This window comes from Brienomyrus brachyistius, chromosome 11 (genome assembly GCF_023856365.1).
Source record: "Brienomyrus brachyistius isolate T26 chromosome 11, BBRACH_0.4, whole genome shotgun sequence".
NCBI lineage: Eukaryota > Metazoa > Chordata > Actinopteri > Osteoglossiformes > Mormyridae > Brienomyrus > Brienomyrus brachyistius.
Genome location: NC_064543.1, coordinates 15,119,147 through 15,190,645, shown reverse-complemented (window position 1 = coordinate 15,190,645; position 71,499 = coordinate 15,119,147). Strand labels below are relative to the sequence as shown.

At 40.3% G+C, this 71,499-nt stretch overlaps 3 protein-coding genes and 1 long non-coding RNA gene across 4 annotated transcripts in view; 3 read left to right on the top strand and 1 right to left on the bottom strand.

Moving 5' to 3' along the window:
* Positions 1–17,554, top strand: part of LOC125704120 (eukaryotic translation initiation factor 4 gamma 2-like) — a 20,459-nt gene extending 2,905 nt beyond the window's left edge. Inside the window, exons 2-21 of the mRNA XM_048969448.1 lie at positions 10,924–11,040; positions 11,269–11,334; positions 11,487–11,609; positions 11,845–11,947; positions 12,081–12,212; positions 12,399–12,465; positions 12,546–12,697; positions 12,786–12,896; positions 12,980–13,162; positions 13,302–13,443; positions 13,550–13,713; positions 13,877–13,984; positions 14,130–14,258; positions 14,337–14,441; positions 14,533–14,748; positions 14,851–15,109; positions 15,355–15,559; positions 15,750–15,955; positions 16,041–16,162; positions 16,281–17,554. Coding sequence (XP_048825405.1) covers positions 10,924–11,040; positions 11,269–11,334; positions 11,487–11,609; positions 11,845–11,947; positions 12,081–12,212; positions 12,399–12,465; positions 12,546–12,697; positions 12,786–12,896; positions 12,980–13,162; positions 13,302–13,443; positions 13,550–13,713; positions 13,877–13,984; positions 14,130–14,258; positions 14,337–14,441; positions 14,533–14,748; positions 14,851–15,109; positions 15,355–15,559; positions 15,750–15,955; positions 16,041–16,162; positions 16,281–16,346 — 2,776 coding nt within the window. The 3' untranslated portion in view covers positions 16,347–17,554. The remainder of the gene's footprint in view (positions 1–10,923; positions 11,041–11,268; positions 11,335–11,486; positions 11,610–11,844; positions 11,948–12,080; positions 12,213–12,398; positions 12,466–12,545; positions 12,698–12,785; positions 12,897–12,979; positions 13,163–13,301; positions 13,444–13,549; positions 13,714–13,876; positions 13,985–14,129; positions 14,259–14,336; positions 14,442–14,532; positions 14,749–14,850; positions 15,110–15,354; positions 15,560–15,749; positions 15,956–16,040; positions 16,163–16,280) is intronic.
* A 3,755-nt stretch (positions 17,555–21,309) lies between these two features.
* Positions 21,310–50,490, top strand: LOC125751322 (uncharacterized). The gene is made up of 42 exons (XM_049029987.1): positions 21,310–21,495; positions 21,980–22,248; positions 22,904–23,035; positions 23,116–23,296; positions 23,801–23,859; positions 23,941–24,004; positions 24,703–24,861; positions 25,343–25,460; positions 25,734–25,784; positions 26,275–26,352; positions 26,591–26,647; positions 26,735–26,794; positions 26,999–27,054; positions 27,334–27,412; positions 27,893–28,027; positions 28,558–28,652; positions 28,845–29,529; positions 29,779–29,899; positions 31,976–31,998; positions 36,012–36,126; positions 36,225–36,384; positions 37,122–37,227; positions 38,384–38,572; positions 40,264–40,376; positions 40,706–40,773; positions 41,077–41,250; positions 43,503–43,580; positions 43,694–43,734; positions 43,826–43,882; positions 44,098–44,565; positions 44,777–44,855; positions 44,968–45,070; positions 45,317–45,347; positions 45,841–45,981; positions 46,099–46,230; positions 47,264–47,417; positions 47,564–47,613; positions 47,756–47,854; positions 47,986–48,050; positions 48,737–48,856; positions 48,959–49,093; positions 49,248–50,490. The coding sequence occupies exons 2-42, from the start codon at positions 22,056–22,058 to the stop codon at positions 49,459–49,461; spliced, it is 5,238 nt and encodes a 1,745-aa protein (XP_048885944.1). The 5' UTR covers positions 21,310–21,495; positions 21,980–22,055; the 3' UTR covers positions 49,462–50,490.
* A 1,979-nt stretch (positions 50,491–52,469) lies between these two features.
* Positions 52,470–56,387, bottom strand: LOC125751327 (uncharacterized). Its single transcript, XR_007400592.1, has 2 exons — positions 55,837–56,387; positions 52,470–55,737 (listed from the first exon to the last, which is right to left on the bottom strand). It is a non-coding gene; the product is annotated as an uncharacterized LOC125751327 (long non-coding RNA).
* A 36-nt stretch (positions 56,388–56,423) lies between these two features.
* rapsn (receptor-associated protein of the synapse, 43kD) lies at positions 56,424–71,219 on the top strand. The gene is made up of 8 exons (XM_049029994.1): positions 56,424–57,016; positions 58,186–58,524; positions 60,086–60,244; positions 66,120–66,218; positions 66,512–66,634; positions 66,970–67,023; positions 68,301–68,500; positions 69,763–71,219. The coding sequence occupies exons 1-8, from the start codon at positions 56,795–56,797 to the stop codon at positions 69,833–69,835; spliced, it is 1,269 nt and encodes a 422-aa protein (XP_048885951.1). The 5' UTR covers positions 56,424–56,794; the 3' UTR covers positions 69,836–71,219.
* The last annotated feature ends 280 nt before the right edge of the window (positions 71,220–71,499 follow it).

Genomic DNA, 71,499 nt, shown 5'->3' with positions numbered 1-71,499 from the left:
TGTATCGTATCGTAGAACCGTGTTATTTAAGTCAGGGCGTGATGATTTTCGAAAAGCCACTTGGCATACAGTCATACCTCTGTCACTACTGAATTATTATGTTAAGCACATGAAACACCTTGTGATACACTGTCAAAAAAAAAAAAATACGCTTCAATATAAATGTAAAAACCTCAAAGTGGGATCAACAATGTTATGTTCTAAATTTTACAAAGTATCAAGTCATTTATATGGGACCTATGAATCATTAGTTGCAAATTTAAAGGAACATTATTTATGTTATAGGAATAATATACCCGGGACCAGCCAGTGCATACTTATGCTGAAAAAATCTACATCCATCCATCTATCCATGCATCTGTCCTCCATAACAGCTTATCTTGTGCAGTGATGTTGCAGTGATGCTGGAGACTATCTAAAGAAACACAGAGGATGAAACAGGGGTCGCCCTGGGTGGGATGAAGGTCCCTCACAGTGGAGACACTGATTCACTTGTTTTTTTTTTTTATAATGGAAGAAAGCATGAATGCTAGGAGGAAATCTGTACAAATGCAGCACCAGTGCATATGGAGCCAGGGCAGGAACTCAAACCATAATCCAATAGCCTTCATATGAAATAGCCTGTTCTTATGACCATTAGCAGATGTGTGATTTGCTGCATGGAGGTTCTTAGCGATCCCTACAAGAGTGCAGTGATTATCCTTTAAATAGTGCAATGGAGTCTTATTGGCCAGTACTGAGCAAGAGTCAACTTCAATTTTTTCGTATATACTCTCACCTGCAGAATGCAGTGTCTTTTCTCTTCTTAGACTTCCAGCCACCTGACAGATTAGAGTCAGGCGCAGACCCCTCAAAAAACACATTACATAAAGTTAAAAGTTTAAAGAAAACTAAAATAAAGAATTGTTGCAGTGACTGTATATTCTCCTTTCAGCCACTGGTCCCTCTGAATCAATATCAGGGTTTAAGGGCCAGATGGAAAATGTAGTGTCTTGACAGTATTGATCAAATGCCACTTGACAGCTTGGATGTAGGTTCAAATGGACAGGGAGATGGCTCATTTATCACTGTGCCGTCTTAGGCCTGGAGGACTCGCAATGTTCAAGGTAAATGAGCTCAGGTGGTCGTGCCATGGAAAGACACCAAGACCCAGGATTTCTCTGTGAAAACACAGCCTGATTCTCACTCTGCACACCAAAGGGAAAAAGTATCATAGGTGACGCATAATAAACAAAGTTATTTTCAGCAGCGTGATTTTTATTGATTTACTCCACTGAACTTTACTGAACTCCTGGTGGAAAGTAATTGCCAAAAAGGGGGGAAAAGTTTGAGGGAAAAAAAAAACATAATTACTTTTCTGAACAAAGTAACTAAGCCACAGTGACCAACTACAATCCCTTTCAGGAGTGGTAGCAAGAAAATCATAGTTAACAGCAGGGGTACACAGAGCTACATGAAGGCTCATTAGGTTGTAGATTAGACTTCTAGACTTAAAGAAGAAGTGATTTCTTGATAACATCACAACATGAATATATCTATCAGCTAGGTCCATCCATCTATCTGCCATACAGACGCAAGGCAGGGAATAACCCAGGATCGGCAGCTTTCTCTGATGCCCATTCACACCTACAACCAAAACTATGGGTGGAAAAGCTAGAGAACCTGGAGAAAACCCCACAGGAAGAGCATGCAGACTCCACTCGCACAGAGCAGGGTGAGAATCTCAAACCCTGGTTGCAGATGTGCAACGGCTACACAACAGTGCTCACCATCACAACACCCACTTTGAACATAGTTTTTTTTTTTTTTATAAATTGTAAATTTACTTTGGACCAGAAGAAGCAGGACTCAGGTCAGGGAGGGTGAGGACCGGTCTCAGCTACACCCTGTAATTTAAAGGAATTAGTACATCCAGAATTTCAAATGCCTAATGAAACCGATAATACTGGCTGATATCACCACTAGGTATAAGACGATCAATATTCCTTCCCCAGGGAGGCAGGGAGGGCACACAAATCTTAGGGACAGGGAAAAGCCAGCACAGGAAAAATAAAAAATGATTACTGAAGGGACTGCCTAAATCTGCTGTCTCGAACATGCTGGCCACCATTCCAACCCGGTGAGAAAAATAACACAGATTCCCACATCGTGCCTGAATATTTGCACTTCATCATGTTTAACATTGTCCTTGACTGCACCCCACCGCACATATTCGGCAGGATCAATGCAAAGACACCTATACAATAATTCCACACTAAATTCAGCTGCCTTTGGCTTGTTGGAGAATCCAACAAGGAGTATATATGTAATGGTGTAGGTAGAGATTTATTTATTTTTGCCAACAGTAAAGCTATTTGGTAGACTTTAGGTTAAGTGGGGAGGATTTCGGAAAATTAGTAATACACGCCAACTTGCAGCTTACGTTTTCATCTTAAATTATCACTGTAAATGAAGTGATTAATATAATCACCCCTCCCCTTTTCTATATATCCCCAGAGGGGAAATTAGTTTATTTGTGACTGGAGCAATATGGTGGTTTTTGCTTCCATTTCCTGATATATTTTTTTCCAGTTTATAGTTTATAGGTTTATTTTTAAAGCCTGGAATTGGAGAAGCTTTCATTTCCCATCTGCTCTCTTTTGCAGGGCACAAGAAGAGAGTTCACACTGGATGGTGCGCCTGTCGACCACAGGGCACATACATTATCACACATCATGGACAATTTAGAGATGGCATTTTGACTAGCTGCACATCTTTGGATGGAGGGAGGAAACCGGAGTACCAAGATCAAACCCTCACAACAGAGAGAGCATGCAAACTGCACACAGAGAGCAGAGGAAGCATTGAAACCTGCAGCCCAGGAGGTTAGAGGTGCTACCCACTAATTCACTGTACCAATCGCTTTGTAAAGCCAAAGTCACAAACACACACGCCAAGTGAGCAGCCTGTGGCTGCGCAGGTTAGGATGCTTTAACAGTTATTGAGAAGGTTACTGGTTCAAGTCCCCCAAATGCTCCAATAATTGTCTAGCCCTGGTTTCAATAAAAGCATCAGCTGAATGAAGAACAGAATACTAACTATCCATGTTTGTGGTTGCCATGGCTCTGAAAAACCTGTAATACACTTGTGATCTCTCCAGATGCATCTCTCCAAGACTCATAAATATCTACACGCATACCTGCACACAGGTCCTCAAAATGAAGAAAGCTGACAGCCAGTCTTGTTTCCTTTAATAAAAGGTCTACAATGCACAGTTGAAGAAATCTGCTAATTAGGACTCGACAACAACAAAGCATTTGCTGGAGAAGAATATCAGTTAACTGTGGGGAAAACACCTGAAGTCTCACCGATGGGTGGACATCGGGGCTAATGGAAATGTCCACATATTTGCTTCTGACTGGAGTATTGATTCACTAAATCACAGGGAAATGTCCACATGTTCACAGCTAAACGGAGAGCCATATTCCTGCATATGAAACAACTTCAAGTATAAGTGGGCCAGCTGCTCTCAGTGATCCATCGTGCATCTCAGTCTAATTCCTGAAAGGGTACAAACTAAGAGTCACCATGCAGGATATTTTACTTGCTTATGTGTCTTCGGCATTGACAAATTCCTGATGAGTGTGAACATACACTATATGGCCTAAAGTATGTGTGCACCCCTAGTAATCACAGGAATGGCCCATGTAACCTTCATCCATTGCTTGCAATCTCCAGCCAAAGACACTGGCAGCAGAATGAGTGGTGCTACAGAAGACGTTAGTGACTTTCCGCCTGGCAAGGTCATGGTAAGCCATCTTTCCAGCAAGTCAGTTCGTCAGATTTCGGTCCTGCTAGAACTGCCTTGGACTGCAAGGCATGAAGCGATTGTGAAGCGGCAACATCTGGGAACAAGTTCAGCTGCAAAGTGATAAGACACACAAACTCACGGAAAGGGACCCGATCACCCGGCATCAATACCCAACCTGAGTGGCGGCAGTGTTTCAATATCAAATAGAAAGGCTTCCCAGAAGAGTGGAAATTATTATAACAACTCACTACTGTACTCTAATACTGTACTCTTGTTTCGCGATGGAGATGTTGGACAATCTGGTGTCTGCTTTCTTTTACCCATATAGTGTACTGTACGTGGCCAATTAACCTGATTGTGATTTGGATTCTAGGGGATGAAACAAGCTTTCCAAGGACCTGGGAATTGGCAGACACACCATTCTGTTTAACTTCATATTAAGACGATGTTCACGTTACAACACCTACTGTACCTTGATTGCAAAAAGGCCTAAATAAGTAGAATTAAATACCTCCCTACAATAATATGTGAAGAGCGAAGTACCATTTCAAACCTGATTTTTTATTATTTTTTTGTAGAAATGTGTTACCAATTTTGATGTTAAAAAACATAACTTTTAATTTATCCTGTCTATGTATTTCAGAGGGGGTGTCACCGGGTGGGTGTATAATATGGGTCTGGAATTTTGCACATGGAGTTAATGGAGTAAGAATGACCCATACAAGGTTAAACAGCAAGCCAGTGAAAGAGTGTTTTTACTGTTGGTGAAAATACTCCCTGCGGCCATGCAGATTATCAAAGCTCCTTTCAGGTTTTTTTTTTCCTTTCTGTACATTGAAGTGTTGAGGTTAAGGATAAGTTTATCCTGGCCTAGAGAATTCGCCTTTTTAAAAACCCCATATATCCTTTGCTACTAAGTAAACATTTTGTAGCGTTTGAGGTACATGGTCATTAGAATCAGCATGTTCTTTTGAGTTCATCTTTACTAAAATGCTGAGAAATGTGTTTCAATGATCTTTAATTTGCTCTGTGAAAAGTCTGATATATATATATATATATACACACATGAATGACTGTAATGAAAGACTACTTGGACAATTGTCTATTGCAAAAATCTTGTGATCTTTTTCATCCGTTTTTCATCCATCTTTTTCTCAAAATATTATCATTGCAGAGGCCTGATTATAAACTGACCTTAAATTTTCTGCATTAGAGATTCCACTGGAAAACCCTCCACAGTAATATATGCAAAATGTCATTGGTTTCATAAGAATGTATTTTGATATATTGACATGTTTATACAGCAAAGCTCCTTCGGCAAGAAATACAAAACATGCTGCCATTTAACTGATGACTTTTCAACAAGACAAGCTAATGATAACCATAGCCCCCTCCTACTCATGCAGACCGATTAATCAAGACCGCTAATACCTGTGTCAGAAATACATTAGACTAACCATAATTTGTATTAATCAAATTGCACTTTGATACATTGGCATGACAGTACTGCTTTCCCCATTATTTTGATATATGAGTCTGTAATGTTTATTTTCATTTAGCAGACACTTTATGTTCTATATGTTAATCTATTTGTAATGAATGTGTTAATATATCTGCATTACATAACCCTACAATATCAGATGTCTTTATTCATATACTGTGTAGTTGACACTAAATCCTACAATAAACTCTGCACTGGTATTTTATAAATAAGACTACTGCTCTTGAAGTATTACTTTTGCCTTGTAAGTATTCATAATGAAAAGGAAATTATAGCGGGATATCACACTTCCGTTGGTGTTATTCTTCTGCTAGTGTGTTTAAGCGCTTAATCAATATCCACAATGGTCTGTATGTGAAGAGTTGAGGGACACATAACCCTTAATCACTGCTCAAATGCCACGTGGTCCCTGTGTGTGTGGAGATGCTGTGTTTCCCCAGAGGTCCTGCCACTGTCCAAAGATATGGACTTGGATATGGAGCCCTACAGTACGCTGCCTGTAACCTGTGACTGTGTCCGTGTGCCGAGCAATGGACTGACATCCTTGCGCCCCTATATTGTATCCCTTCTCTCCATTGACTGTGTTCTATTTTTTTAAAATGACTGTAAACAATCTTTTTATGGGAAATCATTGGCTGCTGGAAATCACAATTATCAACATTTACAAAGCTCTGTATAGGAAAAAGACCTACCACCGTGACTAATTTTAATGACAAAGTCAGCGATTTCCCTAAACACTCAACTAAAGTGAACCGCAACTTCCTTTATTTTGTGCAACAGTGCCCTCTTCTGGAGAAAAATACATTTTTCATACAAAAATACTTTGGTTTAACGTATTGACTTCAAACAGATGTTTCCAGTCACCGGTCAGGGTTAATGCAAACGTGTATATTTACTTCAGATTTTATTATTCTATTTAGATTAATTTAGTCTCTCTTCCCAACATGCATAAGAATGCATCAGAAAGTAATGTTCAGAAATTACTAATAGACAATACATTGTAGTGTTAATATTTCCAGCCTCTATATTATGCATCCTTGTTTGTTACGTTCTTATTTTTTTCATCAAGGCTAATAGATAAATGCTACACGTCCAACAAGAGATTATTTCCTGCAGGCATACTTGTTTGTGACAGTGGTTTAATTAGTGCTTTTATTTCCCCAGATTTACATTACTACTGTTGCATATCAAACTTGCAAGTAAACTGAGAACATCTACTATTAACCTGAGACATTATATCTAATTGAAATCTAGCTGAAACTGTCTCTGCTGACACCTCTGGGATGTTTTCACTGCTTTCAATTTCATCAGTGTTACGGCTTTCCACTGGCTGACTATCAATTGCATTGCATCTGTTAAGATGCTCCAAAGAGGATATACATATACAAATGTCAATTTTTTTCCTCAATTCTTGCATTTGAAAGTTGTAGCATTTTTATATCTGTGCAAATGCATTTAATTTTGTTTTTCTACACTGTAATTCTGATGTGAACACACACATTGATTATGGACAAACGTAATGATCATCTTGAATTTAGTTACTGAAAAGGCTGCATCTATTATGACACGATGTTTTCCTTTAATAAGAGATTATTATTTCCTATTTGTGGGATGTTTGTTCCGGTTGGTGTACAGGCTCCCAAAAGTGGGAGGAGCCACTGAAACTGGTAACTTAGCTTAAAAAAAGAGAAAGAAACATAACATTTGTGCATTTTGTGATAAAAGCACCAAATCCTGTACACTTATAGCCAAAGACCATATGAAAAAATCTGGATACAGGACCAGCACAAATTTTCAACATGGCAGCAATGGCAGTCATTTTCTAAAATGACTCACAACTTTTTAGACTGATGAAGAGTAAAATGAATGAAGCATATATGTAACTAAATTCATTTAGGTTACATACTTCTTGGGAATTTCCAGTCAGATAACTCATGTGGGTCACCTGAAATTCAAAATGGTCACCATTTTTTTCCCCAAGACAGCAACCGTGGCGGCCTTAAAAATTTCAAATTGTCATTTATTGGTATTATTTTTTATTGGTTATTATTTAAGTTCTTGTTCTACCAGATGACAATCTAATGGAGAGGCACCCTGGCAACAACACTGCTGTGAAACCAAGGGCATAATGTTTGTTTAAACATTGGGGAAGTTGAGGCCTCCATCCATATAGGGGGAGATGTGATTATTGGAGAGTTAACTGTATTAGGTAGCTTTGATTATTGAGGGGGTTACAACCCCCTATCCCTATAATTTACGTGTGTGTGAAACTCAGCATGCGGTTCAGTGTCAGTAAGGGCCCAATAACCAAATTTGTGATGGCCCAATAGCCATTTTTTTTTTTTTCAGATTTTTGCTATAAGTGTGGAAAATTCAGTGCTTTTCTCACAAAATGCACAATTGTCATGGTTATCTGCCTGACTGTGAAGCCCTCTTAGTTTTGGAGGGGTAGCTCATCGAGCCAGATGGTCTCATTGTTTGATATAGATTGACATTTTCAGCTCCAGGTACAGACATGTGGGCCTTTATTTGTCACTCTGTGACTATCATTGAGAAAACAATACTAAGTAACATTATAGCTACAAAGAACTAACAAATAAACGAAGCCTAAGCTAACAGAGCAGGTAAGCTGCCATCTGCTTTCTGCAGTCATTCCACTGTCATACCACAGTGAGCATGTATAACATCCAGCTTGAGTATCTGTTTATATAATTGAAGATCTCAACAAGAACAAAGGATTCAGCAGTCAACAAAAGCATGCAGTCTGGCTGCGATGAAAGACATCGAAGGATGTAAAATTCTTCAAAAGTACTGACATATCTCTGAGGACAAATATCAGAATTTTTCAGAATATAGCATTTTCTGTGACAGGATGTGAAGGCTGGAGAACGACGAAGTAGGATAGGAAGAATATCATTGCCTTTGGCAAAGACATTTAGGGATACCATGCATGCCTGCATTTTCACCTGGAGCAAAAATGGCCAGAGTGAAGCTTTCTAATGTTGGGTGTTTTATATGAACACTACTTGCACTAAGAGCAGGGCGTAGCAAGGAATTCTGGGCCCCTTGACAAAATGTCACCTTGGATGGCTGCAACACAATGACTTTGAGTGGAAGAGACCATAACGCTAAAGGTAAAGAGTTGCCTGAAGACCCAGACAGAATACAGTGCTTCCTATAATGCATGGTCACCTGTAGTTGACATCAACTTGACCATGATTATTAATAATAACTAAAGATCACTTAAATCTCTGTTAGCGACACACAGATTTCCTTTGAAGCATTTTCTACTTTCCTACTGGGTTTGTTTCAGAAACGTTCTGTCTTTAATGCTGCTAAATTACTTCAATCTGAATATGTTCCATTTCTAATTGAGAGGATGAGTGGATGAGTGAGTGTGTGCGGTCTGTGACGGACTGGCACTCCGTCCAGGGTGTTCTCCTGCCACATACAATGTACATTCGTCAGTTCACTTAAACCAACGTTTTGGTACTGAGGGTAGAAACGGGAGCGCCCAGCGGAAACCCACACAGCATGGGGAGATCTCTGTATGGGTCATTCTTTGTTAACTAATAAACATTTAAGAAGCGCTGTCTCACACTCTACAAGAAAATGATTCAAATAAAGAACAGAAACAGTTGGCTGAACAGCAGGATAACCCTGGTAGTGGCGTCTATGAAAGAATAAGTATCCCTCATGAATTAAATGTTTTTGCAGTTGTTTCACCAGTAGAAAACAGATTCACATAAAGGCTTACAATAAACGTAATTTAAGACAAACAACCAATTACCATATAATTTAACCTTAAAGAGTATATATACAAGAGCTAATGCAAAATATATTAGCTGTTCTACTTCACAAAAGCACGTGACAATTGTGTTCATACACAAAAATTTACACGCGCGCGCGCACACACACAATCACTAATATCTCTCTAGCAAAATTTACAATCTCAGGATAGTTGTGGTAAGTTATAAAACATGAGCCATAGGTTCTCAGCATTTTGCGTAGCGAGAGCTCCCTTCCTCATCATGAATGTTTAAAAAGACATAACCAGGACTTCATCTGCGGATTTTCTGCAGATCACGATAAATTTGTGGAACCGGTGAAGCCCTGGTTTATACCCGAAAATTAGCTAGCTATTGCCTATATTATACACATAATGACTAGAAGATAGATATATGGATGGATAATAGATAAGACAAAATTGTACTACGTCGTGAGCAAACATAGATATATTTTTGGCTTGGATTTGTCATCTTGAATTAAAGGCGAACAATAATTTTAATTTGGTAAACTTTTTTGATCACTTGAATTTATTTAATTAACATTCGCAGAAAACAAACTCCTGAAACTCGACTATAGTACGAATCAACCAACCCCAAGGGAGGCAGGGCCAACTCCTTTCCTTTAAGGCTGCACGTCGCAGGGAAACGCCCTCGAGACATGTAGGCAGTTTCTGATTGGCCAAGCGCGATTTAACCTGACGTAGACAACTAACATGTTTTCTGTCCTGACCAACTAATAAAAATTTGGATTCGTGCGTGACGTAGACCGACAGCAAGTACATTTTAGTCAGTGGTTATGAGAAATCCCTACCCGATTGGCGTTATTTAAGAATCTGCTACAGATTTAATCGTTTATCTTCGACATTTTTCTCTCTTGGTGTCAAACCGAACTCGCAAGACTGAAGTCGTGTTAACGGAGGTATGGTCAATATTTTTTTTGCCGGTTCTTTGGCCAGTAGCTTGCTAGATCTTATAAAATGGCTGCTACGGCTTTTTCTTTATGTGGCGCTGTTAAGCAAGCTTGTTAGCTAGGTACCGCCGTAGAAAATGGCGTCGCAGAGGGTCAACATGGCTTTTGTCCATCACGACCGGCGTTCTCCTTACCTAATGTGTGGCTGTCCGTTTTTAAAAAGAACGTTGTTATGTTTTCCTCTGCGAAACATGCAGTTAGATGTATTGGTTGGGTTGTATCGTGTGCTGCATTGGCACGAGATTGGGAGTATCTGCAGACATGCTTTATTCTGTATATCAGTCTTGGGAAATCAGATTTCCATCGCTAAATAAGAAGGTACTTGGTAAGATAAATAAAAAGTATGGAGAGACCATGGGGGAAACCTGCTTTTGAAGAGGGTTTTAAAATTGTTGTCCTGGACTACTGCAGGCTGCTTATTATTTAAAAAAACTCGCCCCTTAACTGGGCTCTTGGATGGGTGTCTGTATTATTGCAAGTTAAAGTGCCCGGTAACTTGCCGCATACGCGTGTCCCTGCAGCACACCAGGCGCGACACCCTAACCGGGCATCGCGCCTATCTGGTAGCTGGGGATCCGCTGCCTTCATCCCCACGGCTCCGTTTGCATGCACCGATAGCAGTAACTCTCCAGTATGACTGCTGACATGGGCGAAATTCTGGCGGCTCTTCAGCTCATCTTACGATTTCTTTTCGCCGCAACACGACCGAGTCAAACACAAAAGCGCCCAAAGGGCGTTGAAATGCATTTATTTTTTGTCACAGTCGGTCTCATTTACTCCGATAAGCTGATTATTCTTGCCACATCCTGAACAGCAATGCAGTGTTAATTCTTGGTCTACCTAATCAAATTGCTTTTCTGTTTCCCCCCCTCAGTACGTTTCTTCCCACCCCCTCACTCCAACCTCTGAATATTATTCTTTTGAAAATTCTTCGTTGTCAAGCCGCCAAAGTGGAGAGTGTGATTGCAGAAGGGGGTGCTTCTCGTTTCAGGTGTGATTTAAAACAAACACAAAAAACCCTCGATCTTAATGGGGCTTCCTGTGCTGGATATGCTTATAGTGGATGTTCACTGAGATCGTGCATGTTGCTTTCTGATCCCAATATAACTCTTAATTGTGGCTTTATATTGTCTGTGTTAGATGGAGTGGGTTTGCTTAATTCCTGCCTTACTGTGTAGCTTCCCAACACAGGTCTATTAATCATATTTTGCTTTTCCAGTGCTTCTTCAGGTGGAGGAGGGGGTAGGGGTGCTTCTCAGCACTGTCCCAAGACTGTCGGAAACAGGTAAAAAAATATATAATTTTCCATAACCATTATTTGACAGCTTCGAAAGCTCATAGTAATCTCTTGTAGAATTTTTGCTCAGGGGCTTCTTGCCTTTCATCTGTACTGTGCAGTAGTATATGTAATTGCTTACTTATTGTTTTGATGTCCAGCGAGTACCTGGGGAAACCCCCGGGGCCCAGTGTTCAGAGATGGGTTCCTTCACGAAGCACTAGACGAGATGTCAACTCCAACGAAAAAGAACGGCATGACGCAATCTTCAGGAAAGTAAGAGGGTATGTGTCTGCTAAGCTCGCACAGCGAGTTCGGGAATTTTGTCAGAGATTGAGATTTTTGAAATTCAGCACCTTTGGGTTTTGTAGAAGCCAACAGTTTGTGTTCATCTGAGTTGTTTGGTCTCTATGTTTTTCTCTTTTTTCCACCAGTTTCCTCGCAGTTGTTTAATACTTGATTTTTGCTTTTTGACGCTTATTTCTAGTTGTGACCATTAATCATGTATTTCATCCCCAGCATACTTAATAAGTTGACCCCAGACAAATTTGACAAGCTATGCCTTGAGCTCCTGAATGTGGGTGTAGATTCAAAACTCGTCCTAAAAGGAATTATCTTGCTGGTAAGGATCTGATGTGTATCGTACATATGTTTGACACGGAATACGCTCTGCTGTCTTCTGCAAGAACTGGCAGTCAGACTAATTTCGAAGAAGCAAAGGTAAATATCAACAAGTTATATTTCCTTCCTTCTAGATTGTGGACAAAGCCCTCGAAGAGCCGAAGTATAGCTCGCTATATGCTCAGCTATGTCTGCGTTTGGCTGAAGATGCGCCAAATTTTGACGATCCTTCGTCAGAGATTCAAACATCACAGAAACAGAGCACAGTAAGTGTGGTTTTTGCTTATAATTGTAGTCAGCTTTCAGTGTTGACGAATGTCTTTCTTCTGATTTGAGTCTCGTGCTTGCTGTAGAAACTGGTACATTTTAAAATTTTCAAAATGGAGCTTGTATTGGATTTTAATCGTATACAAATGCGGTCGCAGCACTGACCTGCTTCATTTCCCCTCCAGACATTCAGGAGACTCTTGATATCTAAGCTTCAAGATGAATTTGAGAACCGCACCAGAAATGTTGAAAGTGAGTCATTGCGCGTTTTCAGGAGTGTTCAGTCTGCATGCTTTTGAGTGGTTTCCTAATGCTCCATCTCCCCCCCTAAGTCTATGACAAACGCGACGGCCCTCTGTCCTCTGAGGAAGAGGAGCAGCGTGCCATTGCCAAGATCAAGATGCTGGGCAACATCAAATTCATTGGGGAACTTGGCAAGCTTGATCTTATCCATGAATCTATCCTTCATAAGTGCATCAAAACAGTAAGCGTCTTCCCTTTATGCTAATGCTATGTGTGTGCAAGGAATGGATTTTTTTAGGGGGTGACATGAAGATGTCTTTGTTTATCAGCTCTTGGAAAAGAAGAAGAGAGTCCAACTTAAGGATGTGGGTGAAGATTTGGAATGCCTCTGTCAGATAATGAGGACAGTAGGGCCTAGACTAGATCATGAAAAAGCCAAGGTAAGCTTCTTAGAGTAGGTTTATATAACAGTCATTTTAAAGATATATATATATACTTTAACATTGTAATCCCCTCCCTTCAGTCTTTGATGGATCAGTACTTTGGCCGTATGCGATCCCTAATGAGCAATAAAGATCTGGCAGCAAGGATTCGTTTCCTGCTGCAAGATACCGTGGAGCTGCGGGAGAACGGCTGGGTTCCTCGCAAAGCTTTCCTTGATAATGGACCAAAGACGATTAACCAGATTCGTCAGGAGGCTGTAAAGGTCTGTATAATTTTAGTTCAGTTAAAGATTTCAAGGTAGTCGGTGCCCAGTGTAAATTTTGTTTCTTTTCTTTTCTAGAGGTTTTTACTTCCAGTTGACAGTTAACCATGACACATTGAAGCTGTCTTCATTTTTGCAGGATTTGGGGGTGTTTATTCCACAGAATATGTCCCAGGGATTGAGGAGTGACTTCTTTCCCGAAGGCCCCTTTGTGGGAGGCAGGATGAAATTTGATAGGGAGGCTATTGGGGGATTAGCTGATATGTTTGGACAGATGCCAGGTATGTCCCTGATCTTGGGGAATTAACTTTTTAGGTCCTTCCCTCCATTTTCAAGTGCAACTATTGTTTAAATCCATTCCTGAAGCTTTTATGATTTTGCTCTCAGGTAGTGGGATTGGTACTGGTCCGGGAGTCATACAAGACAGGTTCTCACCCACCTTGGGACGTCATCGCACAAATCCACTGTTCAACGGTCACGTTGGACATATCGTGCCTGTCTCTCAGTCTCAGTTTGAAATGGGGAGCAAGCCTTTCATCAAATCAAACCAGGTAAGGGATATTTCAGAGATCGTTCAAGGTGACCCCTTAGTACAACCCTCCGTAATTGGAGGGGGGGCATTGGTTTAGAGAGCACCTCGCATTTAGTGTTTAAGTTTAGCGGGTAATTGCTGTGGCGTTTACAGCGGTTCTGATGGGGTTTCTCTGTGTGAAGGGGCAGAGTCAGCATTTTCAGAGCCAGAGCCATTCGTCCCAGCAGCAATCTCAGTCCAAGGACATGCCGCCTCGATTCATCAAGAAAGGACAGCTCAATGCTGATGAGGTAAGAGCTGGCCGTTATATCTGAATCCCAGTTCTTTTCTCTCATCCTACTCTTCCCCATTACCCTAGTGTGATCTAGTAATATGATTGAAGACCTAACTGCTGCCTCTTCTCCTTTGAGACTAACAGCCTGCTTGTGCTTCCAGATCAGTCTGCGACCTGCTCAGTCATTCCTACTGAATAAAAATCAAGTGCCAAAGCTGCAGCCACAGATACCAACCATGATTCCTCCAAGTGCACAACCTCCTCGCACTCAAACCCCACCATTGGGGCAGGTAGGGACTTGCCACGGTCTTCTACGTTTTTGGGGTAGCAGAAGAGGCTCGTTTTTCACTGCCGGTTCTCTCCATCAGCCTCCACAGCTTGGTCTAAAAACCAATCCTCCTCCTATACAAGAGAAGCCTCCAAAGACGAGCAAGAAACCGCCACCTGCAAAGGAGGAGCTTCTGAAGATGACTGTAGGTGTCCTTTTTCTCATGCTAGTGTTCGGTGTCTTCGGATGACTTTTTTTGAATGATCGGTGGTTCACTTTTAATCTCGCCCTTTTAGGAGAATATTGTGACTGAGTACCTTAACAGTAAAAACATCAACGAAGGTGTGATCGGAATAAGGGAGATGAAAGCGCCCAAACACTTCTTACCTGAGATGTTGAGCAAGATTCTGCTGTGTTCTCTGGAGCGGTCAGACGATGACAGAGAGCACGCAAGCATTCTGATTAATGCCCTTCGCGCGGAGAACCTCATTAGCGGGGAGGGCTTCATGCAAGTAAGCAGTCATGTTGTGCTTTTCTTTTTGTAACTAACCTCAAAATGCTTATGGTTTGGGATTGTAACTTTTTAAGTGTTTGGATTACTTCTTCCCACCCAGGCTTTTCTGAATGTGTTGGATCAGTGTCCAAAGATCGAGGTGGACATTCCCCTCGTGAAGTCATACTTGGCTCAGTTTGCTGCCAGAGCGATCATCGTGGAGCTCGTGAGTGTCGCGGAGTTGGCTCACCCCCTGGAAAATGGAACCCATTTTCCTCTGTTCCTGCTCTGCCTTCAGCAGACCACTAAGCTGAAGGATCGTGAGTGGCTAACTGATCTCTTCCAACAAAGCAAGGTCAACATGCAGAAGATGCTGCCTGGTACGTTTTTAGACTTTGAATGAATCACTTCTCCTTCAGTTTAGTTGTTACTCCTTGTCCATTTGGCAGAGCTTAGTGTAAAGGTTTACTGTTGATTCTCTTAGCTGTTTCAGTTAACTGATGGGAATGTTGCTTCACATTTATCTACAGTGAACTTTGGAGAATGCCTTGGTGTCAAGTGGTATTCTGGAATTTGTGTGTTTTGTGGGATGTGCCAACCTGTAAAACAATTCTTGTGGCTCCAGAAATTGACCAGAACAAGGACCGAATGTTGGAGATCCTAGAGGGAAAAGGGCTTAGTTTTCTGTTCCCACTGCTGAAGTTGGAGAAGGAGCTGCTGAAACAGATAAAGGCTGACCCCTCCCCACAAGTCATCTACAAGTGGATCAAAGATAACATCTCACCCAAACTCCACACTGACAAGGGCTTTATCAACATACTGATGACTAGGTGAGGAGAATCCAGTGTATAGTTACTACTGAAATACCTTGTTTGTAGAGAGGATCACTGTTCAGCGTATGGTTACCTACCTGATATTGCTCAATGTCCCTCCTGGAGTTGAAACAGACCAGTTGCGAAATATATTTAACCATTGGTTTTAATTTGTGGATTCTCCCCCCCCCCCACCCACACTAAAAAGCTTTTTGCAGTATATTGCCCATGAGATGTGCATTGTTGGAGATGACCAGTTATCAGCTCTGTCAAAAGAGCAACTCGACCAGGAGAAACAACTGCTGCTTGCGTTCAAACCTGTGATGCAGAAATTTCTGCACGATCATGTGAGTCTGCAGGTCAGTGCCCTGTATGCACTGCAGGTCCACTGCAACGCCAATGGTTTCCCAAAAGGTAAGGGGGGGGGGGTAGGTTTCCTCTCTCTTCCTCAGTGTGAGCAGGATGAGATGGTTAACATTGATGTCTGTTTCATTCTTAGGCATGTTACTACGGTACTTTGTGAATTTTTACGATATGGAGATTATTGAAGAAGATGCCTTCCTTGCATGGAAAGAAGATATTACACAAGAATTCCCAGGAAAGGGGAAAGCATTATTCCAGGTACCACAAGTCCTATTATGCGTTTGTAGTTTGTAGTCGGTCATTAATCCTGTCGGGATGTAGGACAGCCCTTCTCTAGTTGTGACATCCTGTTATCTTCTTTCTTGTTACTCTTCAGGTGAATCAGTGGCTCACCTGGTTGGAAACCGCTGAGGAAGAGGAGTCTGAAGAGGAAGTGGACTGATGCAGCCAAAGCCTTACCGTATAGAAATCTGAATACTGTTCCATCACACTTTGCTTGTAATGGGCGTACCTAGGAACTGCAGTCTGTAGGGTTTTTTATTTTTTTATATATATAAATATATATATAAAAATAAAAAAAATTAAATAATAAAATTCTTAGGATGATGATGATGGCATGTGATCTCTTAAAGCTTTCCTTTAAGATCCACGGTAAGAATGAACGTAAAGCTTGTTTCGCTTCCGGTTGGTCTGATGTACTGCTACCTTCCACGTCAACATTTTAACCGGAATAGTGAAAGTAGAAATGCACTTTGCTCAGTGTAGTACTCGAGTTGTCATATCCGTTCATTCCTTGATTGATACCAAGAACCTACAACTGTAATCATTGGTTACCATAACATTGTAGCTATGTGTTTCTACCTCCAAGTAAGGGACTTAATGTGCTGGATTTGAGATCTCCCCCTCCCCCCCTTAATGTATGTATAGCAAGTCCAATCGCCTGGGGTCAAACACAAGTGCTAAATGGTTTACTTGCACAATGGCTTCCTTACCCCCTCTCTCCCCACACACCAGAGTTTTAAGATCGATACCCGTAATCGGTGTTTGTGGAACACTTGAATGGAAGTTAAGCCACTTTCTTTTCCTCTCTCCCTCTTTTTAGACAGCCCCTGCCTCCTTGCCTGTCAAATGTCGTAATACTTGAAGTTTTCTTTGCAGCATGTTAAGGGATTGTTACATTTTTGGCCTGTGCAGAATCGGCTTTCTCCCTCAATTGAACTGTTGTGAAGTTGAATTTTAACGTGTCTCTTTTTTTAATTGGTGAATAAAATTATTAATTAATCTGAATTGGCATTGAGTTCCCATAGACAAACGCATTATGTGTTAAGATGTTAGGATATCAGTGGGGGATACAGTTTCTCTGCAGATGATTCACCTAAGTGCCCATGAAATACATGTGTGCAATATGACTTTATAATGAATTCATACATTCTCCCTGCCGTCCGTCATACATATGTTTATGGACACGTCAGCTGTTTGCTGTGTGTACAGGTCAGACTTGTATTAGGCCATGTTTAATCCTGATTGTACGGTTACCTTCAGCTGAATTGGCCTCATGGAGTTAATGCCTTGTGCATAATAGCCTTGCAGATGAATGTGTTACTTTGGCTGCTGTGGAACTAATAAAATGTACAAATGTAAACTGTTAAATGGAGTCAAGTTCCCTGTATTTAGGTACTTGAGTGCAGTACACAACTCCCACATTGGGAAGGGTGCATGTTCTTCATGGATGGAGTCTTCGCCTAATTTTAAAGGTGATGTGGTTGTGTCTGGCACAGAGACTAACATTACTTTGAGTAGCCTAATTATACTGGGCCAGTAGATAATGCCATTCTTTTGATTATTTAACTTATAACTCTTATTGTAGCAGTTAATTTCAAAGGTAACTTTTTTTTTGTTATGGATTAAGTCCTTAATTAAAATGGGGGGAAAAACTTAATCTGATGAACCTGAGGTTCCATTTAGAAGGTTTAGTTGAAAATTTAACGTATTACAGAATGAGTGGCTTGTGGTATGCACTCCTGCACTTAACCAAGATAAGAGGGTTAACCAAACTTGATCTTGTGACATTCAGTTGGACGTTTTTCACAACAAATTGCATAGTCTATTAAATCCCATTGCTCATTTTTTTTGGCAAAATTCCCTTTTACTAAAGGGAATGTGATGTAATTAAAAAGAATATAATCTATCTTATGAAAATGTGTCTTCACAGGCTCCGTGGTTCTCCTTCAGCATACCTGCCTTTAGGGTACTGCCGCAAATGGTGACACACCCAAATTTCCCCTTTGGATCAATAGTTAATCTTCAACTTCTTAGGGCTGGTTAGACAAATACTATAGGAAAAACATCAGTTGAGTGAAACTGCATTAAAGTATGAGATTCTGAAATCTGTGATCTATGGCACAAGGCTACTCATCGATATAACCTCCCCCCATTCTATCTAAATTCCATACTAGCAAATGTATTCACTTGTAAATCATGAATATACTGCTAGAATATGGAAATATGACAAGATTAATAAAATGCCTTCACGTTTTCTTTCCCTCTGGTAAGTTTAGTTTTAGAATCATAAAGTCGCCTTGATTTTCAGACGCCGACATTGTGAGGAGATTGGACAGGGTTTGGCTTCATCTGTCCCAGTTCGCCTGTCTGGTCCTGGTTCAGCCATACTGAATGAATACGAGTCTGCTCTCATTTGCCGTTAAGCGCCATCACACCCAGCTGCTTGACTCGCTGGCATAAGCAGGTCCTCGTTTCAGCTTCTCTGCCCATTGCCTCCTGTGCTCACACCAAACATCAGCCACGTTCTTGTTTCTCCCTGCTGCTTCTCTCTGAAGGTCAGAGCTCCGTCTCTTCACTTCCATGTGACCCTTCCCAGTCACCCACTCTTAGTGAGGTTTCGGAAGTAAATAATGTTAGCTTCCTAAATGCATATGCGGTGTCATTTTGCAATATGGTTGTTGTTTTAGCACAGGGAGCCTTGGAAATGTCTTTGAAAGACATTAAAATGAATCGGGTTTCAATTTGGGTACCATTTTCTGTAGGTAAGTGAATAGTGATTTTGTGTTGTGCTAATGAACTGTTAGGCTATTTTAAAGTAAGTTATCCTCTATGGGACTCCAAGCCACACACCTCTAGCCTGACAGTAATGGTTTTTCTGCACAATTCACCTCTCAGCAAAGTGTATACAATGCATGTTTTATGTCCCTCTGGGCCGCCTTCTGCTTAATGATAAACTGTGTACAGTTGGGCGTAGCTGCAGCTTTTAGGCCTGTGTTCTGTTTCTGTAGCCATTCAGGTACTTCGGCCAAACATTAGCCTCATTTTTGTTTCGGTTTTTAAGGATATTGTTACACATACCATAGTCATACCTTGTCTGGTCAGAAGTTCCAGGCAGTATTTATAACAGTATTTGTAATTGTCGAACAGATGGAATCGTCTGGGGAGTGTCCTGGAGCAATCGGCCGCTCAGTATGGGGAGCACGAAAGCATGGTGCGTTTTTATTGGTTTAAATATCACAGCCTGGAAGGAGCCATGTCTGGTGAGAGGCGCGGGACTCGCACTACTCAAACAGGAATCCACGCCCCTGTTTGAAACATGACTGGGGAAAATGAAGATTCATTCTTTTCAGAATACCTGTTATTTATCTTATGTAAACAACACATTTACAATACAGTAACTTACAATTTTTACTGTGCTGTCCTGGAAAATCAGGCACAGCACTAGCATAATTCCTACATCTTAAGTAATGGACTGTTTACATTTTGCTTACTTAGCAGACATTTTCATCCAAAGTGATGTTTGTTTTTTGAGGGAAATCAGAATCAGACACCCCCTGGGGTTAATTGCGATTAAGGGCCTTGCTTAGGGGTGAAATCACAGAGCCATGTCTGGGATTTGAACCAGCACCCTTCTGATCACAGGTACAGCATCTTTAACCACTAAGCCATACACTGCCCCAAAACTTTGGACAGGATTCTAAACATGTGTTGGTTCATCATGAGAAGAATAAATTTCTGAGAAACATAGACTGGGGCTCCATCTTCTGTGAACAATCCAAATTAGTTTTTTCACAGAACTAGAAAATAAAAAAATTTTGATGTATTCAATAGTTCCCGTTGGCAAAATCTCCAGTATGGTCCTGCCCACCCACTCCTCGTTTTCAGTTATCTCCACAATAATGACTTTCATATCCCTTCAACTGCTACCTCCATGTTGCTGTGAGATCTGATTCCTCCAAGTTACCTAAACACCAACCATTAAAGTCTTAAAACCTTAATATAGGATTCTGCCAGCACAGCTCTGGGCTAAATATGCTGATCATTCTCACATTTTTTTTCTTGTAGGAATACAATATTATCATAAAACACTTCCAGCAAGTGGCATAAGATGGTTTAATTAGGCTTAATTAGACTCATTAAACTCCATCACATTAACTCTGCCAGGATGTCAATAGTCAACATCAGTCAGGGGATAGGTCAGCTCCAAACTCAGCAAAAACTAACTTAAAGTCTTTTTCTTTCTTTCTTTCTTTCTTTTTTTCTTTCTTTCTTCCTTCCTTCCTTCCTTCCTTCCTTCCTTCCTTCCGTGCCTCGGGTTGCCTCCTGCTCGTAGCTGAGATATCTTCACACCTGGCAAGGGAAGCTTTAGCTTGTGTTTCACGTGCATTTCAGTTCAATGTTGTATTGCACATATTCAATATGCTTTGCAAGAAGAATTACATCCATGTTGTGCCTACTTTAAAACAAAAAAATACAGTATAGTTCAGGGCATGTCATTGTCTCATGAAAATGTCTTGGAGAGACTGATGCTATTTTTATATAAATAATCTGAGGGATCATTTGTCCATTAAAGAAGACAGCAGACCGTTGAAATGGATGTTTACATTTGGTAAATGGCAAGTAGTCAGTGCTTAGCTTTTAGAAAATATCCTGATGTATATATATATATATATATATATATATATATATATATATATATATACATATACACACACACACACACACACACACACACACACACACACACATACATACATACATGTATATGGCAGAGAGAGAAGAAGAGCAAGACAGAAAGAGCTTATGTATAGAATCTTAAGTCTGACTGGAGCATGCCTTTCAGTGGAGGAGCTGTTTACACTTGCAAAAACAGTAACAAATGAGGGGGCAGCCAGAAGATACTGGCCCAAAACATTTGATGTGCTAAACTGCACGATCTTAATTAAAATGGCCTATCACAGGAATATTGTGCGCTTGGCTTGTGCATAAAATAGCATGCTGATTAGTCTGGAGGTGAATGGTTTAATTCACTGCCGCCTGTGGCTGGGGGCTGGGGGTGGTGGGGGGGGGGGGGGGGGCTGTCCGTGTCAGCTGGTTTTGATGTGTGCCAGTAAATGCACAAAACAAGCTAAGGCCGGGTTCTGTCAAGATCAACAGCTTTCCCTGTAAACATCATGGGGAAACCAGTACTGAACTCTCGTGTGGTCTAAAAATAGGGCTTCTATGACATTATGGAAGTAGACTGAAATGCAACAGTAATCTTGATAAAGCAGGTCTTCAAAGACTGGAGGATCTGAATTGTCTACAAGGTAAGAACTACTATTATTCTCTTGCGTTCATGGAGACAATTTTCCGGTTTTTGTTGTGCCTAAAATAGTATCTGATAGCTGTTCTCAGAGTAGCGCAGTGGTGGTTGGCACTATTGCTTCCCAAGTCTCTGCCAGGGTTCCATGTATATGGAGTTTATGTGTTCTTCCTGTGTTGTTGTGGGGTTACTTCTGGGTATTTCCCCCCCCCCCACACACACACACACACATACTCCAAAAACAAGCTGAGGAGTTGCCAAATTGCCCCTAGGTGTGTGTTTGTGAGTGAATGGTGTGTGAGTGTTCCCTGTGATGGGTCAGTGCTCCATCCTCAGTTGTTCCCTGCCTTGTGCCCATTGGCTCTGGACTGCCCAGGATCCTGAATAAGGTAAGCAGTTTCAGAAAATGGATGGATGGGTAAAATACTAGAATAAACCTACAGTGAGTCATTGTTGCAATGAACTTTCACGAAATGAATTTAATTTAGATTCAAGATTGTTACAGCCCACGAGTACGGCATGAATGGAGCTTGACATTTCTATGTGGAGCAGTCGAAGTTCAGCATGCGGAGAGGTCAGACTGCAAAAAGTGGAAGGTGGTCCTACTCGGTGCCTGAGATGGCTCACTGCACACCGTCGCATGTGAAACGAAACAGACACAGAGCTCCTGCCTTGTCTCAGTGGCACCTGACAGGGCTGTCACAGGATTCTGGGGTCAACCTCTCTGAGCCCAACCAAGTTTCAGGCAGCAATGAAAGTAAGGAAAAAGAGTTCTGAAATATGCAATGTTTTCTCATTAACAGCAATTATGTCCTCTAAGTTCCAGTAACAATAATGACATGTTTTATTTATATAGCTTCTTTATTATGAAGGATGCTTTGCAAAATCAAAACAATAAAAAAAAACAGCATAAAAATACATGAGTATAACTACCTACCGTGAGAAATAACTTATGAACGTTAAACTTGAAACATTCCAGCAATTCTCCTTACTTGTTTTGCACCTAGGGCAGCATGGTGGTGCAGTGGTTAGCACTGTTGCCTCACACCTCTGGGACCCGGGTTCGAGTCTCCGCCTGGGTCACATGTGTGTGGAGTTTGCATGTTCTCCCCATATCGTTGTGGGGTTTCCTCCGGGTACTCCGGTTTCCCCCCACAGTCCAAAAACATGCTGAGGCTAATTGGAGTCGCTAAATTGCCCATAGGTGTGTGAGTGAATGGTGTGTGAGTGTGCCCTGCGATGGGCTGGCCCCCCATCCTGGGTTGTTCCCTGCCTCGTGCCCATTGCTTCCGGGATAGGCTCCGGACCCCCCGCGACCCAATAGGATGAGCGGTTTGGAAAATGGATGGATGGGATGGATGTTTTGCACCTACATGATATTTGCCTCAAAATTCCTGTATTTGCGACTTCAGCTGTTCATGTAGTGTGCAGGTCTGCAAGCTATGACTTGGATAACGCTGGTGAGGATGGATACTGCACTAGTGGATTTTCAGAGGAGCACTTGCTGAACATTACATTCGAAGCATGTGACACCTTGGGCAAAGGTACTTCTCTCTCTCCTTGTATGTAAAAATAAAGAGATGGAGCGTACAGCAATGTCAACCTACCTTCTCCACTCTGAAAGGGGAAGTGCTGGCCACAACACTTATGCGGTATCTGCAAGAAATGACAGCACAGAGCCCTGGCCAGGACAGGTTAGCTATATTGTATGACATGTTGGACCCTGAGCGCAAAGACCTCTCGGTGAGGAAGGACACCTTCCACTCTGTCATGAGGATGTGGATCTCCCGGTGCTGTCAGGACGGGTAAGGAGAAGATGCTTTTATCTAAAGTGGCATACAATCGAGAAAGTAGTGTCAGCCAGTCCCTGGAGAAATTAGGGTTAAGGGCATTGCTCAAGGAGCCAACAGTGAAATAACTCGGCAAACTTCGGATCATGGACACAGCATCTTAACCTACTTATCTGCACATTGTCCCAGTATATCCTCTTGGGCTAGACAATATATGGGTATTCAGTAATATTCTGCCTGTAGGCGGAATGTGTTAAATAACATTTACCGCAAATATGCGTGGCATACCAAAGGAAAAGTCAATTTAGGTGTGCTTCCAAAATCCATCCGTTTTCCGCATTGCGTATCCTGTCTGGGTTCACCAAGTCTTGAATTTATCTCAAAAGCCTTCCGAAGTAGCTAAAGAAAATAGTACAGTATTGCTTTGTTGACCGTGGATACATGAAGCATTTCATTTAGTCAGACAGTTCTGTAATTTTAAATGCTTTTTTTGGTTTAATAATGAAACAATTGCTTCAGCTTTCAGGAGGGTGACTATCAGACTGTGGGTGCTGAACGTTGCCAAGTACCAATAGATGGTAAGCTTTAAGAGAGAAACACACAAAGCAGAAATTTCCAATTCCAAAGGAATGACATATATAATTTCATTCTGTCGATAGGGATTGAGTTCTCGCCTTTCGAGACTGAGAAACAGTATCCAGAAGGAGGAGATGGCTGTCATTGGTAAGTGATTTACAGCTTCCTTGTTGTGGTTAGTGTACAGATATTGAATTGTAGTACAGTTTGGTATAAACTCTACAATAAAGTCCATAGGCCATAATGACTGATTCATTCTAATATGGGTAACACTTTATTTCAGGGGGCATAAATACTCAGTTACTACTCAGTATTTGTAGCAGACATCATAAACAAATATATACAAATCATGAAGCACAAATCATAAACGAATATAGTTGCTACTTGAGATTAAGGATGCATCATGGTTCCTTAAACACGAGATCAGTATTTCGCTTGTGTTAGTCATTACTTGTTCCTTCAGTAGTTAGTAGTTCTGGATTCAGTAGTTACAGAAGTAACGAAGTAACTGCTTAGGATAAAAGATGCATCACCATTCATTAATGATACAAACATGAGATTTTGCATGTTAATTATTATTTGTTCTTTCAGTACTTTGAATCACAAAGGTGTATAGAATTAACTGATACAGTAACAAATATAGTGATTGATAAAGATAAAAACTGGCATTCATAAATGATGAATTAAAATTACATCAATATGTAGCTAAGACATTAATACATAAGTAATAGCATAATACATTGTTTGCGCTCCTTCAAATAAAGTGTTACCAGTAGTATGGACCACGACTGTTGTAAACATGAAGAAGTGGAATTAATGTCTGCTAAATTCCTGCTCGGGTTCAGTGAATCGAGGGACTTACTGAGTGTCCTTGAGGAGCTGAAGCACACACAGAAAAAGCTGAATGAGCAGAACAGCAGCCTCCTGGGGACGGTGTCCCAGTGTGAGGATACAAACTTGCAACTGATTGTCGAGGTCACAGAGCTCAGGACCAAACTGGCCAGGTATTAGTACTGTTAATGAGATCTAGCAAGTAGTGCAATATTTTTTGCATGAATTGCTTTGGAAAATTATGCACACATAAATGTATATTTTGAGAAAAGTGTCTTTTAACCTTCCTAATGCATTATAATGGTGAGTATAAGAATTAAGGATGCTTTGTACTTCATTCTGAAGGTATTTATAGTGCATTATAGATGAAAGCTCATTGAACATTCATAATGCATAGTAAACATGGCTATACTATGTTATGCCTTTTTATGAATAGTTATAGCTGTGATTATAGTACTGCATTATAATGCATTATAGAAGCTATCTATAATGCATTATGATGACAGCTTTAAGTAAAGTGTTATCCCAATTGCTTTAATTTTGAGGTCCTACATGAATGTCATTTCACTGAGTGTGGCGTCCTTTCACTGGTCACTGTGTTGTCGTGTTTGCTAGATGTGCCACCTGCGATGCATATCTCTATTCTGTTGAAAGTGCCCAGCGCGCTGCACTGAGAAGCAAGTCCCTCTGTGATGAGCTAGAAGAAGCCAGACGAGTCACGAGAGAGAGTCAGGATAAAGCTGCCAAGACCCAGGCGGGCAACTGCAAATTGGTACAGAGACGCACTACTGTGTGACATAGGCGGGTGACCAAAACTGGGCTAATCTCACACACCACTCAAAAGAAATGATACTAGGCTTGTATTTCCTGGAGTGAATGAGTATTTTTATAGTATACCATACAAATGAGGGAATGGGTTAGTGCATGCTATACCTACAATTTAATGAGAGAATTTATATCCTCAATGACTTCACTAAATGCTACTAATGTTTATATTTTGGGTCTTCCAGTATCAGTTGGAATGCAGTCATTTTTTCCATTTCAGATTAAAGAAAATGAATATTTAAAAGCACACATCAAGATTATTGAGGAATTGGTAAGTCTTTCCATTCCTGTAAAATATATATTTTTTTAATGCTTGGTCTTTTTTGACCCACAAATACTGCTTGAACTATATAGCCCTGATGATTTGCTGTTAAATGCTTTACACTGAAAATCACAATTTGCCTGTTATTTTGTGATTATATTTGGCAGTCCAGAGCCTGTCTCAGGAACCTTCCAAAATACCAGGAGAGATAAAAAAGTGCTTTGTTGCACCTTTTGTATTTGAAGTGTTTACTTTGCTTTTACATGTTGTATTGTCAGACAGCAGAGTGGCCCTGCGAGTATCAGCATTATAACCTCCTATCTCCAGGGTCCAAACTCCACCCCTGCTCTGTGTATGTGGCTTTTGCTTGTTCTTTCTGTATTAGCCATGTTTTTCAGATGTTCTGGTTTTGTTCCACAGTCCAAAGACATGGAGTCATTCAACTTGGAGCCTCTTGCTTGTGTGTGTGTCCTGTAACATTTGAGTGCTGTGATTGCAGAATGAAAAACTCGTCCATGAAAAGACCAACTCTGAAGGACGCATCAGCAAACTGGTGAAAATAAATGCTGAAATCAGGGTAGGACCATTTGGATTAAATACAACATTTACCTCAAATATTATAAACTTTTCCTGTGATGGGTTGGCGCCTTATCCTGGGTTATTCCCTGCCTCAAGCCTATTGCCTCCTGCATAGACTCCAAACCTCCTCAACCCTGCATAGAACAAACAGACATAGAGAATGGACAGACGGACGGACTATATAACATTTCTATATCTGATACAATTAATGAAAATTATACTGTACTGGTTTGCAGGAGGAACTGGATGAAATATTAGTTACGTTGGCTGAAAAAGACAAAGAAATTAGCAAGGTAAAAAATAATCTTTAAGCTGAATTTAGGTGACCCATTTAATATGTTGTTTCCAGCTAAATTTGAAATGTGTTTTTTATGTTGAAGAAATCAGTTTTCATAGATGACCTGAAGATCTCCTATCAGCAGAACTGCAAAATAATTGAGGTATTTTTTGCCTATGATTAAAAAAAAAGAGATACACAAACAAAGAATGATAACCAGAAATAAACAATTTCATATACATATGTAAGCACACGTGGTGTTATGGTTAGTAACATTCAGTATGGTTCATATAGATAATTTCCATTTAGTTTTATAGATAATGTAATATTTCTATCAGGATAAATTTAAATGTGTTTTTTCTTGAAGGACATGCAACTGGAATTACTACAATTACAAGAGAACACACAATTGGATCTCCTGAGGTAGATGAGAAATATTTTTCACAATCAACAGCCATACAACAACCATACTTGGGAATATATTTGTATAAGTAATTTGTTCTGAGATTGCATTTGTAATAGAAATAATTGAAAAACAAAGGAAATAGGGTGGTAATTTATTGTCGTGTGGATTAGCTTTGCTTTTTTTTTTGCTGTCGTCACACTGCAAACATCTTTCAAACGTTTACAGTCAGATCCCCACAAAGATGCTGCTGATGGGGTTTTGCCAGTGCAGGATAATGTGGTTTATGTCACTGACAGATTTGGTAGGTCCTCAGGAAGAGGTAGGCCTGCCCTACACCAACGCTCACTGCAGTCTGAGATTGAGGAGACACAAAAGGTAATAAGAATGCGCATGAGGTACCGAAAACTCTTTCAGTTCCCATTTTTCTCTTTAAAATGTTCTAGACTCCAACCCTCAACCAGGGATCGCCAACCTCTCCGTGGACGGACAGACGTGTTTGTGGCTTAACTGTTTCCATGGCAAAATATTTGGATAGAGAAAAAATACACTATTTACGTTACGTTTTATGTCTGTCATCGTTCACCGTAGTGATGACCTCATTCACTTTGACTGAAAATGCCAAAGGAGAAACATTTAACTTTTCATTTATAATGTTTTTCAGCATAAATAAGAAATGGTCACATCTAATTCATTTGAATTTGGTTGTGTGGATAACACATTAATCTGAGACACCTATTATAGAATAGAAAGTTGTTGCAATATTTGACTTTGTAACATAAATACATTTTCTACAATTCAGTCAAGGTTGTCTGCTCATAGTCTTCTGTAAAACCCTCTTCCCTTGGTGTTGAACAGCGAGCAAACTTGGAGGTTTGCGGCTCAGTCTGTGGAATCGTGTCCCCATACAACCAGAGGGACAGAGTTCAGATCCTGCAGGAGATGTCATCAGAGGAATTTGTCGACTTTCTGGCAGCAAAGCCATCTGGCTCGGTAAGATGTATAAACTCGTGGAGAACGGAGCGGAGGAAACACCGCAGACTATGAACTTTCGAACTCAGATGGGTGTAACAATGACAAACGGAATCTCTGGAAAACATCTGCCCAGGTTCTTCTATAAGTGACAGTTGTATAGCTTAGAAGTTCTTGACTAAAATAGACGATTACAGGCTGATGCACCGAGGTCTGGTCCCACATACCAGCAGTTCAGAATTTTCAAAGAGGAAATTTTAATGTCTCAAAAATAATCGGGATAATGGTTTTATTTATTTTGAACCACACAGTAATGTGGACAAAGTTATATTCTAATGCTAATTGATGATTGATTGACCTACAGTAGGAAACTGCAGTTCTAATCTGATACATCAGCAGTGAATGAATTTACTGCAATAATGTCTGTCATATTTCCTTTTAACTTTAAAATCAATTTATGTCAGTGTTCTTTCATAAATCAGTAATCTGCTCTGTCTCTTGACTTTTTTGGTTTGAGGTATTAGCTGTTGCGATTACGATCCATTTTTCAGGATGCTGCTCTCAGCAATGCATTTGAGATCTTAGAAAGAGCATACATCAAATGCTACCAGCAACAGACAGCCATCAGGAAAGATCTAGCAAATGTGTGAGTGTTTACCGAAACATTCATCTCCATTGTGAGGTTTTGTAATGTTCATCTCAAACTTTCCATTTTTCATCATAATGAAGCATTCAGTTTGAAACATCAACATTTTGAAAATATGCCCCATTTAAATTTAAAGTCTCTTGAACGTCCAGGTGAAAGTTTTCCTTGCATAGCGGTGAAGGTTGATTTCAGTGAACAGGAGCTGGAGCAGCAGAAGGCACTGAAAGAGGAGACAGAGAGGAAACTGACTGAGCAAGAGCAACAGCTAAGAAAGACCCAGAAACTAGTCCTGGAGGCCAAGGAGATGGTCGCTGTCAACTGTTGGAGAGCATCGAAGCTGGAGGATGACAAAGCCAGGGTAATGGAAGAGGTCATTCAGGATGACCAGACCCAAACAGAGGTGGTGAAACGGCTGCGACAAATTGAAAGCACTGTCCAGGAGCTTCAAGACCAGGTGTGCCACCTAGAGGTCGGTCAAAGGATTACCCAACAGCAAGTAAGCAAGTTTACAAACAGCAAGGGTTGGAAGCCTGCTGTTTGTGAAGCAAATTCTGAAGATCCTATAAAAGAGACTTGCCACAAACAGGATGAAAATAGACAGCAGAAGGATGTGGCGATAGCCACAGATCCTGTGGAAGAAACTATTGCCCTTGTCACAAAACAGGACATCACTTTTGATCCAGCCACAGAAATTCATGTTTCCCAGAAGGGAACGGAAACAATACTGAGCCAGGCCTTTGAGGGAACTGAATTGGACCAGGCAAAGATGAGGATGGACACTGCCACCCAGAGGATTGAGGAGGAATTGCTTGTCACCGCAGATGCTCAAATGCACTGGAACTTGATAGAAGCATGTACTTCAATTAAAAAAGAGCAGGTATGTCATATAAAATGCTTCTCATTAAAACTCCTTGAATGCCAATTTCTCTGTATGGTTTACATAAACTTATATAACAGACACTGCTTATACAAATAACTATTTTTACGGTTAAGTTTAAAAAAATGTATACATACGAAGATCAAATGATTGACTTTCTATCCAACTTTAAGAACAGTCATGTTATATGTTAGTCATTCATACTGTCTGATCTTTGCTTCTAACCTTTTCTCTAATGGCCGTGTCTAGTCTGTAGCTCCCATCTGTACCTCAGATGTGACAGAAACCGGCACAGTTTCTTCAGTGTCCAGCCGCTCAGTGCAAGTCATCCGTCTGGACAGCAAGACCGCGCCGTTTCAGCCTGTCAACGGTATCGTACCATTGCCATGCAGCTCAGTTACAACTCAGATTTCCTGACATTCCGGAATGTGCAGTATGAAAATTAGTCCGCCGTTCCTTTTCAGGTACATGTCCTGCGGTTGATATTGAGCTCAGAACCTTTCTGTTCTTACGCTGCAGTATGTGTGTCTAGATGCGAGGGCTCTTGTTTGTCTCCTCCAGCCTGTCTCTCTGCATTCTTTAGGAATAACAGAACTAACTCATTCATGGGTTCATTTAGTTTTTTGTAAAAATGAATAGTTGGAATATCAGCACTTAAGTTGTCCTTCCTTTTTTTAAAACTTTCGCCTCCGGAACGATAACGAAACACCAGCACTGCATCTCCAAACACTCAGAATATTAAAATAATATTTTAATAGTGCTATTTCCGAGTCGCAGTCTGTTTCAGTTACCATTTGTCATGTTTCTCTGCACCATGTACTGCTAGACAAGGACGTTCGCAAAGACAGTCATCATGACATCATGGTAATAACATGCTAAAGAACACAATTCCCTATTGTCATTACTATTACTATCATTATTTTCTTTTTACTTCTTGTTTAAGTTCTTATTCACAGTTACAGATTGGTGACTTTATCGCCGAGAATAACATTTAGTATCTGATCACTTGATGTTTAACAGACAGCATGTTGTGCCTAATTGAGTCTGTATAAAGTGCATATTATACCTTCTAGAATAGTCTGGCGAAAGAAGAAGATGTATGAGTGGATTATAAATACACGCGTAAACATACAGCCTAAAATTAGGCAGCGGGAGTAACGCTTGCAAGCTGTCTGAGTTTGGCCGAGTTTAGTGATCCACTGGCCACATTTACCCTCAGTAAAGCATCATGTGACCTGAACAGTGATAGATTTGAACAAAGCTGTGTCCATAAAAGGAGAGAGGGAAGCCTAATTCAGTTCCCAGAATCCTAGGAATTAAAAATAGAATGAAATTAAGACAAATTTACATCTAGCACACATGGGAAATGTCTCTCTCGCAATATTTCTTATTTAGGAACTGACTTGAGTTTGATCAGTCATCCTAATGCTTTAAAAATGTCTACTCAATGTTAACTTTACAACGTAGCTGAAGTCCACACTAGCCTGCAGATGTAGGACTTGTTTTGGATTATTTAAATGCTTCTGCATTTCTACATTTTTTCTGTAGAATCATTTGGAAAGTTTTTACTACTGTATCTTTAAAAGTTTGAAAAACGTAGTTAATGGTTATGAACTTTCGGGTTGTTTAGAGGAAGTATTCCAAGATGTTTCAATCATAGTTTCACGGGAAATTATTATTTGAAAAATTATTTGATAAATTTACACTAAAGATGAATTCACCTAACATGCTTACTTTTATCACAAATTAATCACAAATAGGATTAATTTTCCCTAAGGTGTTTTTCAATTTTTGAATAGTTTGCATGATTAATTTTTGATTGCGTGTTTCAATCAGGTTAGAGCGCTATTAAAAGGTTAAGGAACCAGTGCAATAACAAACCGTCACCTGTTTTTACCGCTTTCTGTATTACTAATGAATAATGGCCAGTTACTCAATTGCTGCTATGATACTGGTCATAAGCATGTTCTATGCCCTCATTGCTGTCATAAGCTGCATTTGGCCCAAAGACAAACAAACAGTCTCAAAAAAATTAGCGTATTGATTTACTCTGTTTGGACTATTCATGTTTTATGACCCTATGATTATATCTCTTGCTTGCAAATCCTAGACACGTAGCCTTGTTTAAGAAGCTCAAAGGCAAATGATACAAAGGGTCTGGTGTAGACCATCTGATGTTTGGTTATTGGCAGATGCAAATGGTTGCCAGGTTATCGTTGGCCATACATATGAAAAAGAGGTGAAAGAGATGGTCTCCTGAAATATATGCACAGAGCTGATTGCTTGTCAGTCCCCAGAAAGCATCTGTAAGACATCTCCATGTGAAGAAGTCATTTATAAATTTCCAGCCGCAAATTATTATTTGGGTGAGCAGTGGTGTTCTAGAGAATTGACCTTTTTTTTGCATTTTTTCCCATTCTAACATAGAAAAAATCTCTCTTTACAGAAGGAAGAAGCAGCTGGTCACAGGTAAATGTCTTTAACTTTGACTTTAAGGATTAAGATTAGCTGTAACATACAGCATCTATGGATAATAAAGTTCCATAAGTGTCCATTTGAAATTATTGTATACCATTTTGTGTAAATGTTTCTTCTGAAGCTTCATATGTATGCTATGTTTAAAGGAATTGTCCAGCTAAGTCCAGGCCATTGCATGTGCTAAAGCGTAATTGCATATCAAATGGCTGTTATACTGGCCAGTATTATGTTCTTTGACTGGTTGTTTGATTTAAGAAGAGGCACTGCTGGAAATTCTGGCAGCTTGTAGCTTTAAGAATATTACTGCTGTTTCTTTGCAGATACAATGTAGAAGAACAGCTGGTATTCATTTATTTGATAGCTGGTCCTGAAATTAGAGTAGGACCAAATTAGGACTAAATTAGAGACGTGAATATGCTTATCAACTGGTGTTTGTGCTTGATTCACCAAGTTGCTTTATTGTCAAATTTATTGATAGCTGAAATCCTTCATTAACATTCAGAGTGTCAAAACTCAATAAACACTGATGTGATGTTTGCGAATGATCCAGCTCTTTGGTATGAATGAAGGGAACAGAGTCTAACTTGAGAGCCGTTCTTTTTATAATTGTGCCCAAATTTCCCTCCCTGCCCTTAATTCACTCCTCTCCCTTTTACCTGAACAGTGAGAACCAGCCAGCCGCAAGAGATAGACGTAGTTACATTAGCTTCCATAAGGGCAGAATGAGCAGGATTTATACTTGTTCTTTGCTGTGCCAATAGAAAGTTTTCTAATATTAAGTGTTGCATGTATTGCATTCAAGATTGGCCGACTTAATTTACATAACACATTTGTACAGAGGGTAAATTACAAACAGTAACCTAAATTCACTGACAAATGAGAGGGATATGGTGTCACCATGTATAATGTTTACAGTAGATTTTGGACATTAGTTCTGGTAATACTAATAATTTAGTGCTGTTAAACTTAGTCTAAACATGCAAAATAAAATTGTATTGATGGCATGTCTAAGTCCGAATCTGATCCAAATTATTTCGCAAATTATTATTTAGTAATTATTTCGCATATAAACCTACTGTAGTAACCCCTGTCCTCTAAGAAAAAAGAATGATGAGCTTTTAAACGGCTCTTTTCAATTTTTATTGAAGCCTAAGTGGGGGATGGAGTGCACGCCCTGGTTGGGAGGCAATGCATTGTGGGTCATCACCCTTGAAATGTATCCTTCCAATAGCAAAATTCAGTGACTGTTGTTAGTTCTAATGGTTGCTTGGCTAAGTGGCGTAATCTGGTAGGTTTAGGTTCCTATCCCTTTGAAAGGATGGGTTAAAATCCTGGGGCTGCATTTTGTTTTAAGTGAATCCCATCCTTAGGGGCCACTAACATATACCTATCTACTTAATCTACCAAGTCTCGCCCCTTTCTTGAGTAATTAGCTGGCACCTAAGCAGCTGAAATGAACACTACTCTTCAAGTGCCTATTTCATATCTCCCTCATGCGGAAGGACTGCAGCCCCAGTGGCTTATCCCTGGAAGCGAGCAGGCTATGAAAAAAAGATGCTTGAATTTTGAGGAGGAGATTTTGGAGGGACTACGTTACGCTTGCCATTCAGAAGCTCCTGCAAAGGAGTCAGATGAAACATTGCCCTTACATGGTAAAAGCTTCCATAACTGAAAGAGAGGCTGCTGGAGCAAAAAAAGAAAAAAAGAAGGGGAGGAGAAAAAAAGGAGCTTAGGATTGTTGGACTTTGGGGTAAAAAGTTCCAGTTCAGAGGAATAAAGGAAGACTGGTGACAGGGCCCTAAGCCGTGCCTGAAAACGTGAATACAGGACCTTCAGCAGTGACCCAGGTACCAGCAGAGGTGGGGAATTAATGTGCCTTTCACCTGCTGATCATACCCTGGACAGATGCATGTTTGGCTACAAGTCATTCTGTCTAAGGCTTCTATTTTGAGCAGAAAATTGGATTAAGTGAGTGATTTATTGTTGATAATTGGTGCTGTTACAACTGGGATAATGAGGATATTTAGCTGTACTTTCACTGTACCATACTTATATCATGCTACCAGCTATTGTGAGATTTGATTATGATGAGTTATGCTGTATTTTGAGACTAAATACAAAGTCCATGTTGTGGTTGATGTTGTCTGTTAAATCTTTAATTCTGGAAAAACCACTTATTTCATAAATTATACAATTTCTGGCATAAGACTTCTACATTACTACTCCTGTCTCTCCGTGTTCTTAGTTCTCGCACCTACATCTGTCATTGTACACATTCCTACAACCAACAGTCAACAATCAATATCTTTCTCCCTCATGCGTCCCCAAACCAGTTAAGCTGACCTGTTAGGCTTGTGTTTTTCGTGTATAAGATTGTTTCTCATCGCAGTGGACTGGTCATAGCCCTCGGGATCAAGCGAACACCAGTGTTATGTGTTCTTTCCCAGTTTGTTTTCTTTACAGCTGTGACCTATGTGGACAATGACAGACAGTCCTCCTTAGGGAAAGCAAGCCTTTTAACAAGGATGCATGTTCCAGATGGACCCAGCATGCAAAAGAGTTTCCCACAAAGCAATAAATTCATACTGTAGATAATTTGAATATCGTCCGATTGGTCCATGAATATGTTATATCTTCCAAAACAACACTTATAAAATATCAATCGACCCATTCATCTATCATTATCTTGGACAGGGTGCATGGTGTAATAAAATGTAATGAAATGTTATGTATTAAAATATGTATAGGGTATATAATAATTTACAGGTAGTAAAATCCTCTGAAACTCATGAAGAGGAGGATTAATTTGTATACACATTTACAACATGGAAATAATTTGTAATGTTTTTATTTTCTTTTCGATATTTGCATGTGTTGCACTGTTAGTATTAGAAGAGACACTTGATACCATTTTGGTAAAGGAATAGACTCAGCAAAAATGAGGGTCTGAAGAATGGATACTTTATTTAGGCCGGAGTTTTGATGACAGACAGCTACTGTGGATTGTGACAAGGAACAAAGACCAGGAAAAATGAGCAGTGGAGTTTTAAATTAGATTTTGTGTTTAATTGGAGTACGGATGAGTGGGCTGGGAATGTCCTGAAGTCGCAGCACTGATAAGTGTCTGTGGGCTGGGAAACCATAACATCCTGAGCCAGCAGGCAGCAGTGCACACTGGGACGGTCCTTTACACGCAGATCCAAACTCTAGATGAACTGCAACGTAAAGCTAGACTAGGAAGGGGTTCTTGTTTTGGCTGCGGACCAGTTTCATGCGGCATATCCATTCTCATACTACGTTTTCATTCTCACCAGTCTTATCGGCCTGCTGGGAGACCGGTGCCTAGATTTCCCTGGGGTGCTCAAAATATTTGGGCCTCCTAATGGTTGCCATGTTATTTTCTGTCCCAAACAGTGTATCTGGCATCACAGGGAAGCTGTTTTAAAAATAGCTCACGATAATAAATGTGACATAAAGGGTCATTTTTTTCTCTCTCTGAATGGCTCCTACCATGCCTGAGTATTGTAAGTATTAGAATGTCACAGTTGCCCAATTGCTGGCATATTTAGGCGCAATTAATGATCACATGTTAACATTTTGTATTGGCCCCGCTTCTGTACTGCGAAACACCCCCCCCCCCCCCCCCCCCCCGTACTCCCCCCCGATGCTTAGTCTTTATATATAGCTGTAAAACATCTGGGAAGCCTGCATTTTAATTGGTTTGACAGCAGGTGAAGCTGAATAGTATGCAGACTCTGAACTTTAAAATATTCCAGATACATGTTCTCAAAGCTTAGATCAAGTGTAACACTCACTGTGGGTTTTTAAAGACAATTGTAAAATTGTGGAAACTCAATGATATGGTTTCTCTTCTGCCTGTTACCTGATTTAACAGGCATTGATATAAAACATTTATTTAACCTAGAGCTGAAACACTGTGATTTCTGGACCGTCTGCTTTAAGTCTCCCGGGGCTGGCTCTGTGTAACTTTCTGTGTCTGTCAGGATAGTGAGGATTCCGGGATTGTCTGCTCTGCAGACAAAAGCTCACAACTTGAATATTCCTGCTTTCCCGTGGGTGCTTGGCACGGCAATGATTGTGCTGGATCTTCTTCTTTAGGTAACTTTTTCACATTATGGTCAAAATATGCACTTAGTTATACATATATATCTGGTCAATGTTCAAGTGTCCTGGTTTCATCTGCTCTCTCCCTCCAGCTAAAACCTCTTCCGCAGATCCTGAAGAGACCCTTTCAGACTCTGTACCCCCCCTGTCTGAGAGTGGCGACCCCCAGTTCACCCCACAATCACAAGGGCCTGACCCAGAAACATGCCCCCTGCCTGTCCCCGAATGCGATACCAAAGAGCATGTAGGAAGGTGATCATCTGTACACGTTAACTTACCTTGGAGCACAATATGATATAATTCTTCTCATGTACTATTGTGTTCATTTGTGCTGTGTTTATTTTTACATTTTGCTTCAGTCTATTTTTAAAGGGTAAATATTATGTTAATGAAAAGTTATGCAGCTAATCACCTTTTCTTGAAAACGAATCTGATATTTAGGGAGAGTTATTGGTCACATTTTACTTGAGGGGACATGAATAATGTTGTAGTGCATGCTTAATTAACCAGTAACTAAGTGTCAGTTATATACTGATCCAATGTTTGTTCATCATTAATTAATCATGACAGTTCATCTATTCCATTCAAGCACTATATTAGTCAACAGTTAACTAATTAATTAATAATGGCACGACCACTTGAGGGGACAAAACTTACTTAACTCATTTACTACTCAAGAACAAATCATGAACATATCATGATTTTTATGCTATGAAATACATGAATTGTCAGGATTGATTAATGATGAATAAGCATGGGATAAGTATGTAATTAACACTTACTTATTAGTTAATTAATAAATGATGTTACTGAGCTATTGTAAGAATGTGGAAAGATGAAATCTTTCTTTCAGTATATTAAGTTCATAGTTTCTCATAGTTCCCCAGTTTTACTGAACCTGAAATTGTCTGAAATGTGTCATAAAAGAATGAAACCAAGAAAAGCTTATTTGTTTTTGTATAAATGTTGAATTGTTGTGCCTTTTGCAGACAGGAGACAACAGGAAACAGTTACAGCGTCCAGTCAGAGGCAGCAGATGATGAGATAAGGCAGACTTTGCTGATACGTTTTCCAGCTTTGGTGGTTTCAGACAAGGTGGGTTTGCAACACAGCAGGAGTCTCTTCATTGCTGTATATCACGGGTGCCCAACTCTGCACATCTTTGGGTTTCCCCTCATTTAACACACCTGATTCAACTCCTTGTGCTAATTACCACACAGCTCAAGAGCTGAATCATTTATGGTGGAACGGGGACAGAACTAAGCTACACAGGGCTGCGGCCCCCCAGGACTGGACTTGGGCACCCCTGACTTATAGAATACAGGTACCAACCAACACAAAGCTGATAGCGTAGCAAAATATGAGTATCAAAGGAGAAGTGTTTGCAGGTTGAATTTTATTTCACTGAAATTTCATAGAAGTTACTTAAAAGTGAGTCTGTTTATTTCTTTATTATTGTATACTACCATGCAGAACAACAACAACAAAAAAAATCAGTTTCTTCACAGATTTGTCGCATTTGTTCATGGTAGGGGTGGCAATATGTAAAAGGCAAACCCTTTACTAACAAGAAGTTATCTGAAAGCCCATATGAAGTCAAGAAAAGTGCAAGAAAATCCCACCAAATTAATTCAGACTGTCAGAGAAGAAACACATATTTTGCTATAAATGTCTGCTTATATTTGATGCATAGCAAGTGCAACATATTACTCACCCAACCCAGGGACGGATTATGGGTTGTGTGGGCTCCTGGGCAAAACGTTAGCGAGGAAACATAATGTACTGCATTATGAAGATATTCATAGTGTATTATAGATGACAGCTTCATAATGCATAATAAACATGGGTATAATTTGTTATGCCTTCTTATACGTAGTTATAGCTGTGCTTATAATACTTTATGAATGCAGTATAATACATTACACATGACTGCTTTAAGTAAAGTGTTACCAATATGGTTAAACTATATAATCTAAACTATATACATGAAAGTGAAGATCTATCTTCTGTATTTTAATAAGATATTAGCAGTGTTTTACCTGTGCTTGTTAAGTACAAGAATTGTTGTTCAATTTACAGCAACACTGCATCATACAGTTATGGGTTAAAAGTCACCTCATGAATGGACAAAGCAGATCACGACTGCTGGATACATGCAAATGGAAACAAATGAAGCGGCCGCTGCTGAAGATGCTCTCTGTCTGCTTTCCTGAAGCACTGTCCACAGATAGTGTATGTGCTGTGCTTACAGGCTGAAGCAAGCAGGAGTTCACGCTGCCCTTCTCTGCCAGAACCCGACGCCCCCCCTTCTGGCACATCGTCAACTCCTCGTCTTCACCCTCGGACCCGGCTGTCCTTGCCCCCCGCCATGCCCACTCTGCCTGAGGAAGAAGAGGACTCACCAGAGGAGCTCGACAGCTCGTCCAGCTCCCCAACCTCAGTAAGTGCCTCTTCTTATTCAAATTCAGCTCTCCTCATAAATCAACGGCTAGATGGTACGTTAACCTGTTCGTATGGGTGACATCGTGACGGTTTGTGTGAACCTTTGGCTTTGGTTGTTTGTCCTGTTAGTGACACAGCTGAAACATCAGCGATTTCTCTTTGCATATCCATACAGTAAGTGTCTATTAATGTTCTCGGATGTAGTCTCCGTAAAGCACTTGCACTGCCGGCTATAATTCTTGTGCTGCTTCCCATAAGTTTTCCTTCTTTCCATTGGTGGTCTGGCCATCGATGATTGTGTTTATTTTTACTTTAAGCATTTATGGGTGGTAGGTCTGTCTCGTTTGTAAAGACAGGGTCAAAGAGCACACGCTTTGATGTCCTCCTCGTTTCAGTGTAGACCTTAAATTCCTGTTTGTTATCTGGGAAAACTTAAACCTTCACTTTAAATGTTTGCTGAAGACTTTGTACATTGTGATCCACATGTATGGGATTTTTTCTGCATCCATTTGGTCTTGGTTCTCTTCCTGGACACAGATAATGGAGTTTTAACAGTCTGAGAAAAAGTATTTACTCTATTCTGAAACTTAGGTAGGCAGATCCAAGCATATTAAAAAAGCATTTTTTTTTTTTTCTCTCTGTCATGTGACTACACGATCTTCCACTGTCAGTCATTAATCATGGTACGGATAAAGAGGCCATGATCTAATTTGAGAACAGACTGTATGAGTCTATAAAACTGTCAGCATTAACCATAGAATTTCCTCTGTGTTTGCGCTCTCATTGAGACGTTAATTGGACAATGTGCTGAAAACCTAGCAGTTTAGAAATAACGCAGGCATTGCATGTCAGCAATGCTTGCAAAATACACGAGGTATCGCTCTGACTCACGCCTGGGTGACTCAGTACATGTGATAATGGGAGCCTTGCTTTGTCTCAGGGGATTATGCTCATCAGAAGGGCCTGGACAAATATTGTGTCTGTTTGGCTGTTTCAAGACCACCTACTAATCAGAAAAGGAAAAGAACTGCATGAAACACTCTTTATTTTTTTCCCCCATTTACATATCTTACAAATTAATGAACTCCCTGAGTATTTTTGTATTTCAATATTTAATTTCCATACATGTCACTAGAAGTAGTTTTAGAGTATTGAATAGTCTTCCTGTTAGTGTAGCGCAAGCTAAAACCCTGGGTTCCTTTAAATCAGAGCAAGATAAGATTTTAACAACTCTGAGCTATTAGTTACTGTAAGTTCTCCCCAGCAAGCTTGACAGGCCGGATGGCCTCCTCTCGTTTGTAAATTTCATATGTTCTTATCTAAGATGAATGGATCCTTTGATGGCACCATGTCCTACTTACAGACATTAGAAGCAAATATAGCACATTTTAAATTATGATCACCACATATTACAGATATTTCAGCATTTGTGGATCCTGGTATGTTGTTGATACATCTTCAGAACTTCACCTTCTGTGTAGCATAGATGCATTAATATTGTTACTGTTACACCAGGATCAATTGCACTTTAATATAGTGTCAACTACAAGATGAAGTATGCAGTCTATAATTTGTCTTATTCCTGCCCCAGTAAAAAGCAATAACAGTTAAACTAAAGGATCATGTTGTGCTGTGTTTAATTTGTCCAGCGTGGGTGACCTCGTCATGTGTTTGTTTTTGTATGTTTAGTGCCCACCCCTGGAAAGCAGAGGGGTTACCATGATTTTACAGCCTCCATCCATCATCTTCCCAGTACAAGCTAATACAGGCAGCCAAGATCCCAGACCACTTGAAGTGGCCAGGTAAACACATCAGCATGAAACATGAAAAGGGGATTCCTTTTTTTATTTCATAACATTAACATGGCTTTGCTGCACCTCCAAATTTTGCCAGTTGTGTATTTTTAAAAGTTCACTAATGAACCATGGGATTTTTTCAATTAAACGCTTAAATAAAGTATAAAGAGTAATTTTAAATACCTAAAGCTTTAAAATGCATAGAATTATGAAATCACTCGATATTTCAGTTGATAATCAGTTCATTGTATTTTTATAGAGCTTTTGTGTGATAATAGCAGAACTAAGATTTACATGATCTTCTTCCGATGGTGTTGAAACACGTTTTGCTGCAGACCGCAAAGTCCCAGGCCTCGGCTGCCTCGAAATTTCTCCTCTTTGGGAAATCCCATAACCACTGTCGGTGAGTTCAAGGCTCCACCACATTGACAGTCTCCACTGAGCACATGACTGTCTCATAACACAAAAATGTCTTACCATAACAGAATTCATACTTGCTTTCCAAATAAGCTTTTGTACAGTGTACGATACTGATCAGCAGCGAATATGAATGCTGTTTCTTTTCACTCATTTTCTTTGATCTCTCCCTGAGACATTGGCAGTGGGTTATGCAAGACAGTGAAGGATGGCACCATCTTTCCTATAAGACTTTTTAGCATGTGTGTGTGTGTGTGTGTGTGTGTGTGTGTGTCTCTATGGTCCCCAGACAGCATGGGTCACGTGATAGATCTGGTGAAGGACCAGCTGCCGAATGTGCAGCTCTCAGAGGAGGAGATGCGAAAGAACCTGGAGCTTCTAGAGGAGGCCAAGAAGGTCAGCGACCGCTTCCTCATGCGGAGAGGGAGACGGTCGACCTGCAGCCTCTCAGACTCACCCACAGGTAGCAAGGCCTCCCTCGTCTGCATCGTTCTAGGCATATCATACACGCTGCACCTCAAATGGTAGCACTTTACTTGAGGGGGCATAAATAACTCAGCTACCACTAAAGTACAAATTATGAACAAATATAGTTAAGATAATTAAGATCATTAATAATGAATTAACTTGAGATCAGTTATGTTACATGTGTTTTGCATTATTTGTTCCTGCTGTACTTCCTTCTGTTGTTCCTTCAGTAGTTCACAAAGGTTTACATAATTAATCGATATAGTAACAAATATAGTACATGCCTTAGATAACAGATGTGTGACAATTCATTATCGATGAACAAACATGAGATCAGTGTGTAACTAAGACTTAGTTTGTGGTTAATTTATACGTAAGTAATAGCATAATACTACATATTTATGTCCCCTCAAGTAAAGTGTGACCCTTTGAATCTTTCTTTTCATATAAAGGGGAAATTGGGGGATTGTGTTGCTGTTTGACGTGTTAAGGTCTGTGTGAAGGAGATGTCTTACAGATTATTTATTAGCACATCTGGGACTGCAGCTATGACTTCCTGTTCTGCACAGCGTCGCAATGCAGCTGTTCTGCCATTCTGTTCCATTAGCCTGTCAGTAACATTAGGGTTCGCTGCAGGGGCCCATGTTCCCCAGCTGTAAATGGAGCTTCTCTCTCTGACTGCGTGAGGGAGTCGGTGTCATAAAAATAACACGCATGTTTTTGCTGGACATCAAAATCTATGGAAATGGCAGCAGCATTGAAAACGGCTAAGAGCCAGATAGCGACGGCGTCTGGCAGACAGAGCATGCAAGCATGAACTGGATGCTACGATGACATTTCAGGGAGCATATTTACAAGTCAATGAGGTTCTGTAGGAGTTAAAAAAAACAAAACCCATAATTACAACGCCACCTATGAGTCAGGCAGTCTGTCGTTTTATCATCCCTCCATTGGTCTTCCAAGCACTTATCTGATTTTAATCAAATTATATGTAGCATGTGACATTTTTATGAAAATGGCACAAAGTGCATTTAAGTAATTCTCTGTGGAGTTTCCATAATGAATCTGAAATGGAAAGAACATCAACAAAGGTAACAAAAATTGAAAATGGCTGACTGGCCCTTTAAAATATGTCACCTAATTGTAAGTGTGTATAAAATATAAATAGTAAATTATATTGTAAATGAAATTAAAACATCTTGATCACTGATATCAGCATTTTTTTATCAGCGCTCATTGTCTGGATACACAATGTCACATTTTTTTATCAATACTTAAATACAGTGATTTCACCCCAAACACGAAAAAGGTAGATAAGTTGTATGTGATTTACCGCTGATACTTATGCTGTTCAGTATTTTGTACAAGATGACCAGCATCGTGTGAATGATGCAGCCCAGTGAAGTGTATAGGAAACCTAAGATCCATCTGTGTGAATCAGTATTTATAAGGTTTTACAAGCATGTGCTCATATTTTGTACTCGGCACTCAATTTGCCAGGAAGCCAGTGTTGAGAAATGTACAGTTATAATATGTTTATGAATATTCAGCTAAGACAGATTACAGTTGTGTTGTATAACAACATCGCTAATTGTGTTTAAGGCAGTTGTCTCCTTGATTGATTGCTAGGTTTGTGTATCATTTACCTGTCACTGGTAACTAACAACATTACACATAAATTATATATTTCTTACCACACTGTCATGGTTTATTATTTAGAAGATAAAATAAAATTCTATTCAAATCTCTTCAATTGAGCTCAGCTAAATTTAATTCAATTTCAGTTAAATAATGTAAATGATGCAATAGGTTTTACAAAGAATTCCTCGTTGAAGAGCCTCATAGTGCAAATGTAACTACAGTGTACATCACAAAGTGGTCATTTACATTCCAGAATGTTTTTGTTTACTGCAAAGGGCTGCCTGGCTACCTATCTTAATTCCCATCAGTCTGGCAGAACCTTCCATTCCTTTTATGTTTATAGAACACCTTTCTCAACATTGAAGTGCTAAGGCCCTTACCAAATATTTAAGAGAACAGCATCACGCCTGCAGTCTGCGTAACATTACTAACAGCATTAAGCTAAAGTGAACTGAAATGGGTTGGGATGATATTAGTCTAAACTCCCTTTAGATGTTAATGTTCAGTGAATGATGTTCTTATTTGTTGGACTTCCCAAGTAAGATCACACCGTAGTTTAGTAACACGGACATAGCCAATCTAATGATTCTGTTTTTCCCGTTGTAGGACTCTCTCCTTGTCCAACTCCACGCTCCTCTCCGGTTCCTTCCCGAAGCAGCTCTCTCACTGCTCCCCCTCAGATTGGTATGTCTCCAAACCCAATGTGTGACCTAGAGTCTGTATTGGAAAGCGATTTGCCATCTTAAAGCATTACACACAGCAAAAGTGAGAAAGTATCGTGACTTTCATTGGTACAGAGACAAGTGAGATGTCTTATGCCATCTGCCAGGCTACTCAGGTACGGTCTTTCGTCACACTCCATTGACAAAAAATTCACTGTATTAAAACTAGCCATGTGTTGTGCTTAACAATTTCCGACCGTCTGGCAGAACTTGGAGGTCCCTGGTGTCCGAGAACATGGAGATTCCATCAGACAGGACCTAGAGGTCTGTATTACTTTCAAACCACAGCCCTTATTTGTAGTTTTACTTCCTGTTCTGCTATCATCTCAGAAATCTTGGTACAAGTACATGGTGCAATAAACATAAATCTATAGATCTCGTGCTTTTCAGTGTTATAATTCCTAAGCTGGGTCTATCGTGCCTTTAAATTAAGCCTCATGCTAAGTAACATGGAGCATTAATTTCAATTTTTGTTGCAGAATTCCAGGAAGTTTTTGGACTGGAAGCCCACTGAGAAACGAAAGGTTTCCTCAGGCACACTGTGCCCCCGGTACGCCACAGCGCTGTCAAAAGACGACTGTGACCCTGGTGCGGAGGCCGGAAGGAAGGCTTCCCTGTCAGCAGCCATGGTGGAAAGAACAGGCGGGGGCGCTCTCGGACGAGGGAGCTTCGAAAACGGGCCGCCCGCGACGGGAGTGGCTAAGCCCTTCCTCCGGCCGACAACGTTGCAGACCCCCTGCACGGCCGAGATTAAGACCATGGGGGTCTTTCCCCCCCTCATGAGGGCCATGTCCTGGGATGCGGTGGGCTCCAATTCCTCCAGGACTGACCTTCCCGGCTTAGCGCCTAAAGGCGAAGAGGCTTACTTTGGCTTTGAGCAGCCTGCAGACTCCCTGCTCAAGTCGTCCAGATACAAAGATTTCCCCAAGCTCTCCAAAATGCGGGAGGTGAGTCAGTGCCGCACCTCTCAGCTGGAGGAAGGCTTGTTTCATTCAGTCATCATTTTAGACTTCTCAGTAATGCTAATACCCCAAGACTAATAGGACAAATAGGTATATAAGATGGATGGATGGATGGATGGATGGATGGATGGATGGATGGATGGATGGAAAAACATGCTTGCTCCATTTGATTTTTCATTGGTGCATCCTTGTTTAGGAGCATATGTTGATGCGAACCCAGACCATCGGGGGGTATAAGCTGCCAGATTTAAATGAAACTGCTGAACAGGACAGAGGTGAATCAATGTACATCTGTTACGATACATTCTGTTTTTTTTTATCTTCTGAGAAGCAGAATAATATTGTCTTTACGCTGTAGTTAGACAGTGTCTCTTTTTTCCCTTTCAGCATCCTCAACAGAGGAGGAACCCAAAGAGAAGTCTGATGTGATGCCAAACATTTCAGACATGATGCTGAGAAAGCTGAAGCTGCACAGGACTCTGCTAAGTGGGTGAGTAGAATCCCAGAGTGACACTCTGCCTCAGGGTGAGTAGGACCCGGGGTGACACTCTGCCTCAGGGTATGTGTTGCCCTAGAATGACACACTGCCTCAGGGTGAGTAGGACCCGGGGTGACTCTCTGCCTCATGGGATTATCATCATTACCAGAATTTGCCAGAATGTGAAATATTCAGATACTGCTGTGCCTGTACCACAAATTGATGTTTTCGTAAAACGTATGTTAATCTTCTTTGCAGCACACCGTCACTCACAGAAAAAGAAGTTGAGGTTGGTATCTAATGGAGGTTTGCTCATAATTAAAAGACAGACATTTAGAAAGACAGTAACAGGTCACAAGATATTCTCCTTAAATACAATTTAAATTATTTACATAATGACACATATGTATCCTCATTCCGGTTAAGCTGGTCTTAAGGACAGACAATATTCTGGGCAGCTGGTTTCCTGTGAAATGCAAACAGTGAATGGGGGGGGTCATGATAAAGCCTGCCGTTCTGAGACCAGGCTGTTCTTCTCCCCCTCAGACCCTAAACACTGCAGACCACATTTGGGAATTCCACTGGGACACTTTGTTATGTATCACAAAGGATATGTCACTGAATGTTGTTTTACCTCCATTTTATTATATCGAATGTTCATTGTGGGTCTGTAGTTGTAGCTGAATATTGATGTGGGTATGACTGATGTCTTGTCTAGCTCGTGGTTTGTTTTATGCATGCTGTTAAAACAGGCTAATTTGGTGGCTCTCTCCCCGCAACAGAACGCATTTGTGCAGCTGTCCTTGGCGTTCCGCAATGACAGCTACACCCTCGAGATGCGGCTGAAGCATGCGGAGAAGGACCGGAACCTGACGGAGGACAATACAGACAAAGAACTGGAAGAATTTAAATGCTGCTTGAAGGTCGGCAGTTACAGACCAGCTGCCTCCTGGCGCTGAGTAAAGGAAAAAAATGAGAAGCATCTAATCTCTCCTCCCAAACGAATCCCTGCAGCATCATACTGATTTTTTTTGGTGCAGGGCTCCATAACGCTGTGGCAGAACTCTGAGCAACGGGAGGCCTTCCAGCGCCTCCTAGAGACAGTGGCGGTATTACAAAGCCTGGCCACACGCCTCTCCAGCCGGGCAGAGATGGTGGGGGCTGTTCGGCAGGTAAGCCACGCGGAGGACACCGCTAACTGCCAAGCTAATAATGCTACAAACCGTGTTATTGTAGCTTTGGTTTTTTTTTAACTTAGTTTTTATTTTTATATTATTTTCCAATTTTCATTCCAGTTAGATTTAGTTTTCAATGTTGTAATATCATTTTATTTTAAAGATATAGTTCAGTTTAGTTTTTATATATTTTAGTTTCCAGCTTTTTTTTTGCGTTTTCCAGCTAATCTTTAGAGGATCCTAAATGAATGCACAGTCCACATTATGGGCTAATATTCTCCAAAAAACCAAAACATCTTCCCGGCATGATTAATGGTAATTAAGGATCAGTCAGTACTTAATCTAAATTGTATGGTCATGGAAATGATTTGATGTCTGTTCTTATTTTATTTCAGGTATTTCTGAAGCAATATTTATACTTTTGTTTAATTGCAGTTTTCTTCCCTTTTAAATTCACATTTTATTTCAGTTTACAGAAATGTTTTACTATAGTTTTAGTTTAATGAACAATAATAACCCTGGATACAAGGTGGCAAAATAGTATATATATAAAAACGGATTAAATGTATAAATTTAATACAAAATGTTGAATTGATTTTTTTGTAAGTCTAAAGTCAACGTGTATTCATTGTCATCCTCAGTTATAATATGTGATGCATGGGTCTTATAGTAGATGTAATTTCTCATTGGCCAATAAACAGAATATAGATATATAACACATTTAAACATGAATTATTGGGTCATGGACGTGGACAGAAACATATGCAAAACTGCATGAAAAGGCATGTGCAAAAGTAGATTTTGGTTTCTTTATTAAAATTAAACACAACACTATACCTGTATTATTATTTATGTATAAACAAAACTAAAATGAATAACACAGAAAGGCGCTTATTCATATCCGGAATGAGAAGCGTGATTACTGCCATTCCGATATCGCCTTTGCACATAGCCAGAAGGCACAGGTGTGCGAGCACCACGTTTCCTGCTTTCCGTGGTGGTAATGGTTCGTTTGAACCTGGCATGACAGGAGAAGCGCATGAACAAGGCCACAGAGGTGATGATGCAGTATGTGGAGAACCTGAAGAGGACCTACGAGAAGGATCACGCTGAACTGATGGAGTTTAAGAAGCTGGCCAACCAGAACTCCAACCGCTGCTACAGTGGCTCAGTGGACACTGGAGGTAGCAGCGATTGAATGCGTTTGTGGCCAGAGTCAGGGTGACAGCTAGTTTCTGCATGTACTGTGTTAGCGTTATCTTTCAGGAAGGACTCTAGCGCAGTGTGTAGAGGCTGTGTTTCCTCACGTTGTGTTGTTTGTTTCATGAAGATGATGGAGTTCCACGGACGTCTAGATCCCTGTCCCTGACCCTTGGAAAGGTATCCTGCGTCACTCGGCTGGTTCACGTACTGGCAGCTGTAGATTATGCAGAAGGTGCTGGATGGCAGTGAGGTAGCGGAAGAGCATACACTGTAGATTTATGATTAGATGTTTCTCCTTAAATTGATTTCCCTTCTCTAGCCCCTGCCAAGAAGGAGAGTCAGTGTTGCTGTGGTTCCTAAATTCAATCTACTGAACATTCCGGGTCAGAACCCTCCCAGCCCTGGGCTTCCTGCACTGGTACATTTCCACTGCATGAGTTTCGCCACTGTTGGGCTATTGTCATAAATTTAAAATGTGATGCTGAAACCTCATCTTTTGACTCAAAGATCCTTTCTAACCCCAATGCTGTGTTTTATTGTTTTTTGCAGTGTGAAGCAAACAGTGGGAAAGGCAGCAGCCCTACTGATTTCGCACAGCACTCTGAGACTGAGAGGTAAATGCAGTACATTAGGAGTACTGCTCCTTTTATGGTGCCGAAAAGGGCCCTGTTATTTAAAACAATAGCCCTTATCAGAAGAAATCGTTTGCATGTGTCCGGGTCATGTGACCCTCCAGGAAGTGAGCCTCTGGTTCATTTAGGCTAATTGGGTGCACAGCCGGATCAGGATGGATGAAGGCTTCATTTACGCAACTGTGAGATTATCAGTGTGCTTAAAAAAAACGTTACTGCCGCTCCATAAAACCCCAGCTGCGGATGATTTGTGCTACTTGGAGATAATGTAAATACAATAAATATCCAGCATCCAGGATCTGACAGAGTCCAGACATGGCTTGTCGTTTCACGATATTTCAGTGACGCAAGAGCGAGAACGTAGTTGCAGAACTTACTTGACCAACACGTCTAAATCGTAAGACTTCGCTGACAAGAAAAGACTAACATTCAGACTGTTGTTCATCTTACATATTTATGTAAAATTTTGCTGAGTAAAATCCGCCTCTTTAAATGTGCACATCTCAAAACACCCAAACAGAAAGTGCCGGAAAGTTTGTTTGTTATGATAAACAAGCAGCACTTGATGTTTCTCTGGAATGGAACACTACTTTCAAATATACTTTGAGGAATGCTTTCGTCATGACTGTGCAGTGGCCAAAAACCCATTCTTTCCCTTTTTTCCAAAGTGGAAAGACGGAACAGGAAAGTGACCTAACTACTCTACTGAAGCCGGCTGTTTCCAGCAGCACTGATGAAATCAGTTCAGAGATCAAAGCCAAGATTGAGGAAGATGCCTACAACAAAGGGTAAACGATACTAGGTTTGGAATGTATTACATTTTCATATAATTATTGTTTACTCTTGTAAATGCAAATAGTATGTATTTTATGACCATGGCAATGATTCAGATACCAAGAAGGACTGAAGCGAAGTAAGGAGCTTCAGGTGATGAGGGAGCTTGAAGAGAAGAAGGTCAAAGAAGAGATCCAGGAACAGAAAGAGGAGAAGGAATGGGAAGTACCTCAGGAGAAAGAATGTAAAAGGTGATCTTCTTGCTTGCTACATCATAATGTCAGATGTGATGTAAATCAAGGTCAAGGTTAAACCACTAAACTTATCCACTGATGTATCAGTGAAACTTTTTCATTGTATTTAGCCAACATAATTTCAATTATGATTCCCTTGATTTTGATTTAGCAGAAAACATGAACAGGCTTTGGAAATCCTTGACTGGTTGTTTCCGAAGATTTCCAAGAGGAACCGAAAGATCTGGATTTTTCTGGTCCTGTTTGGGATCGTGTTCTTCATGGTCAATATATTCAGATATTTCAGCAACAGATACAATGAAGTAGGGAACCCAACCACAGGAAAGACTGTCAGCCCAGGCCAAAATTCTTTGAGCGGAATGTAGGAGTTCTGCTGAAGAACCCACTGAGAACATCAGGATTCTATTTATTTCATTTATTGAGGGAAAAGAGAAAACTTCGCACTGTCCAAAGATAATTCAGACACTGTTTTGCTTAATAGGTATGAATATGAAATGTTTAGAAGATGTTTATTTTTTGTATATTTCTGCAAGGAACCCAGATTATTAATAAAAAAAAAAACATTGAAATTAAGGGACCAAATGCTGAAAAGTTATGAAAGTAATATCCTGTGGTCTTATCATCCTGCATCCTTTGTCTGATGAATTCTCGTTGGTGCATCCTGTCCTGTGAACTACACGCCAATGGAGATCATCACATGTGCAAATACACCACGGTACTGTGTGTGTCTCCTTCATCCCCCATAGAAGTGGAGACTTTTCCTCTAGGGGCAGTGTGTGGGGCAGTGGGCTAAACCTGTGTATTTTGTAATCGCAAGGTTGCTGGTTCAAACCCAGCCTCAGCAGGTCTGCGGGTCCTTGAGCAAGGCCTTTAACCCTTCGCAGACAGCTTACTCTACAAAGAGCAAGTTGAGGGAGGCATAATGACAATTTCCTCACTGGGATCATTAAAGTTTAATCGTTTATTATTTTCTTACCATTAGCTGTTTATACAGTATACAGTAAATATATAGAACTTTTCCTCTCAGGTTCTAAACATGAAAGCCAAACTTAGAGGCTTACTGAAATATTTAAGAAAATGTGTTTTGGTGTTTTGTTGAGGTTGTGTGTTTAAACTGGGTGCTCATCTGAATGTTGTATGATTTGTTTGGCCGACTGTAGTACCCAAAGTGCAATATTTTTGTAGCTGTTGATTCACCTCATTTGTGATATTTTGTTTGTATCTCACCGCACTGATCCTATTAACTCAAAAGGTTTTATTAATATGTAGGAACACTTTTTTTAACAGCATGAATCTTTAAATTTTATTAAATCTGCACATGTGTGCCAGGATTGTAATGTTTACTGCAAGGTCAACTATAGTTTTAAAATAAATATGTTTTAAAATCTTCCACATTATTGGCATAATTCATATCAGATGTATTACCTGTTTACTGACTGACAGTTTTCTATCTGCCCTTTAAGGACAAATGCCTTTAAGAATCGATTGAATTCTACCCGTCCTCGGTCTGATGAATTCTCTTTGGCGCATCCTGTCCTGTGATCTCCATGTCAATGTCTCTTTCATCCCCCATAGAAGTGGAGACTTTTCCTCTTAATTAATGACCCAATAGGCTACTATACACAGTTTGCGACGTGCGAGACAGCAGTCCAAAGAGGATTTAAGCTGTTCAGAAGGAAAAGAGAGCCACTACTACTTATTATACACTTGAAATTAATACGTTGCTTGCTTTTCCCATTATTTTCTTCAACCCTCTGCATACATAGGTATATAAGAATATATAAATATTTAAATAAAGTTGGTTTCCGATAGGGTATCTTGGCTTTATGTACGCAAAGCAGCAGGTGGATTAAAGAATAGCTTCACAGTACGGTATGTAACACTGTAATCCTCTAAGCAAAGTGAACGCACCTCAGTTTCAAAAGAGTCATGGATTTACATAGCAAATAGGTATTCCTGTTTTTTTTTTCATTTATATATTGTGTGGTGTGAAAAATGTACCTATCTGCAGAACAGGAAGTTGTATGTAGTTATTTCAGAATCTCCACATGTTACAGCTTCTGTGCATGCAAGACAGTCCATCATGTGATCATTGTGTTTCCTTCATTCACTTATTCATTTTCTGTTCTCCCTTGTCCTGTGAGGGGACGGGGCTTATCCTGCAAGCCAGGGCATTGGCCAGGATGGGGCGCCAGCCCATCATGAGGCACACTCACCATTCACACACATTCACACCTACAGGCAGTGTGCCTGCATTACATTTAAAATGCTCATATGTCGATGAAGCAGAAGTGAAGAAATGCTTCCTTTGACTACCCAGGCTGAGAGATACCATTGAATATGCTAATATTTTGAAAGCATTGTGAATTTTGGGTTACATTAGATTTCATTGCCTTGAGGATCTCTGATGGTCTTTTTTGCCATTAGACAATTAAAGTCTTAATTTCTCCAACTGTTCAAACTTGAACAAAGTTCACTTTAAGTGCATTACAGTCCCTTTAAAATATAAGATATATTATATAAGATGCATTGCCCATGATTGTACTTTTGTTGATGTTTTGATGATATGGCCACTGGGCACCATTCATAAGGATGCCATGGCATGTTCTACAGAAGGATGACCTCCTACCTTAATGTCTAATAATTAATTAACATAGCTGTGGAACATCATTTATTAGGATCTTTTACCATGCTTTTATTTAGAACGGTGCCCCTCCCTTAATGAGGGTGGTATTTGTCTTTGAAATAATATGTAGGTAAAAACACCAAACATACCCTAACACTGTAGCACTGCATCACTGCATCACTGCAATAAGGATGCCGGCATGACTGGGTTTATTGACCGTGTGCAGATGCCTGTTCAGAGCTGTTATGTCTTCATGATATCAAGGGACCAAAACTTTTCGATCATTAATGTGCGTTCCTGTGACTAATGGATTATGTCTGCCTATTGACTTTTTTGTTTGCTGTATCTTGCCTTGATTCGTGTTTCATGAATTTCCAAGCGGCAGCATAGATTGACAGAACCGTTAATAATTAACAAATTCACTCATTTGGTGTTGTACGGTAAGAGGAATCATGGGGAAGAGCTGGGAGCTGGTGAAGGAGAACAGAAATGAATAAATCATTCAAGTTATAAGTCAGCTAGCATTTCCAGAGGGTGACTGGTATAGATCTCCCCTGAGTTAGCCATCCCCTGTTCTTCAGTCCACTGTTAGGGCCGTCGGTAACACTTACAGTAGGGGGTCAGAGTTGCGTGCTGCACAAGGCTTCAGGATGTGCAGCTTGCATCGCAGCAGTCAAGCATAAATGAAATAACCTTAATAGCTTACTAAGGACAGACATGCATCAAGACATACTAACTGCAGATATGTACAACTGAAGCAGTTTTATTTAAAGTTAACACACAATGGATATAACTTTTTCACGAGGACTTGGGGACACCTGGGAGAATGAGTTACAGTCAGCGGCCGTGGAAAAGGAAGTCTGATCTGACCTGTTTGAAATGCTGTCACCAGGAGAAGCTGAGATGTGACCACGAGATCAGTCCGAAAACAACACAGGCACAATTTCTGTCTGAAGATGTATGTTAGGGCCACATGTCAAAATGGTTCCAGTATGGACACCAAACAACACTTTTTGAAACACTTTTGGGGACCTGACTGCATTTAGCCTGTGACTATGTAATAACCTGTTTTTGATTAAATGAGAGGTGGATAGTTCAGGTCCAGAAAGTATAAATCCAGACTAAGATTTTGTTTCAACAAGCCAACTTAGTATAAAGAGTCACAGTCACAGAGTACTCAACTGATTGGCTGAAACAAAATCTTGGTCAGGATTATTACTTCTGTGATTCTCCTTTTCCACGGCCATTGGCTGTAACTTGGGCGTCCCCAAGTCAGCTGGGAGATGTATCATATATTTTGCAGCAGTACAATATGCAAAATAACAAAATAAAAATCCTGACTATCTACCTCTGATACCACCATCTGAATTGTCTCCTTTGACCTTTGTGAGTCCTTTCAGATCTTGATGGAATGAGAAGGACCATCAGTGACTGATGATTGAGGGGTTGATCGCAAGCTTGACAAATCACAGTCGGCTTTTAACATCAGTGTAACTTTTGGTGTAACATCCTCTTGCTAAGACGTATTTAAAAACAAATATAACATCATTAGGGATGTGTTGGGTAAGCAATGTACAGAGAGGTGTTTGAGTGTGAGATGGAAGGCAGGTAAAATGTAAGGTGTGAAACAATAATTATTCAACACTGAGTCAGTCTGTCTTGTTTACACTAGATCCAGGCAGGAAGAAACAGGCTAAATAGTGTTTGGTTTGTGTCCTGAGCTTTCCATCGGAAGGGAGTGATTGAAAGGGCGGATGGAAAGGTGAGAGATGCCAGCAATTATCCTTTCTTCTTTGTTTTAAATCTCTTCACAATGGGTTAATTTGGAATGGATGCCCTTCTAAATAACAATACACGCACACACACACGTAGGGTATACCTATCCTTATGGGGCCCGCTCATTCATTTCTATGGGAAAAATGCTAACGCTAACTATGACAACCTTAACCCACACCCTGCCCTGACCATAACCATAAGTAACCAAACAAAGTACAGGAGTTTTTGCAGTTTTTTCATAGCAGTCACTGATTTTTATAAAATAGAGTTTTCTATTATGGGGACCAGGAAACCGGTCCCCATAAGGGAAAAAAACGGATATTTATCACGTTGTGGGGACATTGTATCCCCATAAGGATAGGTATACCCGCTCACACACACACACACACACACACTGTGCTACCACTGTTTTATAAGCTTACAGGGGACAGTATCAGGGGGACAGGGCAAAGCTGCCTCTTCGTAGCCCAAGTAATTTACACAGCGCCAGCTGTTGCTGTGTACCGCGATGTAGACTTCAGTCTCTCGTAGAAGTAGGTTCGATTGCAGGACGTGGTTGAAGAAGATTGTGATGTGGCGGCCTCTAGTGTCGCAAGTCTATATTGCACAGTACTTTGACAAATACCCATTTAATATCATTTACCCGTAATCCTTGAAGAATTGCTGCTTTTTCAGTCGATGGGGTATTTCATGGACCAGGTAGCCAAATAATATGAATATTTTAATACCTACCCCCAAAAACTGATTTTCCATTTAGTTATCACTTAGCTATTAATTGAGCATTAACTGTTGCCCAATTAACTGTACAATTCACAAACTGAGAACAAAATGAACTATATACATTATTCAAATTCTCAAGCACATTTATCACTGAAACACAGCGTAAGCCTATTTAAAGTGCCCCTCAGTTGTCTTTAACATTATCTATTCATCGTCACTGCCATTTTTTTGCCTTATTTCCAGAATGAAAGAATAAATAGTAGTCGGCTCATGTCTGCCACCCAAGTTGAAAGAAAATCATCTGACTAGAAATAAAAGTGGACAGACAAGTAAACCTGAAGTAGAGTAACCATCTGTACTAACTGCAGGTGATTGTTTGGTTTCTGCTTTGTCCTCAGGGTAGTAATGTCTGACTTAAGGCATCTTAAATCCTCCCTTGTTATCTCCTCCTTCATTTCTATACTTGAACATACACCTAGACATTGATGTACTCATCTTTCAGCCCTCTCAGTCACATAGAGTCTTGTTCCTTGGTGTACACAGTACAATGTAGCTGTCCTGTACTGGTGACAATCTGTGTTGATCTTCAGCATGGTAGCTGAAGGTTCCTCTGCCATATCTCCACCTTGTTCATTCACATCGTCTTAAAGCATTAATATTATAATAGCTCTTCTCTGTGCCCAAAATACCCCAAATAATGAGTCCCGCATCATTTAACTTACTCATTCTCTGGTTTTGCGAGGCACATCCCTTTCTTTCGGTTTTTGTAGATACAAGCTATTTTAATTGCTATCCTGCTGGCAATCATAATGAAAACATTCTGTTGCCTGAAATATTTCTTAGCACTGCGGTTATTTTAGTTGCAGTCCTGAGCCCCGCCAATGCAGTCACATGTCTACTGTGTATATCTTGGTAACTTAATGTAGTTGCTTGAATGAAGTGACTTTGGAATTTTAGGGGTTCTTCTAACAGAAGAATCAGGACAGCAATTAAACAAAACTGATGTGCACTGAAGACCTGTATGTTGTAATAGTTAGGTGGTACTTTGAAAAGAGGAACTTCAGCCATCTTTATGATATACAGGCCCAACGACAGTCTCCAAGGTCACCCTGAATCCCTGTATCAGCAATTGTTAAAGGCAGCAGGACATTCTTTGAAAACCTGTTGCAGCTCATCAAGGGAGACAAACTGCAGTGTCCTCAACCATTAATATCTACGTGGACCCACAGAGTAAAGCTTGTAAAGGTGTTAAACACTTATATTGGAACCGGTCTTTCCTGCGGTCGCTGTGAGACGCTCTGATTGCAATTACTGCCCAGTAGATTGAAGATTGAGAGAACTGCATGCGTAATTATGACAAAATACTAGGTATAGTTTTCATTTTTTTTCAGATTAAGAGGTTTTTAAGTTGATTGATACACTGGTAAATCTGGATTTGGGATTGGTCATTCACACCTGCATCCTACTTCCTCAGGGCTTTGCCTCAGTAATTTTACATTCAGATTGTTTTAGGGAAGACCTATTTTTCATAAAAAAAAATAAAATTAGCATTTTGTCATATAAATAATCCTAAATAATAAAGAGAGCAGAAAAATGTAGCCTCTCGAGTATGACTTACCTATATTGAGCATCGAGAACACGTTACAAAACCTTCTGGACAAATCTTGGCAGATGTAGCGATTTGTGTGAATTGTAAGTGGTAAAAACAAAAGCTTGTATCTCAGTGGAACGACGGAGCAGGAGAAAAAGCTTCTGGTCTCATTAGTGTATCTCCGACGCTGTAACTCAAGACCGGCGTAGTGTTCTTTGTGAACTATTCTGAGAGTTGTCTGCTGACACTAAGGGGACACACGGTGCACTGCTGTAATCCCACTGGCTCACATGTGTTCCTCGGATGTTGTGAAAACGGCTCGGCCAATTCACTTTCTCCGACAGTCTGTCCCTTAGCTTTGACTGATACCTCATAAATCCCCGCGTCCGGCGGAGGGCCTCGTTCAGTGGTTTTTAGTGCAAACCATTTTATGAGCGCGGTTGCGTTTTATATCTCGAGGATATCGGTAGACATCTTGCTGCGACCTTGAGACCCGGCAGAGCTGCGCTAAATTCCTGCAGAGGCACGTGTTGTGGAGTGACAGCGCCAGCTGCCTGTGGCATGACATGCTCGGGGGCCGGCTGTGGGCACCGCAGCCATTCGGAGATGCGTCCTGCACTGCTGCCCTTTCTTTCGGCGATCCGCCATGTCCCGTAAACGTTTTTAAGGATTCCAGCTTATGCCTGGGACTTCCTATCTCCCCCAGCAAGTACCTTAATTGATGGAGTTTTTGCATTCTTCTCTGATTCTCTCAGGCATATAGTGCTAGCTTCTAGGCTCTTCCAAACCAATTTTCTTCAGCCCACCAGAATTTCTGACCACCCATCCCTTAGCTCTTGGATTTAACAAACTGGACCACTGGTTCTTCTCAAGGCTAAGCTTTAGACAGCCTGCCTTCTTTTGGGGTTACTTCTTTTTCAGGTCTCCAGTGCAGGAAGCAGGAGATCCTTTCCTCCTTCCGCCAGTGAACAGGACACCAAAGCGGATGATTTTTATGAGGCATCTCATAACAGACATGGGCCAGGACCAAACCAAGCAGCAGATTGAAAAGGGTCTGCACCTTTACCAGTCCAATCAGACAGAAAAGGCCTTGAACATTTGGATGAACGTGCTGGAGAAAACGTCAGATCCTGAGGGCAAATTCCGGGTACTGGGGTGCCTCATCACTGCCCACTCTGAGATGGGGAAGTACAAAGAGATGTTGAAGGTAAGGTCCCCGCCTGTAATCCCAGACTGTCTTTTAGCGCTAACTGTTAACCAGGTTAGCGGTGTGAATAACACCAACTGCAAGAGAGAAACCCTATTTTCAGCATATTTTTAACATCTTGTCCATCATTTCTTTTCTTGAAAATGGCAAGAATTATATGTATTCTTTCACTAAATATGCATTTGACCAAAGTGTTCCAAGTGGCACCAGACTCATTTTCGAATGAATATCTACACTTTTGCTAATTTGCCCTATTAAATGTATTTATTTTTGTGATGGCTCAATGGATTATCTTAAATGGAGATCTTTGTGATTTGTGAGAGTCTTTCTTTTTCTTCTGAGAACTTCCCCACACTTGTACAAAGGGGCACACAGGCCATCCCAGCAGCTACTTAATTCAGCCCTGGTGTCCAATACTAATGGTCACAGTGAAGAAAGTCGTTGCTGTAAATCTCAAAAACTTGCTGTGGCCATTATGGATCTAAAGAAAATATGGGAGGCAGAAGTAAATCTTAAAAAGCCACCATGCCTGACACTCCACAGATACCTCTGCTGCCTATTATGTTCTTCCTGTCCCCAGTAGACAATGCAGTGGTCTTCAATCACACTGCCATTTGCTTCATGTTCATTTTTTTGAAATACACCAAATCCTTATATATCATGAGTTATATAAAGGTTAGCTGATTAGATCTTGTATTACTTGTATCACTTGCCAAAGGGTGTACAGTATGTGAGTATTCTCTCAGCACTAAAATCAAACAGCCACTTGAAAAAATCTAAATTTTCTACTGACCAGATTTATTGAATCCCCATCTAATCTACTGGAACAATTCTGAATAAAATAAAATAAAATAAGATCCATATGTCCTACAGCCCTGTAATGGAGAAGGAGTCAACAGACAAAAATCCAGATGTTATTCATCTTGTAACCTGTCAGTTAAATATGTTTGAAGGTGCTTGAAAGTGTCCGGCTTGAGTGTCTGTACGGAGTCCCATTCTGTATTTGCCCCATATGCAAATATCATCCAAAATGAATTTCAGTGCAATTTCATAACACAGTGACGGCAGACTCAACTTTTCTATGGTCTTTTTGGACTAAAAGGCCGATACGAGTGTCCTAAACATTAAACTTCAGAAGTTTTCACATGAACTTCTTACACCCTCGGCAGTACGCCCTAGCTCAGATCGACACAGCCCGGGAGATGGAGGACCCAGACTACCTGACAGAAGGCTACTTGAACCTTGCACGAAGTAACGAGAAGCTGTGCGACTTCCAGAAAACCATCTCCTACTGCAAGACCTGCCTGAACATGCAGGGCACCACCATCGGTCTGCAGCTGAACGGACAGGTGTGCCTGAGTATGGGTAATGCCTTCTGTGGCCTCAGCGTCTTCCAGAAGGCCTTGGAGAGCTACGAAAAGGCGCTCCGCTATGCCCACAACAACGACGACAAGATGCTGGAGTGCCGCGTCTGCTGTAGTCTGGGCCACTTCTACGTTCAGCTGAAGGTACCGTCCCCTAGACTGAGGAGAGTGCCGACAGCACCAGGAACAACACAGAAATGTTTACTAGCTCATTCGTCATTCTTGATGCGGAAGTAGCTATGAAATACCTCAGTGTCGCGCATCCCTGTTAGCGTCATGTTAATATGAAAATTCTAAAATCCTAACTTTTATTAATTCATTGAGGGTAGTTTCTGGTCAGTAAATAATGATCTTTTCTGACAAATAAAAAACGACAGATAATAAATATGCCAAATAATAAAAGAGATGTTGCTTAGAGCCATTTTTTTCGTACATTTTATTATCAGACGATTTTATTCCAAAGTGATGTACGATTGAGAGAGGAGGGTTAGCTAATGGTTGCAGTCATTGGGGGTTAAGGGTCTTATTCAGGGGCCCCCAGTGAAATCACTGGCGAACTTCCAATCACAGGCACAGTGCCCGAACCCACAGGGCCACACACTGCCCCTCCCAGTACGAACTGGAAGATCTTATGAAGTACATGAAAAAAGCAGCATAAAACAGTGGATGAGTAGCGGTTTCATAGCAGCTATGGTAGCATTAGGCAAAATCATGTATTGTGCAGAAACGAAGAATATGTGTTACGGGGGCAGAAAATGAAATTACATGTTTTAATGCTAATGCTAAGTATACCTGTGGGCTATGCAGTGTACTGTAGGGCAATGTGTATTTATGCTGTATAGGCTAATGTATCTAAATGTGCTTTTTTTCTGTAAAAACATGTAAAGATTTCGCTTGCTGTGAAAACAATTTATCCGATATTAAGTGATAATATGCAATTAAGTATCAGTTTTGCTTGTGCTTTTGACACATGTAGTAGGAAGTGTGAAGCATTCGGCTTTAGGGTGTTTTCAGTGGCTGGAAAGAAATTTCACAAGGGTTGCTAGTTCAAATCCCAGAAGTAGTATTATGCTGTTTAGAAAGGTGCCCTTTCTGCTCCAGTGAAATAGATGTATGGGAATTGGGGCTGCTGAATGCACAAAACAACTTTTGATTGTAAGAAATATTACAAACTAGATTTTGTCTTTTCCTCCCAATTGGTACCTTTATCATACACTGTATACCTAGATAACCAACTGTAGCCTCCAGAAAATACTTTTTCTAGGTAGATTTTTAGAACATCAATCTGGTTGTTCTTCTTTCACTGTGACACTGTAATCTCACTGTAACAACTTTAAGTGAGGATGACCTAAAATGTGAATTACAGTGTAGGGTGTCACTTTGTATCCTTAAAGCTCAGCACACATTCCAGTGCACACTAGTGAAAAGTAGTAAATAATATGACTGTCATAATAGGCACTTTGAACACCTAAAGTCAGTGATCACCGTAAGACATTTAAACAAATGTTATTTTAACACTTTTAAGTCATTTAACTGAAACACTTTATAGTTTCCTTAACATTATTTAGTCGGTATGTGGCTTAATATTTCGAAGGATATGATTCATTCAGAAGTTTGTTATTTCTGACGTTTTGCACCGTAGATTCTCTGGGTCCTTCTCGGTTGCCGTCTAACCCTTACACCCTGTTCGTCTGGGCTTTGGCAGGATTATGAGAAGGCCTTGTTCTTCCCCTGCAAGGCGGCGGAGCTGGTCAATGACTACGGCAAGGGCTGGAGTCTCAAGTACCGAGCCATGAGCCAGTACCACATGGCGGTGGCCTACAGGAAGCTGGACCGCCTGCCAGACTCGATGGAGTGCTGTGAGGTGAGGTGCATGGTCCTAGACCAGAGCTGAGAGCTTTGTGAGTGTATCAAAATGTGGAGAAATTACTGCTTACTTATTTAAGTTGTGTCAGCTATCAGTCTTCCACCCACTGGAACCTTTCACTGGCTGCATAGGGCACAAGGCTGGGATGTCCTGCCCACACACACAGTTCTATACTGTGGGCAATGTAAAGATGCCACTTAGCCATTGGATTGTGGAGGAATTTCACACCACATATGTGGAGCAGAGGAAATATTCAAACCCCAGATTCATTCATACCGTGGATAGTCGAAACTGCAGATGGAAAAATACCATGTATAACTGGATGCAGAGCAATGAACATCATGCTTGTTATACATTTTTGTAACGCAGACACTGTGGTAACGTGGCAATGAATGCGAACAGTGGGAATGGTAGAGGCAGACTGGATGAGAGTTCTGCTGGGGAGCTTGGATTTGGGGACAAAGGGAGATGTGTCATGTACTGGGTGTGACTGGGCTGGCAGATCACCATGTTACAGCCTGTACTCATTTGGCATGTGGTTTTAAACTTGTGAATCGTTCATTTCTGGAATTTTCCAGTAACCACGGTACTGAACTGAACTGAAACTACGGTTACTGAAAGCGTGGATACAGGGATCCAGTTCTATGTTGCATTTATCTCGTTTGCAGTTGCTCACACAAACACAAACATTGCTTTGCTCTCTCTTTATTGCTACCAATCTTGCCTTGGTATTGCCAGTTTTGAAATTTGTCGTGCTTCTACAAACTTCCCGCTTTCTTCTAGAAATCCATCCTCAGATGTGTGTATGAATTTTGCGTGACCCCCTGCGTCGATCGGGCTTCCTATGATGGTTTCGTCCCTGCCGTCTAAAAACATGCAGCTATATTTACAAGCAACATTTTACTTGAGGGGACATGAATAATGTAGTAGTACGCTCTTACTAAATGTATTAATTAACCAGTAACTAAATGTTAGTTACACACTGATCCTATGTTCGTTAATCAATCATAACGGATCCTGTATTTCATGTAGGAACTGTTAGTTCATAATTTGTTCTTGAGTAGTAACTGAATAACTAAGTTATTTGTGCCCCCTCAAGTAAAATGTTACCAATTTGCATTGTCCATAGTGTGTATAGTAATAGGTATGAGTCTGTATACTGTATATACCCTGCATTACAGTAACACCCCATGCAGGCCACTTATAACCCTGCCTAGAATCAGAGGTTAGTTAGTGGATCGACAGTCTTTGCAGTGTTTTCATTAGCTGGTTCATCTTTTAAAAAGTACTAAGTGTTTATGGTAGCTGGATAGATAAAGCAGTGAAATGCTTAGGGGTGTGAGGCAGTGCCCTGATATACTTATATGATTTCAGAGTGACTTCACATTTGGACCCTTTACCCACTGCTTTCTCAGACAGGTATGATGCTTGGGTACAAGTGTCGTAGTCATGTACCACGTCACAGTCATGTTATGTTCCAGGTCACATGACCAAAGTTATTTGCTATCATTCACCATCTTGCTGTAGCTCTCATTATGTGGTTATATCATGAAAGATTCTGGCCAGACGTCACATTTTGTGTCTGGAGCTCTGTTGAAGGACGTCCGTGGCACGTTGACGTTAATCACAGTGTGTGCTTATGAATATTTAGGGGGGAAATGGCACTCATAAGGTGATGAGAGGTGAAAATTTGTTTTAGTGAAATCTTTCTGGAACCATCTAGCAAATTAAATGAATAGGAAACTTTATATTTGCATTTTAAGATGTTGCTAAAACATTCATTTTGCAAAGTGCACAATTATTTTGGATTTTATGCAGCAATTTGGGCTGAATCCTGTTGGTAATCTTGTGCTCTTCAGCAAGTGGAAATGGATAAGAAACAGATGTCATATAATAGTAACTTGCTTTTTTGGATATTATATGCTTACATTTTGAAAGGTTTATCTAATGATGATCCAGGTGAATTCGAGCTGTCAAAACGTGTCCTCCCCAGGGGGATCGCAATGTTAAAAGTTGTCGACCATGGTGGGATGAAGGGGGTGTTGACAGTATCCTATTTCTCTACTATGGGGGGGGGGGGGTCCATCTTTCTCTATTATGGGGGGGGTGACTGGTCCTGACTGTATTTTTAAAAGCTTGTTCTCAAACAACTGTGAAACCACATTTTTATTAACAACCATATTTTGTGGAAAGAATTTCACAATAAATGGCTCTTACAAAAATGTGATTTTTTAAACTTGTGCTTGTGAACTTGTGTGAAAACATCTGCTTTACACTTTTACACTGGCACATGTGCAGAATGCACCCCAGTCAAGTGCCCCCCCCCCCCACACACACACACACACACACACACGCACACACACACACACACACACACACACACTGTGCTACCATTGTTTTATAACCTTACAGGGGTTGTGTTGTTTCTATCTCCTCTGTACCACTTGCACTACACTACACACTTTCCCGCTGTTTGTTTATTCGGCATGGAATTAATGCGCTGGGAGTAACTTATTTTTGACAAGCTGCCAGATAACAAAATCTTTACCCCTATGGGCATCAAATAAAGTTCAAATAAAGATGTTCTATTATTTCTTATCTTACGCATCACTTATGAACTTGCAGAATGATATTTATGTGAAGGATCCTCGGTTTGCCAGCCAGCTGGGAACTTGCCACCAAGGCATCGATTTGACTAAATGAACTTAACAGATGCGAGAAGGTTGTCCTCCGATCAGAAAAAAAAGTTCTCGGTTTTTTGCATTTAATCGGCAATTTATGGGTGATTTGACGACCTGACAAATTGTAAAAATCTCCAAATAAAGATTCCCAGGAAAGGTTAAAGAATTTGTCATGTTAACGATTTAGGAACCAATAACTTTTAATTGCGTATTTTGATTTAGCTATCTTATTCTGATAGATGTGTTTATATGATGCACTTGATTGGTTGATCAACACATCTGTTAGGAATAGTAATCGTTGACATCATTCATTAATTATTAATGCAATTATTAATCATTAATACATTCATCATGCAATATTTATACATGTTTATGTTTCGCATATCTTGATGCTGCAGCTGAGAGATGCACAGTTCTTGGCAACAGTCTGCATGACTGTAAAATAGCAATCTTGTAATGACACGTTATATACACACATACAGTATCAGTAAATTCTATCACTTGACAGACTAGCACTAGGTAGGTGGTCTGAAATAGTAGATGTTAACATCTATAAACAAAGGACATTTATGACCTTTGAAGAATATCTATTTATTCATTCTTTTTTTCTGCTAATTAGTATTTTTTTTCAGCAATAGCAACATGTCCTACATTAATTCTCAAATATAATTCGCATTTAATAAGATTTGATCTTGAGCTCATGCAACTAGGAATTCTTTACCTAAAGATGTAAATATCTCTTTACCTAAAGAGTATCTGTCATTTAGCACAATGTTTCCCAAACCAGTCCTCAGGGACCCCCAGATATTCCATAATTTTGCTTCCTGTGAGGAAGCAAAAATGTGGACTGTCTGGCAGGGAGTTCTGAGGGAGCAAAAATGTGGACTGTCTGGAGGTCCCAGAGCACCAGGTTAGAAAACACTGCTCTGACATGTTGCTAATATAGACAATAAGTTTTTTTTTAACAGATTATGTGTACACTGCAGCAGATGGGGGGGGGGGGGTGTGTTGGATCAGAGGATAAGATGGCTGTTGGCCACAGTTGCCACCAAAGACATGCACACTGCAGAGAGAGAGAATCTCTCAAATGTCTTATTTTTCTTCCAGAACTCATCATCTAGAGGGTAGACAGTTATCTTGATATTACCAAAGGTATTCTCGAATGGCATGTTGCCATCTGGATGACCATTTCAGAGACCTTGTTATGCAAGTGGATTATCTATTAGCTAAGTCCAGAGGGGATCTAAATGTAATGGCCTGCGTTGATACTGATTACATAGGTAAGGGTAGGGTGTCTGTCATCTCATATAAGATGGAACTAGTCTACAAGCTTAAAAACAGAATATCTATGGTGGTCATAATTTAGCCAGAAAAACATGCATGTCAAGGAAAGCTTTGAGATATAATGAGAATATATGCATGAATTAAATTTTGGGGAACACAGGGTTTTAGGTTTGTGAGACTTGAAGACTGTGTGGAACAGATGGGACCTGTTTAAGCCAGATGGGTTATATCTGAACCGGAGGGGCACCAGTGACTGGGAGATGCGAATGCTTGACATAGCTGAGGAATTTTTAAACCAGGGTGGGCAGAGTTGTGGCGTCAGGGAGCTTAGCGGCCTCCCTGGGAAGGGCATTAGAGAGCAAAATGAAAACCCTCTGTACAGCTCATTTAGAAACCTATAATGTATTAATCAAAGGCATTATGATCAGATAAGGACTGTAAAAGACATTTTAATGCTGTCCACAGTATTAAAGTTACATTGTATCAAAGATATTACAAATATTGATAGAGAACCATGTTTATATTTAAAAATGTATGTATTTTTATATATTTAATACTGATAGACTCGATTGTTTTAAAATGATTGGTGTAGCTCATTATTTTTAGTGACGCTGAGATTATGAATTCCAAATATCTGTGTAAATCTAGTGAAGTTCATGGTGCACAGCTCTCTTTCCTGATTCACACAGTAATGTCACGCAGAATGTGAATGGGGAAGGTAGCACGTGTCACGCCATTATCTTATGTCATTTCCTGCATCACGGTATAGAAAAACGTTTGTTTTATGGTACATTGCAAGATGTTCTGTTTGATGGCAGAAAAATGATCTCCAGTACTGCTGGGCCGATGGAACTAAAACCAGTATTTAAACTGCTCAAACTGTGAAAGATACACAGTCATATACAGGACTAATTTGTCCCTGCAACTTTAGCAGCTGGAAGCACTTCAGAGACGGGTTCAAACCGAGTGTCATTAGTACTTGGAGCAGAATGTGGGGCTTCTTGGCTGTATTCTTAAAATGACAGAAATGCACTAGACATGTTTCTAATCTTAGTCACATGCTGAATGATGCGCAAATGCAATGCTATCTATCTATCTATCTATCTATCTATCTATCTATCTATCTATCTATCTATCTATCTATCTATCTATCTATCTATCTATCTGTCTGTCTGTCTGTCTGTCTATCTATCTGTCTGTCTATCTATCTATCTATCTGTCTGTCTGTCTATTTCAGTGGTTAGATATGGATAATCTACATGTATCGTGTGGCGTGAGAATGTACAGTATGTCTGAGTAGCTTACTGCACTAATGACATCACCTCTGACTTCAGCGGGATTTCTATGTCATACATACTCTAATACCCCTTGTATGAGGCTCCAGATAGTATTTTATATACAGATGTGACACCTAGACTCAAATTTGGTAGTACAGCAGTTCTTGTAGTAAAACCTACATTATAGACGGAAGAATAGAAGGTAGAGCGGAGAGCACAGCACTCTGTTCGTGACCACTGAGTAACTGAAGGTATTATTTTACTCTCACAATCTGACAGTGCTCTGAAGATAGGACATGAAATAACAGCACACCTGTCTACCAAGGCTAGCTTGGTTTTTCTGGTTTTAGAAAGGGAGTATAGTTATAGTTATACTGTAATAAGTAACTGGAGTAACATATAAGGTTAAGCTAGAAGGCAGATAAAGGCAGTTTTGTTGTGTCCTTTAAATTTTGCATTAGATTATTAAAGAATATAATTACCATCTTATGTGAAATAATAACCAGCTACAATGAAATGCAAAATGTATCCATAAGGCCACAGTATGACAATACTAGCTGAATGGTGCAAATTAAAACACTGCAAATCATTATGTCTTAAATGAAGCTCAATGTTGTTTCTCTTTCCCAGGAATCAATGAAGATTGCGCTGCAACATAAAGATCGTCCTCTGCAGGCGCTGTGCCTGCTCAACTTCGCAGACATCCATCGCTGCCGCCAGGACGTTGAGGTAAGGTGTCAACATCCCCTCATTTCTATGAAAAGTTGCTCTTCCATAACTATCATTTCATGGATATACTTTCATGTAAAACAATTACTGAGTATATGGACATGTATAGTATCTCATTTTTCATTGTCCATTAATTAAATATGAAGCCTCCCTCATTGTTACTTTATTGTAACAAATGTAACATTTTGCTTTAAGATACGAAGGTTGTGTTTATTCCGTTGGTTTTTCCTGAATCAGCTGAAAAAGACCTCATTACCTCGATTGTTTTGTTTTTATCTTGTCCTGCTGTGCAGAAAGCATTCCCGCGCTATGAGTCGGCTATGTGCATCATGACTGAAATTGGCAACCGCCTGGGACAAGCCTCCGTATTCTTGGGCGTGGGGAAATGTTGGCTCCAGCGGAATGAGCTGGACAAGGTCTGAGCTATTCGTATCTTAAATTTATTACGAATGACTTCTGTCCTTTAGGAATTCCTTTGATACAGTGTCAGTGACTGTTTACTGACATCACAATGACGGTGAAGTTGTAAGCATGTCTCTCTGTTCTTTGTTCTGTAGTTAATCAAGTTGAGCTTATTTCATACTGACACATAAAATATAAAATATACCTTCGAATGTACAATTTTTCTGAAAATTTTTGCATGACGTGGATCACAGATTATTATTATATGTTATCAGGAGGTATGTGAGTTTGATGTGGTAATTGGATGTAAACTTAAATCGACTATACAATACTTTCTCCGAATTTTTAGGCTCTAGAATCACTGCAGAGGGCAGAAGAGCTGGCTGAGGGGGTTGGAAATAAGGTAAACTTGTCTCTCTGTTTACAATATTGTACTGACCAGCTACAGAAACATACATCCTATGACAGAATTATTACTTGTAATATATTTGAAAACATTATAATGCATTTTCATTCAATGGGGCTAAAAGGTAATTTACAGTAAGATTGTGAATCTATGATTATGGACTTTGGGTGTGTAATTACAGGGTGCAGGTCTGTAACTGGGAATTCTGGGGGCATTTTGGAGTGATATTCCATAGCTTTGGTGTTTATAAATTTGGATGTGTAATTATGGCCTGTCTTATTTTAGAATATGGCTTTGCAGCTGATGATGACATTGTATGTTTCATAAGCACCGTCTGTCAAATGTGTGCCTGTAATTCCAGTTTATGTTATGGGTCATAACTGGTTTTGAGGGTCTAACAGCATTGACTATGTATTTATGGTTAGTCAGTGTAACATTGTCATGTGGATCAGTTCTTCTGAAGGTATGCAGTTGATTTATATGGTATTTGTCATTTTCGATCTCTGACTAGAGTTTGTGTCTGTTATTTTCAGTGTATGCATGCAACTGTATGGATCTGAAGATTTAGTCTTGTCAGTTCATGGTTTGGTTCTCTTCAGATGTTCTAGTTTAATTATAAACTGTGCATGTGTGCTATGGAGTGTGCTTTTAAAATGGCAGAATGTACTTTGATGGAAGAAGGGTCTACAAAACCTGAGGTGCAGTTCTGGAATGATTATTTAGTGTGGAATGAGCATCTGATAGAATGTGTGGCAATGTGGTCCTCATGACAGGGGCATTTTTGAGTTATTCCAGACAGTCAATTTTAGATGATTGGATGACTCTTCCTCATCTGTTTTTATGTAATGTTCCGTAGCATATTTGAAATAAAATGCCACAGTCCAGCTCAACCCTGACCGCGAAAAGCAGTTGGAAGATGGACATCATAGTCCACATATATTCAAAAATATTGCTCTAGAGCATGTTTTAAGAAAAAATAATGTCAGGCTTGTAAACTTGCATTGCCAATAAGATTTTAATTGCTAGCTTGATCACAACATTGTTGTACATGTACATATTATCCCTCTATTATGGCCAAATGAATCCTGCCTTAATAGTAGTTTTTCTACACATCTTTCCCCGATACTTCATTTGTTAAAAGTCTTCTGGGTTTTTCCCCCCACAGATTTCTGTTAATGACCCCCGGACACCTGATTATCAGTGGGTTTGCCCCGTTAGCGGCACGTGTGCCCAAACACAGAGTGATTCCCCCCGTCCTCTCCTTTGTGCTGCAGCTCTGCTCCCTGAAAGTGCACTGCCTGAACGAGAGGATCTTCCGCAAGAAGGAGCAGCAGGACGAGCTGCGGGAGCAGGTGGTGAAGTTCCTGCAGTGTGTGGAGGAGCTGGAGCTCTACTGCGGCATGTGTGGGGAGTCCATCGGGGAGAAAAACCAGCAGCTCCAGGCCCTGCCATGTTCCCATATCTTCCACCTCAAGTAAGAACCTCCCCTGGTGCCCCTCCCCATACCCCAGCTATGCATGAAACACTGAGGCTAAGGCTTTAATTGCCGGAAATCAAACATCTTCCACAAATTTAAAGACAAAAATCTTTAAGTCATTCATAGGTTTTGAATAATTTATAGCATATAACTTATGAGCATATTAAAATAAAATTCGTAGATACTGACTGGTAGATTCTCAGTAAGATATAATACAAAATCTTCTAGACAGAGAGATTAAGAACAGTGCCCAGTGGGTGGCGCTGTTGCCTCAAACGTCCAGGGTTTCAATAACCCCCCCCCCCCCCCCCCCTGGGCTCTGTGCAAGTGTGGAGTCTGCATGTTTACCTTGTGTTACACCGGTGAATGAACACAAGTGGCTGAGGGGTTTGGCAACAGATGAGTTTGGTTTAAAGATAACCAGGAGGTCAAACAAAACGTTAGCATTGTTTTAAATAAACAGCCAGAACCTGCTTCATTCAGTTCTCTGACATTCGCCTTGGTCTGGTTACCAGGACAACCAAACGGAAAGGGATCAGGACAGCTGCTTAAACTAAACACCATAAATGACAGGTGGAATTCCTCACGGAGGCATGTAACAGCCACCGTCTAATTTGATTCTTCATTGAGAAAAAAAATTAAATCCTGTTGGTCCTGTATTGTTCACTGTGAAGCACTTTGCAGAGGCTCATATTCGACATTTACCTCTACAAATAAGACCAAAGTTTAGAGTCACACAGATGCTGGACGTGCTTATATTCAGATAGACAGACAGACATACAGACAAGCAGGTAAAAACTAAGCCAAGATTGTGATGGCGACTGTTCTGGTCAAACGTGTGACCCAGCGATAGATCAGTGTTTTGCTCTTACTGTTTCCCCAACTGTCTCTCTCAAAATAGAGGTAGCATGGAATTTGATGACAAACCAAGCAGACACCTTGGAAATAAATGTAAAAGGAAATAAGTGAATGACAAATTAAACAAGGGACAAGTGGATAAGTTTTAGTAAGCCGCACTTTATTAATAAAGCTGTGACTTTCATGTATCTTTATACGGGTCGTAACAGAGCCCCAGTCTTGGCTATAACATCACATTTAAACAAACTAATGCTCCTTGTGGTGTCTGTTGATTACAAGCTGATTTTAATGCATCACTCTCTGTAGATGAGATTTTAGAAGCAACCTTATCTCTGTCTTCTGGAAAATTACCTGGAACCCCACCAAAGTTCAACAAGACTTTATGGTCTTAATCCTGACAGATGCCTCCAGTCGAATGGGACTAAGGGCTGTCCGAAATGCCGCAGATCTTCCATGAAGCCTGGTTTTGTGTGAGGAAGCCAGCCGACTGGTAGCTGTACAGCACACGGCACCATAGAAACCCAGCAGTGCCTCCAGGGTACCGACTACCTTTCACAAACTCCTGTTCGGGCGCAGTGGATGCAGTTGTCATACAGTGACGGCGGAGAAGGAAGACGTTTCCGAGTTTTGCAACTCAAGCCCCGATTAAAGCCCACTGGTAAGAGCTTCCCTGCTGGAGGCATAGTTACGGATGGGAGGGCTGCAGCCAACATTCCCTCTTCCTTCCACCATCTCGTTTATGGTTACTAAAAACCATTTTGGTCTCTATGTATTTCTTAAGGAAAATCAAACAAACAAACAAACAAAACAAAAGAAAAACAGAAAGTTCATGAATCACAATTGATACTTTCCTGTTTCTTTCCTGGCAAGACAGAGACGGGCCTTGGGTTGTCTTACAAGCACCGGTGCCTGTTAAGATATGAGAGGGATTGGTCAGTTTGGATGTTATTCTTCACAAACATCTCCACAAAACCAGAATTTTACCACGTTTGTGATTGGTAGGAAAATGAAGGGTAAATGTGGAAACCGTTTGAGTTACCCATATATAATTACTGTGACTTAAAAACATCTCTGGGTCTATTTTTTTTTACACATTCATTGACTTTTAATATCTGGTTAAATGAACTGAGCAATACATTTTGGGCCAGTATACACACTGCAGAACAATTGTTTAGGGAAATACTCTGGTCTTGGTCACAGAAAACAATAACTGGAATATTCTGAGATTTGATCATGCTCTCTGAAGTTGCTTGTAAATTACTGATGGTCAGGTTTATTAAGCATTTCTACAGTGTGAACTTCAGCCATGTAAACGTCCCGATTCTTAAGTCTCTTCAGAGTAGCTCACTGAAGTTGACGCATTATTATTTCTTATTAATTAACTTGTGAAATAAGCTACGGTCAACTATCACTAAATTTATGTCATGTAGTTAAAAATAATACATTACCATTTCTAGAATTAAACTACATTTAGTTTATTAGTTTATCTGGTTTATTTTTAACGGTGTTGCCACTTTCTGAGCTTTTTGCTGGAATATTTTTAAGGCTTTCAGTGGAAAGTCTTAAAAATCCCAGGAATCAACTGTTGTTATATTTTGAGAAAATAAAATGCTGTAACGCATCCCCTAAAATCTTATTCCTCACATATATTATTACCAATCCCCCACTGCAAAAGATGAAGTGATGATAATGTGAGATTCTGATCATTTTAATATACAAAACCACTTTCCCATTAGCTAAAAAGGAAATTGTACTACATACAAAATGAAGTGGTATAATTTTACTGCAACATGTTTTGTTGTGAATGCATTGGTAACTGGAAAATGAAAAATTTGATCAAATAAAAATTCCAAATGTATCACTTTTTTGTCCCGTTTTATTAAAGGGTTGATTTTAATTAAATGATTTCTCTATCATGCAATAAAGACTTAAATTTCTGAATAGTGCACACAGAGTTGCACACTGGATGCATTGAGCTCATTCATAATGAATAGAGTCATTTTCACTGGAGTTGTCATATTGGAACATAACTCTTGCTGAATTCTGGCATAATCCCACAGAGGAGAGTATGGCTTAATCAGACAGGGATCCTTTAACAGCTGCAGCACTTGCCTTTATGGACCTGTCAGGTTCCTGGG

Coding starts and splice junctions, on each gene's coding strand:
- LOC125751322 (XM_049029987.1), top strand. CDS start 22,056: ATGCGGAGAGGTCAGACTGCAAAAAGTGGAAGGTGGTCCTACTCGGTG. Junction 28,653..28,844: donor AGGAAAGATCTAGCAAATGT/GTGAGTGTTTAC, acceptor GGTTGATTTCAG/TGAACAGGAGCTGGAGCAGC. Junction 43,883..44,097: donor CCATCAGACAGGACCTAGAG/GTCTGTATTACT, acceptor TTTTTGTTGCAG/AATTCCAGGAAGTTTTTGGA.
- rapsn (XM_049029994.1), top strand. CDS start 56,795: ATGATTTTTATGAGGCATCTCATAACAGACATGGGCCAGGACCAAACC. Junction 57,017..58,185: donor AGTACAAAGAGATGTTGAAG/GTAAGGTCCCCG, acceptor CACCCTCGGCAG/TACGCCCTAGCTCAGATCGA. Junction 68,501..69,762: donor TCCCATATCTTCCACCTCAA/GTAAGAACCTCC, acceptor TAATCCTGACAG/ATGCCTCCAGTCGAATGGGA.